The following is a 72,089-nucleotide window of genomic DNA, read 5'->3' on the forward strand; positions in this document are numbered from 1 at the left end:
ACTTTGCATACATCAGATCTTTAGTGGATTATGCTGCACCTCTGCTTGTTTTGATGCCTGAAAGAAAGCTTGGAGGGCTTGAAAAATTGCAGAACGAAGCCTTGAGGATAATCCTTGGGTGCCCTCGTACCACAAAGATACTTAATATGAGAAAGGAACTTAATATTCTGAGCGTTGTTGATCGTGTTACTGAAATTAACTGTCAAATTGGTATAAAAATGCTTAGGCTAACTCATCCTAACCCTTGCACAGAAGCCCTCCAGAATTTCTTTATTGAAGTTCAGCATTGTTCCAAATGGATAACAAAAACTGGAACTCAACTCAGAATGTATGGAGTTCATGATTTGTACCAAGAGAAACAACAACGGCACTTTCCTGCACCGTGGGAGGTTACACCCTTTCCAGTTTTAATCCCTCCCTTTCCACCCAAGAAGCATATTAGAGATCAGCCCAAGCTTCGTCTTGAGGCAAAGCTCAACGCTTTAAGCCATATTGATGCTCTGTCCACAGAGCATTCTCTCTCTCAAATTATATACACTGATGGTTCCCTACACCGCACCACGGGTGCAGCTGGAAGTGCAGTTGTCCTGACAATGGGCGATGGCCTATACTTTGAGTGGGGAGTCCGTATTAACAACTGGGCCTCTACCCTTCAGACTGAACTATTTGCCTTGATCCTTGCACTGAAATGTGTACAAGTCTCAAAATTTGATACATTAATTGTAAGTGACTCCTTATCCAACCCGTCCTCTTAAAAATAACGTCACTTTTCGCCCGTATGCGCGCTATGGCCAAATTTGGACGTAATTTGAAATGAAATCGACTCACAAAAGTGACGTACTGTTCCGTTTTCTGTTTGGGTCGTCCGGCTTACTCAGCAAGCTTAGTAAAGGCAACTTTCCATTAATGTTTTTCATACCGTTTTGAAACTTTATGAGAATTTCCTGCCCACCTAACCTATCAGAGGACCCTTAACTTACTGTTGTTGAAAATAAAATCCCAAATTTATTTTCATTTTTTTTTCATTTTCAAATTACGTCCATATTCGGCCATACGGGCAAACGGCCAAAAGCGACGTTCTTTTTAAGAGGACAGGTTCCTTATCATCCTTAAATGCTCTCAACTCTTTAAGACATAACTGTAACATGCTCGTGTCCGAAGCTAGACACAAATACAACAAAATTATTAAGGATGGTAACAGAGTCCATTTCATGTGGTCTCCATCTCATGTTGGCCTCCGAATGCATGATAGAGCTGATAAGTTAGCCAAAGAATCTGCCTTTAAAGGAGCCGTTGAGTGTAACCTTGGATTGTCAATGAGCAATCTGAGAGTAGCAGTACACCGAGAACTTCAACAAGATCTTGTAGATCTGAGGCAAAGTGAAATTGACACCAGTAATTCCATCTATCATCAGACTATCATGCAAGAGGAGCCATACATCTATGGATCATCCAATAAAATCAGCAGACTTCTAGATGTTACTGCTGCTCGGCTTAGACTCGGTTACAAGTATATCTGGGAATTCTTATTATCTGCTGATGTAGACCTGACCAAATGTAAACTGTGTCAACAAAATTATTCGCACACCCTCCGTCACTATGTGATGGAGTGCGAAAAGATACGTGAATTTATAGACAATTCTATAACCAATGTTCCAGCGATGTGTCAATATTTCATTCAAAATGATCTGCTACCAGAAATTTTAGCCAAATTTGCCAAAATTTAGCCAAATCCCCAGTTTGCTAACTGTAGGTAGTAACTAAGTGATTGTAACCTATCCACCGCTGCCCACTGGATGGGGGGCGGAATGCAGGACAAACATATAAATTTTGACACTAGCTCTCCACATATGTCAGTTGCTTAATTTAGAACCTGTACTTGAGGTCGATCTCGAACCCATTGTTGATGTGACGACTTATATTGAACTTTGTAACTAGCTCATCAAGATTGTAACTTGCTTAGCTAAATGAATTGTGGGGTTCAGTCCCTGAGCCCATTATGTGCCTCTGTAACCCTTTCCACTACCGCCCACAAGATGGGTATGGGGTGCATAATAAATGAACTAAACTAAACTACCCGCTGTAACGAGAGAGTCATTAGATTCTTGGAAAAATCTAAGAAAAGATTTTATACTTACAGCAGGTAGCAGTGGTGATGTCACTTGCAAAGGTATTACCAGAGAAGAACTAATAACGGCGATTAAAGTTGGGAAATCTACCGCCCCCTGGGGAGGATGGAGTAACTTATGAAATACTTAATGAACTTGCCATTACGACGAAAAGCCCAGTTAGACCTCTTTATTATTAGTTATAAAGAGGGCAGTATTCCCAGTAAATGGAAAACAGCTATGCTCATCCCTATCCCTAAAGCCAATGGAGAGTACAGACCTGTGTCTTTAACCTCGTGTTTTTGTAAAATGATGGAGAGGATCATTTTAAATAGACTTATATATAATAGGTGATCAGCTGTCTAGTAATTTGTTCGGGTTCCTCACAGGAAAAAGTACCTCTGATTGTATTATTAAATGTCTAGCTAACGAAAAATAGTTACTGCTTTCACAACAATAGCGGTGAAGTTCTGCGAGGAAGAAAATATGTATTACCATGATTTGGAGACTAACCGACTAAGTAACGCGCGCGCGCATCGAGCGGGGTACTTAAAAGAGCGCCCGCGGACTCAGCAAAAAAACCAATCAGCATCGTTGCAAGAGTAGCATCGTCTCGCTCGCAGTGTGACTTAGGCGGCCCTCTGCTTGAGCGCTACGCACGCCCACTCTACCAACGTCTGATACCTCTTAGAGTGCGTGAGTGGATGGATCGATCAGCTCGCCAGCCATAAAGCAAGCCAGCATCGTCTCGCTGTCCTACAGCAGCTGTTATCTCCAGCCTCGACGAGCACTTCGGTGCAGCCAAAAACCAGTTCCAGCCAGCAGTTATTGGAGCAGAACCAGGCGCTTCCCAGCCAGCATCTAGTCCTAAGCAGTGACATCTTCCTCGTGGCATCTTCTGTGTGTTGTCTAATGTGCTTGTGTCCAGGTCGGACTGCATTTAGGTGAACAGCCCCACTTCGAGCCAGAACAGGCCCAGGTGAGAAGACGGAAGTTCACCTTTTGCAGCTGCGTCATGGCATAGGTGCATTCTTTTTCTCCTCTCCTAAAATTCTTCCGTTTCTGACACTGCCGAACCAGTTGTGGAATCTCGTGATCGTGCGAGCCCACCATAACTGGGGGTTGCAACCTTCGGGAACATGGTGTTTGTTCGTGGTGAGACCCTTAGGCCAGGTCTTAGACCTGGCCTACACACTGACCCCCACTGAGCTTATGGAATCACAGTGATTGGCACAAGACACGGGACTGTCAGTAGATAGTGAGTCACAATGGCTCACTGTCTACGGATGACCTACACTGGGAATACACCCATAGACACAATTGACTGCATCACTACCTTTTACAATGCCACTGGCACACCAGCCACTAACCATATCAAACACGCCAACACAAACACCATCAAATTTCTCATTGCCTCAGAAGACGACCTTTTTGCCTGTTTCAAGGAACCTACTTTCAGTAAACTCACACAAGCTTCACTGACTCCTGTTCTCACTATTGAACAAAAAACTAAATGCTTTGTCCTTGTAAGAAATGTCGACAGCTCTGTCCTATCAGCACCTAATACTATCAATCTCTCTCAAGACATCTCACACAGGAATGCTATTACTGTAATAGAGATATACCCAGTGCTCAATACAAAACACCTCAAGATCCAATGTTCCTCCCCTACAGAAGCTCAAAAACTCTTGCACCATGGAATTAAAATCCTCAACACCAGCACTCCTCCCTATCTCATTAGTCCAGTTGACTATCTTCCTTTACTACAATGTTTCAAATGTTATAAGTATAATCACGAAACACGAAAATGTAAAAGCCCACAAATTTGCTCCAAATGCTCTGCTGAAGGTCATTTCTATACTCAGTGCTCTGCCCCTATCCTAAAATGCACCAATTGCCAAGGTGCTCACTCAGCAGTTGACAAATCTTGCCCTTTGAGAAAGCAAACTTTAAAATCTCTTCGCAATAACCAACCTCGCACTCAAGCACACCCTCATTCTTCTTCTTCAACCTCCCATAACCTATCCCATCACCAAACAGCATCAGCCACCTCAATGTCCTATGCCAGTGTCCTTAATGCTTCACCTCACCAGCAATATCATCTCCATAATACTACACAACAAACTCAGTCCTCTCCACCTCTCTTCCCTCACCCACCACCTCCACCTTATTCTCCTCTTCAGAACCTTTCATATGAACGAGTCACTGCCTGTGTACAAGCTGCTTACTTGAAGGCCAAGGACGATGGCCGTGACTTTGCTGACTATCTTCCTATTTTTCTCACTCATAACGGCCTTCCTAGTATCTCTGTTCCTCCTACTCAGCTATTGCGCTCTGCTCCATTCTCGCCTACAGTCCTCACTCCACAAAACACCACGACTTCAGCTGAGGAAAATACTACAGTTTCCCCACAATGTTCTCCCAACCCACTCCTGACTGCTACAGAAAACGGTGCCACTGACCAAACAGCACATCCTGGACTATCCCAAACTGAATCATCCATGTCAAAAGCACCTTCACCCTCTTCTCCCAACATTGTCCCCTCCACTTCTAATCTGACTTCAAACACTACAACCTCTGATACCTCTCACCCGGTTCCTACCAACAAGCCTTCTGCCTTCCTCCATCCCCCAACAACTCCAGTCATTTCTTCTGTAACTCATCTCATCTCGTCCCGAGCCCGCTCAGCAACCCGTTGTCTTACTCCCACCTCCCGCTGTCAATTTCCCACTATTCCTACCACCGTCCTCCAAGATGCACCCTCCTCAGTAACTGCCCAAGTCATTGAATCACGCAAACCTCATGCTTCTATACATGCACAAAACCCCACCAGCACCCCATCAAAACCTAAAAATTCATAAAGATCATCCAATTTAATGTGCGGGCATATTTCTCCATCAGACACATGGTGTCAGATTTTATTGAGATCGAGAGACCTGATGTGCTATTATTAAATAGCACATACATTACGAACTCATATAAAATCAAACATTATGGCTACTCCTCTCACCAGTCACCAGATGAAGCACATGAAGGAGTTGCAATACTCATCCGTTCTTCATACAAACACGAACTCCTACACACTCATTGGCTTCACAAACATTTCCTAGCCATTAAAGTTCATACACAAATGGGGTCTCTCATCATCTGCACAACCTACACCCGTCCTAACACCGACATTCCCATGCAAGATTTCATAACTCTAGTGGAAAGGGTTACAGAGGCACATAATGGGCTCAGGGACTGAACCCCACAATTCATTTAGCTAAGCAAGTTACAATCTTGATGAGCTAGTTACAAAATTCAATATAAGTCATCACATCAACAATGGGTTCGAGATCGACCTCAAGTACAGGTTCTAAATTAAGCAACTGACATATGTGGAGAGCTAGTGTCAAAAATTTTGACACTAGCTCTCCACATATGTCAGTTGCTTAATTTAGAACCTGTACTTGAGGTCGATCTCGAACCCATTGTTGATGTGATGACTTATATTGAATTTTGTAACTAGCTCATCAAGATTGTAACTTGCTTAGCTAAATGAATTGTGGGGTTCAGTCCCTGAGCCCATTATGTGCCTCTGTAACCCTTTCCACTACCGCCCACAAGATGGGTATGGGGTGCATAATAAATGAACTAAACTCAACTCTTCAACAACTCTCACTTGCCTGTTTTTCTGCTTGCAGACCTCAATGCACAACACCCTACATTCCACCAAAATACCACAAATCAGCATGGCAGACAGCTTCACCAAATATACACCCAAAAACATCTATTCTTTCTTGGCCCTGATTTCCCCACTTGTTTCACACATACAGGTTCTGGCAGGCCTGATCTCATATTCACCAACAGACATGGCAGCAACTTGCAACACCTCATTTCACCAGGGCCCATTACGGGCTCTGATCATATTCCCTTAATTCTCACAGTCTCCACAAATCCTATTCTCATCCCCAGCACTCCTCAATTCTCATACCTTAGGGCAAACTGGGACATGTTCAAACAACACATTGATGACACTGATCTCACTTATGAATACAATGACAAACATCACACTGACATCGACACACAAGCACGCAACATACAAGACACCATCATTCATGCAGCAAACATCTCCATTCCTAAAACAGCACACAAACCACATTTCACTTTCACCCCCTCCATTCGCTCAAAACGCCTCTTAGCTTGCTATCACACTAGATTCTTACAAAACATACATCGTCATGGACAAATACTATGGGACCTAACAACATTAAAAAACCACATCCTTAACAGCCTAGATGAAGATCACACAAAACATTGGAAACACCTCATAGAACAAGCAGAACAATACAGAAAACTGACACCTCAAGAATTCTGGAAACAAATCAAACGATTACAAGGATCAACTCACACACCGTTTAAATACCTTCTTCATAATAACAACAAAATCACTGATCCTGAAGCAGTACTCAACATTTTTAAACACCACTGGGAACAAATCTTTCACCCACATCCTCCTGAACCATTTGCACGCCCCAACATTGAAATAGTCGAAGACTGGATACACCAAAATAGACAAGCAACTACACCAGACGACCTCATCCACCTTGAAACTCTCAATTCAAACACTGAACTACAGACTCCCCTAACTCTAGCTGATGTCAAGACAGCTCTCATGGGCACTTGTCGTAGAGCCCCTGGTGCGTCTGGCATTGGACATATCCTTCTTAGACAACTCCCTGCTTCTATCATTACTGCTATCACTAACCTATTCAACGCCTCCCTTGCCTCTGGATACTTTCCACTCAACTTTAAGTCTGCCACAGCCGTTCTTATCCCAAAACCTGGAAAATCCCACACTGACCCAAAGAACTATAGACCCATCAGCCTTCTAGAGACACTTGGCAAAGTCTTTGAAAGGCTGATCAACCAGAGACTTAGAACCCACCTTGAACACAATGACTTACTCACTAACAAACAGTTTGGATTTCGGCCTCACCGGTCCACTCACGACGCCTTAAACATCATGACTAACTACCTCAGTATCAATCAGCACCAAAGACTTAAGACTGCACTCATCACTAAGGACGTTGAGAAGGTTTTTGACACTGTTTGGCATGACGGCTTAAAATTCAAACTATGCAACAACTTTAATCTTCCTCTTATCACCACCAAACTTCTTTCTAACTACTTAGACAATAGGACAATGAGAATTAAGTTCCTCCGACAACACTCTGACTACTTCAACTTACATGCCGGTGTTCCCCAAGGTTCTGTTCTTGCCCCAACACTCTACATCCTATACATAAACGACATTCCTGACCCTGTTCATCACACTTCATTAACCATATGTTATGCCGATGATGTCTCTCACCTTGTCACCAGCAACACCATTGATACACTAACAAACAGAGCACAAACAGAACTTGATGTTGTCACTGAGTGGGAGTACAAATGGCGTATAAAAACCAATTTCAGCAAATCAAAAATCACCTACTTTTTCTGTAAAAGAACTATTCGCCCAATTCCTCTCAAACTCTATTCATACACTCAAAATCCTACTTATATCTCTGTATCTCCCTCATCCACAGTCCTTGGACTCACATTTGATCGACAACTACTCTTTAACACACACATTGCACAGAAACATGCAATAGCTCTTCAAGCCATGAAAAAACTATACAGACTTAGATTTGCAAAACCTGACACAAAAATGCACCTTTACAAAGCACTTATTAGACCTCTCCTAACATACGCTCCACTAGGTCTTTCTCTATCTGCACGTACTAACAAAATAAAGCTTCAAAGAATACAGAATAGAGCACTAAGATGGGTACTCAACACCCGATGGCAAGAGTTGAATACCAGTCAAAGTCTCCATGAAAGTACGAACATTCCTGCCCTAAATACCTACTGGAAAACTTTATCAGACAAACAAATTGATAGACTACTCACTTATCACGAACAACACATTGATTTTCTCCTACACACTCTCAGACTACCACGAAACAATCATGACCTCTTCTCTACCATCCATGATCCTCCTCCTAACTCTGTATTTCGTTAAACTTTAGCTCTCAACACCCAGCATCCACTATCATTACATATTCAGCTCTCAACAACCAGCACAAACCATCCGTAAAAAGTTCAGCCCTGACGCTCTTGAGCCAATTACTGTGATGTTGTGAGTTTGTGATGTCCCGATGTTGTCACTGAAAACACCCGACTGAGTCCCTGCCTCGAATGCCGCAACCTAACGACACGCAGCTGGGTTTAGCCCTGGCACTTTTTCTCTTACAAATCTTCTTCCTCTCACCCCCTCTTATCTTCTTCTGTCCCCACTTCCAAGCTCGCCCCAATGGGCATCTTCTCCTGTATTATTCTGATTCTGACTCAGCGACCTCTTGCTCGCCTCCTCCTCGCCAGATACACTACAAAACACTCCGCCGCCATCCGTTACACGTGGACTACGACGCCGGTATCTCAGACGACTACTCGCCTTCGACATAGCCTTCCACACCACCCCCTGTCGCCTGCAAGGGTGCCCCACACGGGGCTCCTGATTGAGTGAAGTTTTCAGTGTTAGCCATAGGCGTTCCAGAGCAGCTGGCCCATCTCCATTACCCTAAGGTACAGTCCTGCCCGTGTTTCCCCTCCACGCCCGCGCATGCGGCGCCCTGTTTTAGTTAGTGATGTCCCCAGTGCCAGGTGTGTGCCCAGCGCCTGTCCCCGGTCGCGCGTGTTAGGACGCAGTAGCTAGCTGCCCCAGGTTTATTTGCCCTTTCTAAGGACCCCGCCGTGCGGTCTGCACGGCGGGGTCTCACCCCACCGTGCCGTAAATTTTTATTGATTTACAAGGAGCTTTTGATAAAGCCAACAAAGAGGTTATTTTATATGAATTAGCTGGTCTTGGTGTTAAAGGGAGATTATTGCGCTGGATAGGGGATTATCTTTACGAAAGGAAGGCTCAGGTGTGGTATCAAGGTTGTATGTCAGGTGTGAGATCTTTTGAACTCGGCACACCTCAGGGAGGAGTGTTGAGTCCCACTCTGTTTAATGTACTAATGAATAAGATAGCGTCTGAGAGATACTCAAATTGGGGTAACTCCGATCATATATGCCGATGATATTTTGTTTCAGGGCAAAGATATTTCAAAGGTTCAAACAGTGTTGGACAATTTCGGAAACCTGTGTCACCATATAGGACTGGTAGTTAATGCAAACAAAACTAAGTTTGAATGTAGAAGTCGGAGGCCCATTATATTGAAAATAAACGGTAAAAATATAGAGAGAGTTAATATATATAAATATTTAGGCATATACGTTGGATATACCCATGCGAGTTTGGAAGCTGAGATGAACAGACTGTTGGGTCAATGTCGGAAGAGATTACAACCTCTGAAGGCCTTGGCATGCTGTGGAAAGGGAGTGGGAGTCCCTGTGCTACGAATGATATACTTGAGTACTGTAAGATCCCTTATTGATTATGCTGCACCTGTCATTTCTTGTTTTGGTAAAGGTAGTTTAGTTTAGTTCATTTATTATGCACCCCATACCCATCTTGTGGGCGGTAGTGGAAAGGGTTACAGAGGCACATAATGGGCTCAGGGACTGAATCCCACAATTCATTTAGCTAAGCAAGTTACAATCTTGATGAGCTAGTTACAAAATTCAATATAAGTCATCACATCAACAATGGGTTCGAGATCGACCTCAAGTACAGGTTCTAAATTAAGCAACTGACATATGTGGAGAGCTAGTGTCAAAATTTATATGTTTGTCCTGCACACCGCCCCCCATCCAGTGGGCAGCGGTGGATAGGTTACAATCACTTAGTTACTACCTACAGTTAGCAAACTGGGGATATTTGGCTAAAATTTCTGGTAGCAGATCATTTTGAATGAAATATTGACACATCGCTGGAACATTGGTTATAGAATTGTCTCTAAATTCACGTATCTTTTCGCACTCCATCACATAGTGACGGAGGGTGTGCGAATAATTTTGTTGACACAGTTTACATTTGGTCAGGTCTACATCAGCAGATAATGAGAATTCCCAGAGATACTTGTAACCGAGTCTAAGCCGAGCAGTAGTAACATCTAGAAGTCTGCTGATTTTATTGGATGATCCATAGATGTGTGGCTCCTCTTGCATGATAGTATGATGATAGATGGAATTACTGGTGTCAATTTCACTTTGCCTCAGATCTACAAGATCTTGTTGAAGTTCTCGGTGTACAGCTGCTCTCAGATTGCTCATTGACAATCCAAGGTTACACTCAACGGCTCCTTTAAAGGCAGATTCTTTGGCTAACTTATCAGCTCTATCATGCATTCGGAGGCCAACATGAGATGGAGACCACATGAAATGGACTCTGTTACCATCCTTAATAATTTTGTTGTATTTGTGTCTAGCTTCGGACACGAGCATGTTACAGTTATGTCTTAAAGAGTTGAGAGCATTTAAGGATGATAAGGAGTCACTTACAATTAATGTATCAAGTTTTGAGACTTGTACACATTTCAGTGCAAGGATCAAGGCAAATAGTTCAGTCTGAAGGGTAGAGGCCCAGTTGTTTATACGGACTCCCCACTCAAAGTATAGGCCATCGCCCATTGTCAGGACAACTGCACTTCCAGCTGCACCCGTGATGCGGTGTAGGGAACCATCAGTGTATATAATTTGAGAGAGAGAATGCTCTGTGGACAGAGCATCAATATGGCTTAAGGCGTTGAGCTTTGCCTCAAGACGAAGCTTGGGCTGATCTCTAATTTGCTTCTTGGGTGGAAAGGGAGGGATTAAAACTGGAAAGGGTGTAACCTCCCACGGTGCAGGAAAGTGCCGCTGTTGTTTCTCTTGGTACAAATCATGAACCTGATACATTCTGAGTTGAGTTCCAGTTTTTGTTATCCATTTGGAACAATGCTGATCTTCAATAAAGAAATTCTGGAGGGCTTCTGTGCAAGGATTAGGATGAGTTAGCCTAAGCATTTTTATACCAATTTGACAGTTAATTTCAGTAACACGATCAACAACGCTCAGAATATTAAGTTCCTTTCTCATATTAAGTATCTTTGTGGTACGAGGGCACCCAAGGATTATCCTCAAGGCTTCGTTTTGCAATTTTTCAAGCCCTCCAAGCTTTCTTTCAGGCATCAAAACAAGCAGAGGTGCAGCATAATCCACTAAAGATCTGATGTATGCAAAGTACATCATTTTGACAATTCTGACATTGGCACCATAGCTTGAGTGATAACCTGCAACAGCCTTGAGAGCTCGGAGCCTCTCTTTAAACTGACGACAGAGTCTGAATACAACAGGACCGTACAGTGGCACCTCAAGGCCAAGGTATTTGAATCTGTTTACATAGTCAAGCTGGGAGCCATCAGACAGTTGCATCTTGCGAACAGCTCCTCCCTGCCTGGGTGGGCGCCGATTTAATATCTTTGTTTTCTCTGCTGAGATAATTAAACCTAGGTTCTGACATGAGTCTAATACAGAGTTAAGAGTGTTCTGCGTGTTACCATACCCAGCGGTGTGTATCATTATATCATCAGCATAGCTAATGATGTGGACGTTGGGTTTGCTCGGTACAGAGTTTACCAGCGTGTTTATTAAGATATTGAATAAGGTAGGACTGAGGACACCACCCTGCGGGGTGCCTAGTTCAAAGTCTCTTGTTACACTTCTATGCCCCTGGAAAAATACAGATGACTTCCTGTTGGATAAGTAACCCCTGATCCAACAAAGAAGCCGACCACCAATATTCATTCTTGCAAGCTCACTCAAGATAACATGTCTATTTGCAATATCAAAGGCAGACTTAAGATCTAGGAAGGTGGTATATGACTTTTCAGTGTGCAGGGTAAGAAAGGTGGTGATGCAATGATGCACACTCCTTCCATGCATGAAGCCATATATCTGGGGGGATAGCATGGTTCTTATTCTATGGAGGAGACGGTTTAGGACCATTCTCTCGAATGTTTTGCAAATGCAGCTAGTAAGGGAAATTGGGCGGAAAGCATTCTCTTGATTTGGCTTGGGAATTGGAATGATTATACTGTTGGTCCAAGAGTTAGGAAGCTTCCCAGTAACATAGCTTATATTATACAGCTCAAGTAGGGGATTCCCTGGTACTAAAGGGAGCAGACGCAATATGTCATCAGTGATACCATCTTCACCGGGGGATGTGGCTTTGCCTTTGTTTAGGGCCGCGAGTAATTCAAACTCAGTAAATGGCACGTTGCATTCATCTTCCTTGTGGAGCATGAAGTCAACGAGCCTTTCTCGATCTCCGTAACCAGCATTTAATCTGAACTGTATGTCTGGGGGAAGATTATTGAAGCTAGAGGTGGTTGCCCAAGCATCGACTAACTCGTTTGCTCTGTGTAGAGGGTGAGGGTGTGCTACTTGGCCGAGCTTATCGCCTTTAATTCTTTTAATATCCTTCCATGCCTGGCTGAGGGGGGTGTGAGAGTTGAGACTGTTAACAAAAGTTTCCCAGTTATCTTGCCTGAGCTCTGTCATGCGCTCCCTCGCCTTGGCTAGGGCTTTCTGAAAGAGCTTGAGCATTGCTGGCGTACGTGTTTCCCTATATGCAAGCCCAACTCGTCTGGCAGTGCGTTTCAAAGTACGCAGTTTGGGGTCATTGTAATAGGCATGGCGTTTATTACCTTTCATATCGTTGCGACTATTGGATGGTGCAGGGGGCCGACCTAAAGGGTCAGCAAACATCTGAATGCTCTGTACTAGACCGTCGTTAATTGTCTGGACTGTGGAGGGATCATAAGTGCTGTACCACTCTGACACATGAGCAACAAAGTCTTCACGTCGAGCAGGAGGAACACTGAGCCGTTTGCGTTTGAAAGTCCCACCGGGCAGGATGGTATTTCCTATACATAGAGTAGTCAATCTAGGGTGATGATCTGACAACAAATCTGTTACAATAGATGATGTGCACCAGACGTGAGAGACGTTGAAACCAACACAGAGGTCTAGAATGCCTCCACAAATATGCGTGGGTTCAAGGTCACCCACAATCTGCACATCTTGGTGACTATTTAGTAGCGACAGCAGTTGATTCCCGTTACCGTTACTGAAGCGAGAGCCACCAATGTCCTTGTGTCTAGCATTGTAGTCACCAAGAATGATGGTTGGCTCTGCTTGAGCGCAGGCCGGAAGATCAATATAATTTAACTTTCCTGCTGGAGCATATAGATTAAATACATTGAGAACAGAGTTGCCCACATAGATCCTCACTCCATGATACTGTTGACCGGCAGTTTGTTTTTCTGGCAGAAGTTGATGGGGTAGGGATTGTTTGATGTATAGAATGGAAGAGTTACTGGATCTGAGGTTGTAAGAAACAAATGAGGGCAATTTCGGGGGTGAGGATCTTGCGGGAACTCTGCACTCCTGGAGACATACAATATCGATGTGTTCAGTTGTTACTTTGTGATGTAAATCTGAGAACCTTTTTTTGAGGGATGCAATGTTCCAGCTTAGGACGGATAACTTAGTTAATTGTGCATTTAAAGTCAGCATTATATATTGATATTATTAGTTCACTTAATATTTATTATCTATATACATATCATCTATTGCACTACTGTATAAGTCCAGGAACATTTCTTAGTTTATTACCAATGTCACACATTTGTCTCCAATGGTCTAGTACAATTTGTCTGTCATTTCCAGCTATAGAGTCGTTTTGAACATAGTTTAGCACAACTTTGGCAGTTAACTTGCGTGGAAGGGTTCCACTACACAAGGTTTCAAGATCACTAGAAGTTTCCCCTGATAGGCAAGCGAACACATGTTTGGAGGGTTCAGGGGTGGAAGGGGAAGTTTGGCAGTCATTGCTTACAAGTCCCCTCATACGCGTGAGCATCATCGAAATATCGCTGGTGGATTTTTTCTCATGTTGGAGTTGCTCTTGCAGCCGCTCCGTTTGCTGCTGTGACTGCTGCTGGTGTTCCTGCAACCGGTCACGAAGGGCAACCACTGCTTGAACAGTACGTGGAGCAACCCAAGGGCGAGGTGGTAGGGAGGCTGAGGTTGCGATGTGTCTCATTTTGATCCAGTTCCTTATCCCCCACTTCCAGCTGACTGTGGGGTCCAGCTGTGGATGGTGGTCTCACAGTAGGTGACATTATCCCAGAACCAGGAAGTGGCCACTCTACATCAGGGGAAGGCCCACCACTGGCAGAAGATGCAACACCTGGTTCTTGTGGGGGAGCTGGGATGATGGCACGAGTCTTCGGTCTGGCACCGGTCCCCTTGTGCACTTTGTAATTTAAAGGTGGTGAGTTTGGCAGCCAGCTGGAGCGAACATCACCTCCAGATGGCTCTGAACAGCGAATGGGACTGATTGCAGCACTTGGCAACTGCTCTTCATGGTGGTGTGAAGGGTATGGCGAGTGTTGTGTCAACACCTCCGGGAGGCAGGTTCCTGGGACCTGACGGGCAGGCGCAGGTTGAACAGACACCTGCCGTCTGGTCCCGTGATGCACTTGGTGCTTGGCAGATGGTGAAGTATTTGGTATCCAGCTGCTACGAACACTACGTCCAGGTGGCTCTGCACAGGAATTAGAGCCGGCAGCTGTACCTGGCAACCGTCCTCCCGGGTGGGCGGGGCCGGGCACCTGGCCGTAAGCAGCTGGTCGTTTGACACAGTCAAGGTGCCAGGCTTGAACACCACTCCTGCCACAGTTTATGCATTTTTCACTTACTGACTGCAGTTCCTTTATGAGTTTAAAACACACCTCAGATTTATGAGGTTCACCACACACGGCACAAAAAAAGTTTTTGCTTGTGCAGTACCTGGCTACGTGACGTCCCCATCGTTGACACTTATAACACCTACGAGGGGGAGGGTTGTAGAGTGCAATGTTATAGTGCCGACCTAAAGCTGCTCTAGAGTAAATTCTGTCCGGTATAGGCGTGGCACCTTTCCATGTGGCAGCTATGAGTCCATTTCTCAGACGTTTAGAGTTTACAATATTTTCATCACAAAGATAGGATGGGCAAGTTGGAGAAGGTACAAAATGAAGCCATGAGAATTATCTTAGGATGCCCAAAAAATGCTATGATTGAGATAATGAGGATGGAGTTGAATCTGCAGAGTATTGGGGATAGAATTGAAGAGATAAATGTAGCCTCTGCCATTAGATTAATGAGAGGTGGGGGAGCTAATGAATTAATCCTCTCGGTTCAAAAAGTGGGAAGTAGTGAACAGTGTATGATGAAGAAGAGAGTATATATGAATAAATTATGTTATAATGTTATAAAGTATGATGTTATTACAGCGTGTATTGCTATGCCCAAGAGAAAATTTACACCACCCTGGGAGGATTGTAATGTAGATGTAGTAATTACTCCCTTGCATAAGAAAAAAAGTATGTATGAAATAGGAGAGCTGAGGGCAACATATGATTGTATAATTAGAAAACTGCCTACAGAAAACACTCTACATGTATATTGTGATGGGTCAGTATAGCTAGGGATGGGAAGGCAGGATGTGGAGTCTTGATTAGGGAGTACACTGACATCGGCACTGTAGATACTGTTATTGGACGCCGCTTAACTGACAATGTCTCTTCAACGCAGGCTGAACTCCAAGGAGCATTAGCAGGATTACAGGAAGTAGTCAAATGTGGTAAAAATGCTTGCTTCTTTATTGACAGCAGAGGAGCGTTAGTCTTTAAATAGCAGACGCCCAGTATATCAGAATATTGTGATAGAGTGTAGAGAGAATGTTAAGAGATTAGAAAAAAACTGGGTATAAAGTAAGATTCATGTGGATCCCTTCACGTGTGGGAATACTGTTGAATGAGGTAGTTGATGACATAGCGAAGAGAGCCACTGAAAAAACTCTTGTTGATGTTGTATGTCAGTTAACCTTGAAGCAAATAAAAACAAGAATCAAGATGATCCAAGAGGGTGAAGAAATGATAAAGAGAATGGCAATGGTGGACAGTAGTAACACACTTAAGAATTATTCAATAATAAATACAAAATCGTCCTTCACTTATGGTAAAGGAAAGTCTACTTGGAAGGATTCAATTTACATGAGATTAAGATTAGGATACAAATATATCTGGCAATACGGTGTTGATGTCAGTGAAAAAGATAAGGAGTGTAAACTATGTAGTATGCCGCATGCCCACACCTTAGAACATTATGTATTAGAGTGTCAACTTATTGAAAACTATAGAAATAAGGAAATAAATAGTGTACCACATCAAATTGTTTGGATGTGTGATATTAATGGTATGATAGACAGTATACTTAGGAGCTACAAGAATTTTGCCCCAAGAGTGTAACAATTATATGCTGTACTTACTATATAAACCTGCAATGTTAAATGGGATTCTTGTAATGTTATTTGTCTATTTGTACTCACTGAATTTGTGCGCCCCTTGAGGGACTTGAAGTAGAGGGGGGTAGAAATAGCCTAAGCTACTCTATCCCTTTGAGATGTATTTCTTGCTTATCTCAATAAACATACTTGAACTTGAAATTGAACCTTCTTGTATAAATAAATAAATAAATAAATAAATAAATAAATAAATAAATAAATAAATAAATCTGGTAGATTAAGGAAAACGCTATGCGTGCTAGTAACTTTACAAGAATGTAAAAACGTTAATGCTATGTACTCTCATAAACCCAATGTACCTTCTTGTATATAAATAAAGTTAGTTTAGTTCATTTATTATGCACCCCATACCCATCTTGTGGGCAGTAGAGGAAAGGGTTACAGAGGCACATAATGGGCTCATGGACTGAACCCCACAATTCATTTAGATAAGCAAGTTAAAATTTTGATAAATAAATAAAAAATAAAAATTTATTCCTGGCGCAACCAGCAGCCAAATATAGAAAACAAGTGCCTGGCGACAGGAGAACCAAGCATCAGCTGACGCCATAAACACAACATCCCGCCCTACAGTGCGGCGAGTGCTCTAACACACACATCTGTGGAGTCGCCGCTCCTTTATCTCCACCACAAGACAACAAACTCTTGAGACCTTGTCATTCTCAACATAAACGCGTCTCTCAACATTTGTACTGGTGCAGTCACCGAGAGATAAACCTTTCATGCAAACTGCACCTACCATCAAGAAGACACCATTCGTAGCAGTCATCAAAAGGAGATAACTTTTATATATCAAGCAAAAGATAGTATTCAGGCTTAATTATCCTAACCAGCTGCTGTGTTGTGACTGTAGGTCTCCCCACGTTACAGGTACAGGGGATAACAGTCATCATGAGGAGATACATTTCACACAGCAAGCATGACAACACGCAGGCTGAATGATCTAGCCCAGCAGCAGTAGTATTGTCTCCTCCAGACGCCCAACTTCACAAGACAACTCCTGTAGTTATCGGAAGGCGATAACCTTCATACACCAGTGAAGTAGTGCAGGTGCTGTGACACAGTGGCAAGTACTGCTTGCTCACAGCAAAAAAGTCAGTAGCTGGCCTAAGGAAACCTTGATAAGCCTGACAGACTCTTGTCAGGCTAACAAATCCATAAGGTGAGCCATAAAACCACCTAGACTTAATTATCCCATCAACTCCAAGAAACACCCCATGTCAAGCGAATTTCAAAGTGATCAGGAGGAGATAACCTCCACACAAACTCTAAGAATGATAAAGAAGATATTGAAACCTCACGCATGTCCAGAGTGCGCAAAAAGATTCCAGCGTCTTGGAGATATGAAGAGGCACTTGGGGGTGCATATGGATGAGAAACCATTCGAATGTACTGAATGTGGAAAAAGATTCAGTCATCGTGACCATGTTAAAAGGCATATGGCTGTGCATACGGGGGATAGACCTCATGAGTGTCCAGAGTGTGGGAAAAGATTCAGTCAGCTTGGAACTATGAAGACTCACATGCTGGTGCATACGGGCCAGAAACCTTTCGAATGTGCAGAATGTGGGAAACGATTCAGTCAACTTGGACATGTGAAGAAGCACTCATTTGTGCATACTGGGGATAAACCTCATGAGTGTCCAGAGTGTGGGAAAAAATTCAGTCATCTTGGACATGTGAAGAGACACATGGTTGTGCATACAGGGGATAAACCTCATGAGTGTCAGGAGTGTGGGAAAAGATTCAGTCACCGTGGAGATGTGAAGAGGCATATGATGGTGCATACGAACCTGAAGCCTTTTGAGTGTGCCGAGTGTGGAAGAAGATTCAGAGAACGTAGTAGTATAATTACACATATGTTGTTGCATACAGGTGACAAACCTCACGAGTGTCAAGAGTGCGGACAAAGATTTAGGCATCGTAAAAGTATGAGTAATCACATGACAATATTTCATACATGTGATAAACTTGACTTGGCCTAGTGCCTTGTCTTGTGAGGGGAAAAAAAGTCTTGGTCACCAAATTAATTTTAAAATGCACCAAATAGTATGTATGTTGAATAAATCTTGTGAGTGCTATTCAATCAACAAGTTCAGTATTGTATATACTGTATCAGATACATATCAAGACATTAACTTCCCATTAATCCAGTACACAATTTGAAAATTGTGAGTTTCATCTTTAGAGTAAGAAAATATAAGTTGGACATCCTTCAAAGATATTTTTGTCAGTTCTGTGAAAAATGTGCTTGGCCATGGAAAGCAAAGCTCTGCCACATTGTATTTGTTATATTTTAATTATTTTATGTTTTACAGTAAAGGTTAAATGCATCTCATAACCCAGCAAGGCTCCCAAAACTGCAGTGGGGTACAGTTCTCAATATGTTGTAAATTTTAGAATATTAAAAATTATGTACCTAGCATATGGAAGGTCTGATAGGCTATCATGCATGAGCCTTAGTCCTACATCATGGCAAAAGTATTGATAAATGGTTAAAATGCAGAATGATGAAGCCCTCAGAATAATATTTGGCTGTCTAATAACTACCAAAGTTCTTAATATGCTGCAAGAACTAAAAATACCTAGCATTAAAGAAATAATATTTTAAATCAATCTTATGATGGAACTAAATCTTCTGTTTGGCATCAAAAATAATAATGGATCAGTTTATCTTCTAAAGTATATTTGTGGTGGAATTAGTGTTTATAAATGGATTCAAAGAACAACTGCTAATATTGAAATGTTTGGATTGCATCCATTTGGATGGATGTTAAGATGGAAAAGTGCAGCACTTCTTGTCACCTTTTGACATCTTGGTGGGGGTATGTAGGCATCAATAACACACACACAATAACGTCACACACAGCTTTCATGTTTAGTTTGCTCTAAATTAAGTACCCTAGAGCACACACACACAATCTGCAAACTGAACGCAAAATCACACAAACCGTATACATTGACAGATCTCTTGACTTACCTACATGGAGGGCAGGAAGTGATTGTTCATCAGCCTGATGGCAGCACAGTTGACAAGAATGTAAGACTCGGTAATTAGGCATCCACTTTGCAAGTTGAACTATTGACTATCTTTGAAGCACTTAAAATTATTGAAAACACTGTAAAGACAGTTTAATTATTTCAGACACACTTTCAGTATTACTAGCATTAAATAGTTTGTCTCCCTAGCCAGACATAGACATATGCTCATATTTATTTATTTATTTATTTATTTATTTATTTATTTATTTATTTATATACAAAAAGATACATTGGGGTTAACAGAGAACATAGAAATTAAGTTGAAATTAACTTTCTTTTAAAGGCACTAGCACGCATAGCGCTTCGGACAAGTCCTTAAACTAACAGATAATTTTTAGATAATTTAATAGTAAAATTAACAAAAAATGTTTACAGGTACTTTACAGCTTTACTTTATAGGTACAGATAATTTTAAGTAGAATAATTACAGTAAAATTGACAAAAAATGTTTACAGGTACAGTACATTGAAGAAATTTTGACTCAAAAGCATATTAGAATAATATACAATAATAATACACAATAATGAAACAAGGATTACTAGGTACATGAGGATAACATTTCAGGGTTATTCATTGGTTCACTGAAGCACAATATGAGGATCATTTCAAGCAATAATTTCAAGGAATAATGCAGTAGATATGCACTCAATACAACAACCAAGATATCAGATGATATCTAAGATTACAATGGTAAAGTAATATGGCTTAGGTACAAATATTAGGGGAAGTAAAGAGGCTTAGTCAAACTTAGTCATACTTAGTCAACTTCCCTCTCACAGTGGGCTGCAAGAACATGATAATGTTGATGCTGTCCTGGCTAAGCTTGCACTATGTTAAATGTAATCTTGGGCTATCAAGTAGATTTCTAAAAAGTGTCATTATGTGAGAATTCTAAGAAGAATTTTAAACAGGTAGAAGATTGCAAACAAGAACTAACAGATCCTGTGTTTATCACATTGAAATGTGTCAAATTAAACACTTGTACAGGGCAAGTAACAAAACCAGTAGACAGATATTTTCAATGCTTGAATACAAATTTTCTACAGGAATCTCTGGCACTTCAGTTTCTAAGGGAATCTAGATGATATACCGTAAGGTGGGTGAACTAAGTTGGATACACACTAGAGCATTTCATTTTAGATTGTACCAAAAAAATGCCATTTACAGATCCCATCACATTGCATGAAATGGCAAATAATAATAATAATATTTTATTTAGGAAAAGTACACACATAGATGTTACAAACATTCTGATCTGAAATCATCATATTACAATTGATAAAATATCCAAAATTGCAATTCAGATATCTATATTTTGCATTTTAGTAGATATGTGTCATGTATGATTAATGTATAAGTTGTATAGTGTGTAGACAAAAAATTATAAACTAACTGTAAACTGAAAGTTATTTTATGTATTAACAAAAGATGCACTGTACTTTGAATGTATAATAATACAGTGGAACCTCGATTATCAAATGCCCGTTTTCAAGTTTTCCGGTTCTCAAGCTCAATTTCTTCTAAAAATTCAACTCTGTACTCGAAGTTTGCCTCGGTTCTTGAGTTTGTTAATACACATGCGGGCCGACCGAGCACATGGCACGCTTCAGTTTACCAGTGTCTCCTGCCTAGTGATGATCTTGCTTGAGTTCTTTGTGAAAAATTTCATTGTTTTTGTGCTTTTTTTTGTTTTTGAACATAAAAGTTATTATATATCACTCACACCATGGGTTCCAAGAAAGTCAGTGGTTAAGTTCAACCAAAGAAAATAGTTGTGAGGATGACAAAATATAAGAGATCATTCATAGTGAGACAATGTGATTTCTCACTACAGACAAGTGTTAAAATGTATGGAAAAACAAGTGTCTATTGACAGATTCTTAGTAAGACAAGCAAGCAGTGAACCACAACCTGATCCTGCAAAATGTAAGGGAGAGTACCCCAGAAATGTCATCAGTGCTGTTGTAATGGAAGGGGACTCCCCTTCCAAACACTAATACCTCTCCTCCTCCCCCCATCCTCACTGTCTTCCATACGCCAACAATAGTCCTCAATAAAAGTAAGGTATTATTCTGTATAAAATGTATTTTTTAGTTAATATATTTAGGGGGGTGTGGAACTGATTAATTCAATTTACATTATTTTTTATGGGAAAAATTTATTTTGGTTTTTGAATAGTCTCTGGGAATGGGTTAAGTTTAAAAAACTGAGGTACCACTGTATAGAGTACAGAGGCGCCTCGGTTAACAAATTTAATCCATTCTGGCACTGAGCTTGTCACGTGAAACGCTCGTCTTGCGAAACGAATTTCCCCTTTTTAAAATAATGGAAGTAAAATTAATCCATTCCACCTCCAAAAAACATCAATATAAAATTTTATAATGTAATTATAATACTGTACATGTAATTATTATAAATGTTTTGTTTTACCGTTTTCAATTGTACTGTACTTTACCTTATGAAGAGTCATTGCTGGCTTGAGGGAGACGACGGGGAAGTGGGGAGGAGAGGGGGTTATGGTGTGGGAAGGAGAATCCAGCTCCGAGTCAGGCGGCCTCTCTCTCTTCTTGCGAATTTCACCCCACTGGGACTGGGTTGTGGTTCACTATCACTTGCTGGTCTTTTCTTTACTTTTCCAAAGAACATATCTATTGACAGTTGCTTTTGTCTTCATTTTAGGATGTCCCTAAAACGAAACAGCAAATTGTCATTAAACAAGCTCACACACTGTGCAGTCACTGCTTTATCAGGGTGATGATTTTCCAAGAATGCGGTCACCTTTTCAAACATTCCCAACACTTCCCTGATCTCACTGGAAGAGGCGGCATCCTCCCTTACCTCCTTCTCCGATGAGAGTTCTTGTACCTCCTCTTGATTCAGCTCCTGAAGTTCCAGGCGTTCCTCGGTAGTCAGTTCATCACTGTGCTTTGGCACTAATTCCAGCACATCAGCAGCATCCAACTCCAGACCCAAAGTTTGTCCCAGAGCGACAATATTATCCACTAGATGTACGTCCGGGTCATCCACAGGTGCAGATGCAAGTGCAGGACCAAAACCTTCGAAGTCTCATCCGGGAACACTCTCAGGCTACAGGTTTTGCCATGCAGAGTTTAGGGCCCCTCCGTGTCACTCCTTCCCAGGCCTTGTCGATCAAACGTAAGGCACCCAAGATATTGAAGTGTTTCATCCAGAATTCTTTAAGGGGGTCAGCTTTGTAGTGTCAATCACATCAGCACACCTCTCCAACAAGGCCTTCATGTAGAGCTTCTTAAAATTGGCAATGACTTTCTGGTCCATGGGTTGGAGGACTGGATTGGTGTTGGGAGGAAGAAACTTGGTGATGAACTGATTTTCTGGAAACAAATCATCTTGCATCTGTGGAGTATGGTAACTCCTTTAGCCACATCAAGCTTCACAAACTCTTCCTTCCTGTTCTAGATGGTGCAGATTGTTTTTTTTTTTTTTTTTTTCTTTTTTTTTCTTTTTTTTCCACCCCCTCCCCGCTCAGCTTGTTGTCGCCGTGTGGGGGCTTCGTGGGCGGCTGCCGGAGTGTGATGCTCCTTAGGACAGTCCTCTGTCCTTTTCTAGCCTTGTGCTCCTGCTGCCGTCCTCTCCAATTCTGCTGGGCACCTTTTCCTTTTCCTTCTGTTTCGTTTTTCTCCCCCCTCTTCTCCTATCTGCTTGCCGTTTCCTGCCGACCTTTTGCTCATTCTGGTTCTTCCATGGACTTCTTCTATTTTGACGCCCGGGTGCTTGAGGAGGCATACTCATGCACCCGTAGAACTGCAGTACCCGACGTCGAGAGCGAGGGGAACCTTTTATTGTCAATCCCCACTTCGTCACTGAACCCGATCTCGACGGACTGTCGGTTTCTTAAGGTGGCGTTTGTGGGGCGTATACTCACGACGCACCCCTAGGAGGCCCCGACAAGATCGGCGATAGCTTCTTGTTGGGTGTCCTGCCTCTAATTGTGGCTCCATGGTGGGTGTGGGGGCACATTCGTGAGTGAATTCTTCTTTTCGTCAAGATGATAACCCCTGTTTCGGCTGCTTCTGGCTTACCTTCTCAGGCTCGTGGGGTGGGCGACCAAGCCCCCGAGTCAGTCCGTATTGGAAGACCGGGCTCTGTAGCCTCCGCTGCATTGGGCCCCGACCTTGCTCCTCCTTTGGCCTCTCTGACTCCTTCCCCTGGCTCCCCCTCCCTCCTCTGTGGTTGGGTCGAGCCCCAAGCCCCCAGTGGTGACTACCTCGTCCCCTGGCGCGGCTCCTTCTCTAGTTGTAACTACTGCGCCTTTTAACCCCTCTCTCTCTGGGGGTTCTCACCGCCGTCCTCGTCACGGCCGCCCTCGCTCGATTCCTTCCAGTTCTGCTACCTATCAAGCCTTGTTTGGTCCCGCTTTGTGGGCCAAATATTTTGATCTCCTCCCTCTTGATTCTGCGCCTCCTGACGATTTCTCCCTTCATCGACATCTCATTGATTCCGTGGATGCCTCCATTACTTTCAACCCCACTCGTCTCGGTACACGTGTCGTTGCTGCTCCTTCTCAGGATGCTGCTTCCCGCTTGGCTGCCTTATCCTGCCTTGGCGAGACCCCCGTTCGGGTCTCGAAGAATGCTCAGTTGAATGCCAGTGTTGGCACTATTTTGCTCCCGCCCCATGTTGCAACCGGTGTTCGGGACCTGCGCGACTGCCACGACGATATTCGACATATCCTCGCTGCCCAGGGCCATTCTATTCTCCAGGTGGACACGTTTACTGGTCCCCCTCGTGGTAGTCGCCGTCAACCCCTCCGGGTTGTGAAGATTACCTTTGATGGTAGAACCCTTCCACCCTCTGTCATTCTTGCTGGTGCCAGGTGCTCTGTCCAGGAGTACATTCCTTCTCCTCGGCTCTGCAACAAGTGCTGGAGGTTTGGGCATGGTGCCCTCCGCTGCTCCGGGACTGTCTCTCTCTGTCCTTTGTGTGGTGGCGAAGGTCACTCTAAGTCGGAGTGCACTTCTCCCCAGGCTCGTTGCCTCAACTGCGGTGAGGCCCATCCTACCTTCTCCCGTGCGTGTGTCCATTACAAGCTTGAGGCAGCTGTCCTCAACCTGAAGCACCGGGTGCGTTTATCTTTTCCTGAGGCGAGGCGCCAGGTTCGCCGGCTCCCGCCTTATGCTAATATCTCTTATGCTCGCGTGTTGCGCTCTTCCTCTCCTCGTCCTTCCCGCCTTTATCAGATTCACAACCGTTTCCGGGCCTTGGACCCTGATGCGCCCACTGCCCCCTCCTCTGTTCCTTTGGGTTCTCTCCCGAAGGATCCTCCTCCTGGTCCTCTGTCTGGGGTTCCCCTTCCTTCTACCCAGTCTGTCGTGTCTTCTGTGTCTTCTTCCTCGTCCCCCTCCGATCCTCTTCCTCCATCTATCGGCTCTCCCCACCGCCTGTCGGTGAGGGCGGATGTCCATCGCTCTCCTAACGGCCGTCGTGTGTGCTCTCGTTCGGCTTCTCCTGTTGAGACACTGGAATCCGTTGCCCGGTACGTAGTTGCTGGGACACCGGTCTCTTTAAGTCAGAAGCGTAAGCCTGGCTCCTCTCCTTCCTCTTCCCCGGCGGGTAAGAAGGCTTCGCTTTCTTCCTCAGCTCCTCCTTCTGGCTCTGTTGCTCCTTCCCCTCCCGTTTCAGTGCTTGCGCCCCCTATTCCTGCTATGGAGGTTTCTTTGGCCCCTGCTTCCCTTTCGGTTGCTGCTCTTGCTGGGGTGCGCTCCCCTCTTTCTACTCCCCCTCCTCCTGCTGCTGTCCTTGACGGCTCCTCTCCGTTGTCTCCTCCTCTTCCTCCTCCTCCTCCTCTTCTCCTCCTCCTCCTCTGGACCCTGCCCGCCCATCTCTGATCTGTTCTCCTGTTTCCTTCCCTCCGTCTTTGCTCAGTTTACCCATGCCCCCTAACCTGACTTTGCTGACTCTGATCCCGACCCTGATATTCTTTAACGTGCTCTGTTGCTCTTTCGCCTTTGTTTCTTCCTTGTTCTCTGTTTTTGTCCTTTCTCTTCTCGTCGTTGTCCATTCTTCAATGGAACGTTCAAGGTTATTACGCCAATTTCCTTGAACTCCAACTTCTGATTTCGCGGTTTTCGCCCCTTTGTGTCTGTCTCCAGGAGCCAATGCTTGGTGCTCGTCCTGGTCGTTTTCATGGCTATTCCTTTCTCTCCCCCCCCCCCCCAGCCATTGCTGGGGCTTCTAATTCTTCTGCTCTCTTGATTCGGGCTGATGTTCCCTTTGTTCCTTTACTTTTTCCTTCGCCTCTCCATTGTTCTGCTGCTCGTATCTTTGTGGGGAAATGGTACACAGTTTGTTCCATTTATCTCCCCCCGAGTGTCCCGCTCTCTCTTCCTGATTTGAAACACCTCCTGGACTCCTTGCCGGAGCCTGTGCTCCTGCTGGGTGACTTCAATTGTCGTCATTCTCTTTGGGGTGACGTTCTGACGAATACCCGGGGTCGCCTCCTTGAGCCGTTTCTCCTCTCTTCTTCCCTGTCTCTCTTCTTCCCTGTCTCTTCTGAATTCTGGTGAGCCCACTCATTTGGACTCTCGGACTCGCACCCTTTCTTGTCTTGATCTTTCTCTCTGCTCTTCTTCTCTTTACTTAGATTTCACGTGGCAGGTTCTTGAAGACCTCCATGGAAGTGATCATTTCCCCATCCTTGTTTCCTTTTTCTCTTTTCGCCCTTCCCTCTCTTTCCCTAGGTGGCAGTTTGCTAAGGCAGACTGGACCCTATTTACCCTCAGTGCTGCTCTCCCTGACCTCTCTCTCGTGCTCTCCTCCTTTTTCATGACACTGTCTTCAACGTTGCCCTCCGCTCTATTCCTCGCTCTTCCTCTCGGGGTCCACGGAAGTGCGTTCCCTGGTGGAATGCGGACTGTGCTCGGGCTGTCCGCTGTAAGCGTGCAGCCTGGAAGAGGCACCGCCGTAGGCAGACGACCGATTCTTTTCTTTTCTTTCGGAAAGCGAGTGCGGTGGCCCGTAGGGCCATCCGTACGGCTAAACGTGAATGTTGGGCATCTTATGTCTCAACAATTACGTCCGAGACCCCTTTGGCCCAGATCTGGAAGCGTATCCGCAAGATAGCAGGTAAGTTCGTTCCCGGTGTTTCACCGGTCCTTCACCTCCATGATACTCTTGTGGCGGACCCATTGCAGGTCGCTTCCGAACTGGGTTCCCACTTTTCTTCTGTTAGCTCTGGTCTTCATCTTCCCCAATCTTTCCTTCTTCGTAAACCTGTCCTTGAGTCTCGTCCTTTAGATTTCTGCACTCATCTTCAGCTTCCCTATAATGATCCCTTCTCTCTCTCTGAACTTCGTTCTGCCCTGGCCCTCTGCGGTTCTACGGCGGCGGGCTCCGATGGTATTCATTATGAGATGCTTCGCCATCTCCCTCCGAGCACGTCTCAGTATTTACTGAGTCTGTATAATCGGATCTGGGAGTCGTCGTCAGTCCCTGAGGACTGGCTCGATGCCGTTGTCCTCCCTGTTCGCAAACCGGGGTCTCTGGGTACTTCCCCTAAGGACTTTCGCCCTATTGCTCTCACAAGTTGTGTCTGCAAACTCTTTGAACGTATGGTTAACGTTCGTCTGATGTGGTTCCTGGAACACCATCACCTCCTCTCCCCTTCTCAATTTGGTTTCCGCAAGTGCCGCAGCACGACAGATGTCCTGGTGAACTTGGAGGTCTATATTCGTACTGCTTTTGCTGCGAAGACCTCCGTTGTTGCCGTCCTTTTTGACCTAGAAAAGGCTTACGACACCACTTGGCGTTATCGGGTCCTTTAATCCGGTTCATCCGGTAGTTGTCGAGATCCAGCATTGGCTGTTTCTCGTTCACAGTAAATTTAAGTCGGTTGAGTTTTGTTGGGTTCCCAGCCATATTGGTGTGTCTTTAAATGAGCGTGCGGATGCTGCCGCTAAGGAAGCTGTCCGCTCTTGTCCCATCTCTCGTAAAGGCATTCCGTATTCCGACTTTTACCCAGTTATCCATTCCTCAGTTCTTACCCGTTGGCAGGCTTCTTGGTTGTCTGTTACTGGTAACAAGCTACGTACTCTTAAATGTTGTGTTTCCTCGTGGCCGTCCTCCTTCCACCGTAACCGGCGGTGGGAAACAGCTCTGGCGAGGTTGCGTATTGGCCATACTCGCTTAACCCATGGTCACTTGATGGAGCGCCGCCCTGCTCCTTATTGTCCTAGTTGCATTGTCCCTCTTACGGTCGTGCATGTCCTTCTTGAATGTCCTGACTTCCAGGACGAGCGTGTGTCTTGCTTTCCGACCGCCCCTCGCGGTCACCTGTCCCTCGATAGAATTCTTGGTGACTCGGATACTTTTGATATCGTTCGCCTTATGCGTTTTTGTTCTCGTATTGGCATCCTTGGTGATATTTAGCGCCCTCTGATTATTTTGCGTCTTTGATGGTGCTACATAGCCTTCCCGGTTTGGTGCCTTCTTTTGATAATTACTTACTTACTTGGCGTTATCATATCCTATCTCAACTTCATTCTTTTGGCCTTCGTGGTCATCTCCCTCTCTTTCTCCGCAGCTTCCTCTCTCGTCGTTCCTTTCGGGTGCGCCTTGGTACCGCTCTCTCTCCCTCTTTTCAGCAATACGAAGGTGTGCCCCAGGGTAGTGTTCTGAGCACTACTCTTTTTTCTTGTTGCCCTCAATGGTCTTCTTTCCTCTCTTCCTTCTGGTGTCTTCTCCGCTCTCTATGTCGATGATCTTACCCTTTGTTGTCAGGGTGATGATTCGCCTCTCCTTCAACGCCGGCTTCAACTTGCAATTGATGCCGTGTCGTCTTGGGCCACAGGTCATGGCTTCAAGTTCTCTACTTCTAAGACTTGTGCCATGACTTTTACGCGGAAACGGGTTGTTCTTCGTCCCTCTTTGTCACTTTATGGTCATCCCCTTGAATACAAAGATTCCGCGAAGCTTTTGGGGTTATTCCTTGACACTCATTTGTCTTGGTCTCCCCATATCTCTTACCTCCGTGTTGAGTGCTCTAAGGCCCTTACCCTCCTTCGGGTCTTGTCCCATACTTCTTGGGGGGCAGATAAGCGCACTCTCCTTGCTTTACATTCCTCTCTCGTCCTGTCTAAGCTCGATTATGGTTGCCCTGCTTACTCGTCTGCTTCTCCTTCTACTCTTCGCCGTCTTGCTGCTTTGCACCATACTGGGTTGCGCCTCAGTTCTGGTGCCTTTCGTTCGACTCCCATCCTTAGCTTATATGTTGACACTGGCTTCCTGTCTCTCCAGGACCGCCGTGATCGCTACTGTCTTCGCTATCTTGCGCGGTCCTTGCAACATCCTTCCTCTCGCCTCAGTCGTGCTTTAACTTTTACCCCTCCTGCGGTTCCTGTTCCTCTTCACCACCTCCCTCTTTCTGTCCGGTTATCTCGCCTACAGGATTCTCTCTCCGTTCGTATTTCTGATGTTTCTCCTCGTGTTGTTCCTTCTTTGCCCCCGTGGAGGGTCCCTCTTCCGCGGTTTTGTACTTCCTTGACCCGTATCACTAAAGCTTTTACCCCTCCTACGGTTCTAAAACGCCTTTTCCTCGAGCACTTTTCTTCTCACTCCCGCTCCGTTTCTGTCTTCACCGATGGGTCTAAGTCAGCGGACGGTGTTGGCTACTCTGTTGTTTTTCCTGATCGCACTTATATGTGTCGCTTGCCTCCGGAGACTAGCATCTTTACAGCGGAACTTTATGCTATTCTCTATGCTCTTCGTCTCCTGCTTTCTCGTTGTCAGTCTTCCTTTGTGGTTGTTGTTGACTCTCGTAGTGCCCTCATGGCTCTCGGGTCCTTTAATCCGGTTCATCCAGTAGTTGTCGAGATCCAGCATTGGCTGTTTCTCGTTCACAGTAAATTTAAGTCGGTTGAGTTTTGTTGGGTTCCCAGCCATATTGGTGTGTCTTTAAATGAGCGTGCGGATGCTGCCGCTAAGGAAGCTGTCCGCTCTTGTCCCATCTCTCGTAAAGGCATTCCGTATTCCGACTTTTACCCGGTTATCCATTCCTCAGTCCTTACCCGTTGGCAGGCTTCTTGGTTGTCTGTTACTGGTAACAAGCTGCGTACTCTTAAATGTTGTGTTTCCTCGTGGCCGTCCTCCTTCCACCGTAACCGGCGGTGGGAAACAGCTCTGGCGAGGTTGCGTATTGGCCATACTCGCTTAACCCATGGTCACTTGATGGAGCGCCGCCCTGCTCCTTATTGTCCTAGTTGCATTGTCCCTCTTACGGTCGTGCATGTCCTTCTTGAATGTCCTGACTTCCAGGACGAGCGTGTGTCTTGCTTTCCGACCGCCCCTCGCGGTCACCTGTCCCTCGATAGAATTCTTGGTGACTCGGATAGTTTTGATATCGTTCGCCTTATGCGTTTTTGTTCTCGTATTGGCATCCTTGGTGATATTTAGCGCCCTCTGATTATTTTGCGTATTTGATGGTGCTACATAGCCTTCCCGGTTTGGTACCTTCTTTTGATAATTACTTACTTACTTTTTTTTTCAGGGATATTCCTGCGCGGGCCCTAAGCCTCTGGCTGGCCCACTAAGTGTTGCTTGTTTCTGTTTTATTTGGGCGGAGTATGAGTATTTATGACTCGTATGGTCGCTTCAGTAAGATTTTGCCATATGTGTTTAACAACTTCTTCTGCTCTGTTGAATCTAAGTTGAAATCTTAATGGGTTTGTAACTGTGCACTGTGTTAGATAATGTTCCAGTGGTCTGTCGGGCATTTCTCCACAGTGTTGACATTTCCTCTCATCTTCCGGAACCTGTAAGCCTATGCAGATTGTTGATGAGGACCTGCCATATTTCCTGGCGAGATCAGTTGCACAGACACCAGGCTCGTGCTTTGCTATGATTTCCTTCTTCAAATCAACAGTAATTATGTCTTTCTTCCTCTTGGCAACACTATCTTTAGCAAGCAGCTTCTTTGGTGACATCGTGGGTTACAAATTGACACAAAAGTCACAAAATCACAAAAAAACAAAGAAAAGCACAAATAAGTGCAGAGGGATGCTTATCCTGCACGATACAACAACACTGTCGTCGGCGGCGTCCGAGAATTTGAGAGAACCAGCGGGATTACTATGAAGCATCACATGGTTTTCTCGTTAACCAAGCGGACGCTCGTCAATCGAGACAAATTTTCTGTGAGTAGCTCACTCGTTACCTGAAATGCTCATAGATGGAGCCACTCGTCACCCGAGGTTCCTCTGTATTGTAAATTCACAGATGTTGCAGTGCTAAAAGTTTGTTACAAGCTATCATTATAATTATAAGGTACTGTGCCAATTAGGTGAAATTGTAAATACCCACTGAGGTCTTTTATGCCCTTTGTAATCTTTTGTGTGCTCACCTAATTGTGCTTGCAGGGGTTGAGCTTTGGCTCTTTGGTCCTGCCTCTCAACTGTCAATCAACTGGTAATGATCAATCAACTAGTGTGTGCTGCTCAGAGAATGAGTTTGGGGTGAACAGTAAAATAGTAGTCTCCAGCGCCAATAATCGAGCACCAGGGAAGCAGTTTATATTTTTATAATTATTCCCATTTAGGTCCTGTTAAGAAATTTATTTAAAATATAATGGATCCTTTGGTTGCTAAGGTAAGGACTCTTATTTTGAATCAACATTTTATTAAACATTTGGGCAGGGATTAGAAAAAGTTTCAGAGGTACTCAAGATGAGCTCATTTTATTAATAGGAATATAAATTTTCATCCAGGAATTTAGAAACTTGTCAATATTTTTATTCTAACCGATTTAAACTTTTTCATATTTATATGCTGTATTTGTTATATATTTTCTGAGGGGTAGCCCTGTCAGCTCATTGAAGTTATCATACTGATTAAGTGTGATATCTTCTTAGTGTCATTTGTCACAGAGTTCTTTTTGCCTACCAGAGACCACGAGCCAGAACATGATCCCCCTCTGAGAGGTGCAGTATCATAAACACTTTACATTCAAACGTTATCATCTTTTCAATCATCCAGGATAAGCACCAAGAAAGGTGGGCATATCAAAACAGACCACGGCATGGTTTAAAAACAAGACTGCAGCCCTCAAAGTGTCACAAGAACTCCCCCAACATTAAAACAACCAAAACTTCATCTAACCAATCCCCCTCTTCCACTAGTTAGCTCCACCTACCCCCTCCCCCTACTAGTGGAAGGAGGGGAAGTAGCCTGGGTCAGCCTAGCCGACACCAGTTCTTGACTGATGTAGTATGCCAAGTGGTCACTGCTGCTCTGGCTCCAATTTCCTTTTTTTTTTTTTTTTTTTTTTTTTTTTTTTTTTTTTTTTTTTTTTTTTTTGGGGGGGGTGTGTGTGCTTGTTTTTTCACCTGGGTACTGTGTGTGAGCCAGGAGTTTGGTGTACTGGTGCTGAATGTGCTCAAGGTTTCCTTCTCTGTGTGCTCTTTAAGTAATTACCTAAGTGTAGTTACAGGATGAGAGCTACGCTCGTGGTGTCCCGACTTCCCTGCACTCTTTGTCATATAATGCTTTGAAATTACTGACGGTTTAGCCTCCACCACCTTCTCACTTAACTTGTTCCAACCGTCTACCACTCTGTTTACAAAAGTGAATTTTCGTATATTTCTCCGGCAGCTTTGTTTCGTTAGTTTAAATCTATGACCTCTTGTTCTTGAAGTTCCAGGTCTTGGGAATTCTTCCCTATCAATTTTATCGATTCCTGTTACTATTTTGAACGTAGTGATTATATCGCCTCTTTTTCTTCTATCTTCTAGTTTTTGCATATTTAATGCCTCTAACCTCTCCTCGTAGCTCTTGCCCTTCAGTTCTGGGAGCCACTTAGTAGCATGTCTTTGCACCTTTTCCAGTTTGTTGATGTGCTTTTTATGATATGGGCACCACACAACTGCTGCATATTCCAGCTTTGGTCTAATAAAAGTCGTGAACAATTTCTTTAGTATTTTGCCATCCATGTATTTAAAAGCAATTCTGAGGTTAGAAAGTGTAGCATAGGCTCCTCGCACAATGTTCTTAATGTGGTCCCCAGGTGACAGTTTTCTATCTAGAACCACCCCTAGATCCCTTTGTCAGAATTCTTTAAAGATTTCTCACATAATTTATAGGTTGTGTGGGGTCTATGTTCTCCAATTCCACATTCCATAACATGGCATTTATTCACATTAAATTCCATTTGCCAAGTATTGCTCCATATACTTATTTTGTTCAGGTCTTCTTGAAGGGCATGACAATCATCTAAGTTTCTTATCTTCCCTATTATCTTAGCATCATCAGCAAACATGTTCATGTAATTCTGTAATCCCACTAGTAGATCGTTTATGTAGACAATGAACATTACCGGTGCAAGAACTGAACCCTGTGGTACTCCACTCGTGACATTCCTCCAATCCGATACCTTGCCTTTGATTACGGCCCTCATTTTTCTGTCAGTTAGGAAATTTTTCATCCATGTTAGTATCTTACCTGTCACCCCTCCAATATGTTCCAGTTTCCAGAACAACCTCTTATGGAGAACTCTGTCGAAAGCCTTTTTTAGGTCCAGATAGAGGCAGTCAACCCAACCATCTCTTTCCTGTAAAATCTCTGGCTCGATCATAAAAACTGAGTAAGTTCGTTACACAGGATCTTCCAGATCGAAAACCATACTGACTGTCTCATATTATATCGTTTTCCTCCAGGTGTTTTACCCATCTAGTTTTAATTATTTTTTCCAATATTTTGACTTTTACACTTGTCAATGATACAGGTCTATAATTAAGGGGGGTCTTCCCTGCTTCCACTTTTGTAGATTGGAACTATGTTAGCCTTTTTCCACACATCAGCTACAACTCTTGTACACAGGGATGCCTGAAAAATCAGTTGAAGTTTAATACTGAGCTCAGGTGCACATTCTCTCAGAACCCATGGTGAAACTCCATCTGGACCAACTGCCTTGTTCTTACTTAGCTCCTTGAGCATTTTTTCCACTTCGTCTCTAGTCACCTCTCTGTGCTCTATATTGTTCTCTGGAATTCTTATTGTGTCTGGTTCCCTGAAGATTTCATTTTGTACAAACACACTTTGGAACTTTTCGTTTAGTGTTTCACACATTTCCTTTTCATTTTCCGTGAATCTATTTCCCATTTTCAGCCTCTGAATATTATTCTTTACCTGCAATTTGTTGTTTATGAATTTATAGAATAGACCTGGTTCTGTTTACATTTGTCTGCAATCCCTTTTTCAGAATTTCTTTCTGCCTCTCTCCTCACTGCTGTGTAGTTGTTTCTCGCATCTTTGTATCGTTGGTATGTTTGGGGGTTTGGCCTCTTCCTGTATTGATTCCATTTTTGTGTCTTTTGGTCTCTGGCCCTCTCGCAATTTCTATTGAAGCAATCCTGTTTCATAGGTCTGCATCTCTGTTTTGGTATAAATTTTTTTGTGCCTTTATCATATATTTCACAAAACTTGACATATATCTCATTCACTTCCTTGCCTAGGAACAAGTCTGTCCAATTATACTCACTAAAAAAAATTCTAAGGTTGCCATAATGTCCTCTCCTGAAGTCAGGTTTTTCAACTGCTTCAACATCCTTATTTTCTTCCAGATTATAGTGCATTGCATACTTTATTCCCAAAAAGACATAGTCACTTTTACCCGAGGGAGGAAGGTACTGAATGTCAAATATTTCTTCCTCCTTCCTGGTAAATATCAATTCTAGCATGGAGGAAACGTCCCCTTCCCTCATCCTCGTAGCTTGTTTAACATGTTGATACAAGAATGTTTCCAGGATGAGGTCTACAAATCTACAGGTCCAAAAATCTTCTGTTTTAGCTTCATATGCTTCCCAGTCTATGGATTTCAAGTTGAAGTCACCGACTATCAACAGTCGTGACCTATCGTTGTCCGCTCTCGCTATAATCCCTCTCATTGTTATAAGACCTTCTCGTTTACTATCTAGCTCCTCCTTTGACCATGTGCTGCTTGGTGGTGGACTATATGCATTTATGATCATTAGTTTATCATCTTCATGGCAGATCTCTAGTGCTATTATATCAACTTCTTGTGGATTGCAGTCATTATTTCCTTCACCTTTAGGTGTTCTTTCACCAGCACAGCAATGCCACCGCCTTTCCTAATTTTTCTGTCCCGTCTCCAAATTGAGTAGCCCCTTGGGAATATGACCTCATTTAAAATAACATCTTCAAGTTTTATCTCCATGAGTGCAACACTGTGTGGTGTTTGCAGCTGTGTTACATCACTTAACTCCAGTATCTTCGATCTCACTCCATCTATGTTGGTATATGCAATCTTCAGGAACTTGTTTCCCCCTCTCCTTATTCTTCACTCCCCCTCTCTCTATTGATTTTGTTGGTTTGCCTTTATGTACCACTTTACTGGTCTGCCTACCCCTAACACTTTGTAGAAAAAAGAATTGATTTCTTCTTCATTCCTGCTCTCATTTAAACGTTTTGCCTCGGCGAGGTTCAGTTTCAGCTTCTCTTTGTCTTCTTTTGAAAGATCTTGTCTTAACAACCACACTTTCCCATCCTCATCACTTTGTAATTTTCTAGCGTTCCTTAGTACTTCTTCCTTCTGTTTGGCACCGTTTAGGGTGATCCTCAAAGGTCGATCTTTCCCTTTTACGTATCTGCCTATTCTCCTGTAGTCGCACACATTCTCTATGGTAGTAAGACCTTCTACGAGGCCAACAATTTTATCTACTACTTTCGCTTCTTCTACAGCTCTTTCTGACCTAGATGTTATCTCCTTTTCTTTGCAACCAAAAATTATCAGGGACTTACTCCGATCAACTGAGTTTTGCACCAACTTCGGATTAGATGCCAATTCCTTTCTCACTTCCAGCCTAATGTTTGTTTTATCTTGGTTGCTGCAGTGTTTAGCTTCCTTTACTGCTTCTTCAATTTTTTCCTTCTCCTTGGCCACTTGTGCATAGGTGAGTTGCATATCTTTCTTGCATTGTTCTATTCCCTGTGTAACTTCCTCCATCTGTGCTGACAAAAGGTGTTTCTCCTGTTGAATTTCCTTATCTAACCTATTGTAGTCATTTATGTTTAAATTTATTTTAACTTCTTCCAAAGCTATTTTTAAGTTTATTTTCTTCTTCCATGGCTTTGCAATTTGTTTCCAATTGATTCTTATTCTTGCACAAGTCTTTCACTAAACCCTCAAGACATAAAACTGCTATTCAAATGGTCATTACTTTCTTTCAGTTTACTAATTATTTCTATATGAGAGTTTACTATAGTATCTGATTTTACCAATTTGTTATGTAGACTGCTAATATCAATGCTTTCTTCATTGAATCCAGCAAAATCAAGCTCTGTTTTGTTTTTCCTCTTGCCAGCGGCCATCTTGAATGTTCTTCTCTGCACTGGAAACACTAGGGCAATTTTTTCTCATCCGATTTTTCACTTCCCTTAGCACATTCCTGTTATCTCACCTATTTTTCAAAAGCACTATACCTTTATGTTCTCTGGGACACCACTCACTATCATCAACTTGTACTACAATACTTAGGATTGTTGAAATATGCTGGAGCTCCTCTGATGCAAGTGTTGGTCCTAGGGGTGTCACCTTTTGTACATAAATCACCTTTGTAATAAAAGTACATTACTACCATTGTACGATCAGGGCTGCCTTCCCTGGGGGTGTTCAGGAAACACTCCTGTCAGGGGGGGCTTCCTCGCTTGGGGTAGTCCTTGCCCTTGGCGTAAGCCAAACCTTAGGTTTCCACCGTGTGTTGAGTTTGGGAATGTTATGGCTGGTGGGGTGTACTGCAGTTGGTGCAGCCTGCTCTTTAGCTAGCACTCAGATGCGCCAAAGTTTCTCCCAGGCTATTCGTTTGCTACTGTTTATTTTTTTTTTTTTTTAAATTTAGATTTTGCTTGTGCTGGTTTCCTTTGCCATTTTGCTTGGGGTTCTGCCTTTTACCTTATTAGGTGTGCCTGGGATGTGTGTGGGGTAACCCCCTTGCTGCCCCTTTTCCTTTTCCTTTGGCTTTGGGTGGTCTGGTTGCAAAATGGGCCCTTTTGATATATCAAAAGGGTTTACAATACCAGCATAGTAGGCCCCAGTGCCTGGGCTTCATGCAGGATTCATTCACCAAGCAGGCCCCAGTGCCTGGGCTTCATGCAGGATTCATTCACCAAGCAGGCCCTGAAAAAACCCGCAGGCTCAGTTGTACTATGGATACCTCGACCGAGCCCGATCTCACTTTTTGTGAATTTGAGGGTTGTTCGTGGCTTGTGCCACCAAGCGACGTTGGTTCCTGTTGGTTTCGTCCCAGGCTCGGACTTGGTTAGGACTGATTTGGGATTCGTGGTCGGCATTGCTTTCACCTGCCTCCTATGGCCTTGCTCCAGCTGCATTCCTACTGTCTGTTGGTACTGAGGGGGACCCAGGTGACTCAGCGGTTACTCAAGCAGCTGTGCGGGAGTCTGACCTGCACCCTTCTGGTTGGGTCCGGTCTCCAGTGTCCCTTCGCTGGTTGCCGAGTCACAGGCTTCCTCTTCAGGGTTTTCATGGTTCAATGCCATGGTGCCTTCCTGCTTCCTCCATTGATGTCTTCGCAAATGCCTCAGCTGTAGGTTGGGACTTTGACCAGTGCTCACCAGTCTGGCCAAGATCACTAGCGTCCAATTTTTTGTCAGGTTCACAGCACGGTGCCGGAGTTTGCGGCTGTGTGGCAGGCACTGCAGAGAGTTCAGATTCCTCCGAGCTCAGTGATCTGGCTCCATTCAGACTGTTCCCCCAGTGGTTCAGCATCTCAACTGGCGGGGTTCTCTTCAATCTGTGACTCTTTGGGGCTGGTCGCTTTGGGTAGCTCTTCTGCCAAGTTCTCAGGGATTGTATCTCCACACTGTTCACGTGCAGGGTGTGCCCAACATCCTGGCCGCCGGTCTCTCACTTCATTCCTCTTTCCACAGAGTAGACCATCGATGCTGATTCTTCTGGCTTTGCCAGATGTTCGGGCACCTAGACGTTGACCTCTTGGCATTGGCATAGTCTAGGTGTTTGCCTCTTTATGTGGTGCCATTTCCCGACTGCAAGGCTCTGGCAGTGGACGCCTTTTGGCTGGACTGATCGAGATGAGGGTGTATTTACCTCATTCCACTGGTCCAGATGTTGCACCAGGTGCTGGCATGGCAAAAATCTTAGTGGGGAGAGTGATTCATCTGGCTCCTTGATGGTCAGCCCAGCCTTAGTTTCAGGCGCTGCTTGCTCGGTGTCCAAACCCAGGCGTCTTTCTACAGCTCCGCCTTTATCAGAGGGTCGGGCGAGTGATGTATCTCTCTGGTTTGACCTTTTCCGCATTACTCATCTGGACTTTTTGACGCGTATTTATCACCATTTGTATGGTGAACAGGTGGCTGGTTTGGTGTCCCACCTGCAGTCTTTTTCTCAGTCGCAGTATGAGATTCTTGGCAGGTTTTTTGCCATATTCTCTCCATTGTTTTCCTTCTATTTCTGACTGGGTTGTTTTGTCCTTTTTTAGCTTTTCCTCGTTTGACACCTCATACCTAATACAGTACTGTCGCTTCTTATTGTGCAGCATTGGCTGCTAAATCTGCTTCTTGCGTTTGGGATTGACGTTTCTTTGGCCCAGTTCTGCTATCTTTCTTGTGCTGTGTTTCATCTCTGGCCTGCTCATCTGGCCTACCCAAGGACCTGAGCCTGCCTGGTCCTTGGACCAGGTTCTTTCTCTTCAGTTTACTGTGACTTCTTTGGTCCAGGATTGCTTTTTTAAAGCTTTGTTTTTGCTTTCCTTGGCCTCTGGTTCTTGGGTGGGTGAGTTTCAAGCTCTGATTTGGCTCTGGGGGTTTTGTTTGTTTGATCCTGGTGGTTTTGTTATGTTACAGCCTGCTCCTTGTTTTCTGGCTAAGAATGAGAAGGCGAGCTTCCAGAGGGGTCCTTTGATTATGGATGCCTGGTTGGTTCTGCCAGGGATGCATCATGCACTTTGTTCGGTGGCGGATTTACAACGTTTCTTTCATGCCACTGGTTCTAATTCACTGGACTCATGGGTTTATCCAGTTTCCTTGGTTCCCTGTTCCAGGGTTCATGTTTCTCTGGTTGTTAGCAGTGTCCTCTATGCCAACCAGTCTGAGGTATACCCTCCTGCTCCTGATGTTCAGAAGTACACAGATTTGTTGGCCATCTTTAGTACTATGGCTTGGGCTGATATTCAGGCATGGGGGTTTTGGAGGTCTAACGGGGTCTTAGCTGCCAAGTGTTTTATTAATGTTCCTGGTCCTCAGCGAACTTGTGTTGCCTTGGGGCATCTGTCGCGGCCATCAATCTCACCTTCGACTTGATACCCGCGGTTCTTCTGCCGCCCTGGTACATTCCCCCTTTTGTCCATATCTGTGGGTAGTTAACTTCAGGGAGTCACTAGGGCTCCCCTCAGAAAACCAGCATTGAATGCAATGAAGCGCCAGTTTTTGGGTGTCTTCACTGTCACTCCTCCAGGTCAGTGTTTTTTCATCACTAGAATTGACCGGTGTCGGGCCGGCTCCCCCCTCCCCCCCAGCGAGGGGAGGTGGTCAAGCTAACTAGCAGGGGTGGGGGTGGGGCTGGTTTGACAAAGTTTTGTTTGTTTGTTGTATAGTTAGGGAGTTCTTTTGACATTTTGAGGGCTGCAATCTTGTTTTTTAAACCATATAGTGGCCTATTTTGATATGCCTACCTTTCTTGGTGCTTATCCTGGATGACAACTTTTAAATGTAAAGTGAATAAGAGCCATTGCTACTGTGCCTCTCAGAGGGGACCAGATTCTGGCTCGTGGTCCCCGGTAGGCAAAAAGAACTTCGCGGCTGAAGACACTACGTATTATGGCCCTTATTCAGTATGATAGCTTTAGGAAGCCTCCGGGGCTCACCCAGAAAATGGCGTTTCATTACATTCAATGCAGGTTTTTTAATGAATTTGTACTATTATTAATAATAAATATTTAAGTGACGTGTGTGTAATCTTTCTTCATGACTGATGTAAATGACTTTATAATATTAGTCTTACTAACTTTTGTCTATAATTTAACATAAAGTCTTTAGGCCTATTTACCTGACTTAGATATTTTGTATTAACCTAATGTTTGTAGTTATTTTAGCCTGACTGGTGGTTTTATTCGTGAAGCCGAGAATTATATTTACGGGTGTCTGGCATGTCTTTCTTTAAGCCAACTCCAGAGTTAATGTTATCTTGAAGACATTTATTAGCCAGTGTCCAGAATTTAAGTGTTATCCAGAGAACATTTCATATATGGTAGTTAGTCTGTGCTAGACCTGCTATTCCCTTAATTATTTATAGACTTATTTACAAAGATATCTACTTTTTAATAAAAATCATATTGTTTAAATGGTGCTTGTAGTGTTGACATATAATCATAGGCTATAGGCCTATGTGTAGCCAGATATAGAAGTAGCCAGTATTGATTGGTAGTTTAATTTCATGTTTAGATGGATGTGAATAATGTAGAGCTGCTGTTTATTAATAATTCAATATTTATATTCAGAATAAACTGTAATAGGCTTTTCTTTAGAGCCATTAATTAGTATATAGAACTTACTTGACTGTTCTCTCTACCAAATAACTGTAACTAGGAGTGTTCTTTTAATACATACACAAATGTGCTTCATGTAACACTTTTATTTACCCTCAGAGAATTCATCAATAGGTCACCCAAACACTTTGGAGTCATAATTTCAGGTTACTAGGGAAATTAATGAGGAAATAAAGTGAATTAAAACATTGATGAGAAAGCAGCTCTTGTAATGTTTAGGAAATCATTTTATTGCAAAATTATTAGTTAATGAGCACCAAATGGTCACTAAATGATCAGTGGTTATAAAGCTAAATGTAGTCGTATGGAGTTTGAGGTAAATACAGTATTACTAGAATGAATCCCTGCTACGTTAAAACAACCATAATTTTCACATTCCTGCCACTTCCTAGCACCTTAAGCCATTTGTTGCTAAGGGCTAATTGGCCTTTGTCACCCACAGGCCCATAAAAAAAAAATCTTCTTAACCTGTTAATTTGTGTTCCCTGATCACAGGAAAAATAATGAAAAAAATAGTAAGCGGCATATTTTGGCCGCTATAGGGTGTGGAAGTTTGACAAAAAAAAGCATTGACTTGGCATGCATCCGAGGCAGTCTTCTCTGCCCCAGCTGTCAGGCAGGAGTGGCCACAAAGATATAATTACTTAATTATTTCAGTGTCTCTTGGTTGATTTTTCTTCATATTTTTTTGCTGTAATATTATTCAATAGTGTGTAGTAAGATATATTTATATAATAAAATGTGTGAATCATCGCTGTACTAAAAATTTTGGTGTGCATATTATTGATTCAATTATTGTGTTCACAAAACAATAAACAAATACTTTGTCGGTTATTACACTATATACACAGGATATATATAAGTATCTGCATGTTTTGCAGATAAGTTGATATTGTACCACTAAGTTGATATTGCGAGTCAAAAAGCGACGAGGTGTGGCCACCACATCTGCCAGTCAACCTCTCGCTGCCACTCCCTCCCTCAATGACTCCTCACTCACCCACATCCTCCTCCTCCCACCATACGGTTTTTGCTTTTATTCACTATATACAGACATTATATATACACCAAATGGTGTATATATAATGTCTGTATCTACATGTTCTGTTCACCATAACTGTTCATCTAAGCTGGTATAGTGCTCAACGAGCATAGTGGCCACCCCTACCCGGCATGACAAATCATGCAGATGTTGCCACCTCCCTCACAAAAATGGCTTCTCCCAACACTCCTTTTGCTGTTATTACACTATATACACATGTTATATAAAAGTATCTACATTCGTGTTCACCATAATGAACCACTAAGTTGGTATGCTGAGTGGCAGCCAGTGGCAGCCCGCCACAAGCTGTCACTCCCTCCCTCCCTCACCTCACCTGACTCGCCAACATTCTCCTCCCACCATACTGTTTTTGGTTTCATTCACTATATACAGACATAAGTATCTGCATGTTTCATTCACCATAGCGAACAACTAAGCTGGTATAGTGAGTCCAGACAGTAAAAGGTGATCACACAGATTCAGCAGACAACACTACCTCCCTCCTCACCATGATTACTCCTCCTACTACAATGCTAATTCTCACAACAATCCTGCTATTATCAGTATCCTGGTCATTTTTATCACAGTCGGGGGTCTTCTGTAATACTATCATCGCTAAATAATAGCATTTACATTTATATTTTGACATTTTTAGGCAATGCTGTGGTCACAAGCTGAATAGCAGTGCTGTGAGCTCAGGCTGCGTGCGCCAGCCTTGGTGACTCACTCAGTACTGAGGCCCTCACACCTGGGGATGTGTCCCACGATTTAAAAAAAAATGGTGTCTGTTTACAAGAGCTCTGATGAAGGTGAGGTGAACCCCGTGTATCCGCGGGCCGTTTAAATCTTGCGTAGTACTTCAACACGTCACATGATGTGTTGTGCAATTTTGTGTCAGTTACTAAACACATCATATGACGTGTTGTGCGGTTTAAGGGTTAAGATGATTAGCATTTCACTCAGTACTCTTTATTTCCTAGTTAAAAATGCAATGTAAAGAGTATTATAAGAAAAATAGCAGCATGAATTATGATTACGGGCTATTCATACCCGTGCCACCTCTTGGGTGGCTTAATCTTGATTAATCAATGAATTATGAGATCATTGCCACCTAACTAGAACCAGACTTGCATGTCTTCCTCAATTGATGGGGCATCCACACCCACCCACCACTAAAACTTCTTAAGCAAGAGAGTCAGGTACCTCCTGTTTCAACTTTTCTGTATTTTGTAGTCAGCAAGTTTACATTAATTGAATTCCCCCTTCAGGAGCTAGTTGTGGCTATAAAGATTACTTTGCTGTATGTCTTAAAAATGTAAAACTAACAGATAATATTACTTAATTAATAGCCCTTGAAATAGCATACTTTGCTTCGTGATTCCCGGTAACCTAGCCTAGGACACCACCTGTTTGAGAGCTGTTTTGCTGTTTATTCATTTGTGCCAGCATGATTTAGACAAAATTTAGATAGTATTTGTATAAATGTGATTGTGAGTTTGGAGGCAATTATATGCTGAGGACTCAGATGGGGGCAAATATATTTTCCCACCTAGTTGATGATTGTGCAGAATCTTAGAGAAACTCAGAACACCAGGTTACCATGACACCCAGGAAGAATGCTGCCTGTGGGAACCAATCAGTGTTGTACAGGGATGTGACATCTTTGTGAGATGGCCCAGATATTGGCCAAGATGCTCACTCATGTCCAAGATTTCAAAGGGACAACATCTTTCAACTGGCACTGCCCCTGTTGGCCTTGCTTCGTTTATTTGGTGTTGTGTCAGTAGGGCCAACCTGAGAATAATAATATTGATGATGATAATACACAGAAAATCACACTAACGTGATATATATATCAATGAGAAAATCCACTTAGGCTGTGAGGCGTTGTGAACCTGCGACCAAGGCATTGCCAGCCGCATACTCTACCACTGTACCACAGTGGCTTATAAATAAGTAATACAACCGGATTTCTACTGAAATCACAGGAAATCTGGAGGCTCCTCCTGAAGCCAGTCCAAGTTTTACGTGAAACCACCCAGGCACTTGGGTGAAGGTTAAGGATTGAACTACTGTCTCCACTCGATCATCCGGACTACTGTATATGGGAAGGACCCCCAGCCGGATTAGCACGTTTTTCGGATAATGGTACTTTTTCACCTACGAGTCCAAAACTAACCATTTCAACTATTTTTATACTACAAATAACATAATTTGAATTGACATGCCACATATAATTATAAAATATTCAACTAGAAACCTCAACTTACCTTTTTGTTGTTCGTCTTGATTGATGACACATCTTGAAGTTAAAAATTCTTGACAATTTACATAACTTATAGTAACACAACACTAAAATTAACACTTAAAATTACTGTACAGTTCATTAGGCAAAGTTAGTTCTCACTGTCTGCTGAGGATGCCTCACTGGTTGAAGGCACTTGGGTTGCGTGTGCCGCCTCACTTGTTGAAGGCGCTTGGGTTGCGCGTGCCGCCTCACTTGTTGAAGGCGCTTGGGTTGCGCGTGCCGCCTCACTTGTTGGAGGCGCTTGGGTTGCGCGTGCCGCCTCACTTGTTGAAGGCGCTTGGTTTGATTTTCGTACCATATATGAATCAAGTGTTGCTTGCCTCCTGTGTTCACTGGCCAGTTGTATGATCAGCTCTTTTGTTCGCCTAAGGTACGGATACATGTTTCCAACCTCTGGATGAGCACAATTTGATGAAAAATTTATTAATCCGTCAACATACGTCATGAGTACACTGTATTTCGTGGTCATTGGTGTTGGTTCTTCATCCTCTTCGTCCACCTCACCAGTAACAGACTGTAGAATGTCGTCTTCACTCATCACACCATATCCTGGATCATTGGCATCTTGTTCAAACCAATCAACCACATCCTGTCTTTCTAAGTTTTTGCCGGCATTTCTAAACATTCCATGGATTTCATCTGTAAATCCTTCAAAATCCATTTCTTCATCCTCCTCATTTCTGACCGTAGACGTGAGGAGTTTTTTCCAGGAATTTTTCAAAATCGATTCTTTTAATTCACTCCACACCTTGGCCCAGTTATAGATGGCTTCCTTGATTGTATAGTTCTTCAAATTCTGAAGGTTTTTTTTAGCCCTGTTATCCACACCGAGTTCAATATCTTCCGGAAGAGGCAAAACCACCAAAACTTTGTTTAGCATTTTTTTGGTGTACAACCTCTTCGTAGCACAGATAACTCCCTGATCCATAGGCTGAATGAGAGAGGTTGTGTTAGGAGGAAGTGCCATACACGTTATCTTGCCATCATGTGAGGTTAACGTGTCAATTCTGGGGTGGGCAGGCGCATTATCAAGCAACAGTAAAGCCCGAACTTCGCTTGGCCTTATTTTGAGTTTCTTAATTTGATAGGCACGAACTTCCCTGCAGAACACGTCATGAAACCAGGAAAGAAAGATCTCCTGTGTAAACCATGCATTTTTTGAGTTATAATATTTCACTGGCAGTCTGTCCATGCAATGTAGCAAGGCTCTTGGTTTCTTAGATTTGCCAACAATTGCACACGTGATTCTGTCTGTGCCGTCGGCATTCGCACACATCATGGCTGAGAGCCTGTCCTTGCAAACCTTACGTCCTGGCACACAACCCTCACTCCTCATTGCTAGAGTTTTTTTCTGGTAAACTCCTCCAATACAACCCAGTTTCATTTGCATTATAAATTTGATACGAATAAATATTATTTGCCACAATATATTCTCATAGTTTATGTTTAAATGGTTCTACACTGCTTTCATCTGCACTCAGTTTTTCACCGACAATTTTCCTCTTCACAATATTGTGCCTACCCTTGAACCTTGCAACCCACCCTTCACTCGCTTCGAAATTCTTTATTCCAAGGCTTTCAGCAAATCTGCTTGCAGCATTTTGTATTTCTGGGCCGCGAATTGTCACGCCAGCTGTGCGGTGCTGAGCAAACCACTTGTACACAGCCTCATCCAACTGCACATGCGTCGAAGTTTTCATAGTTTTTCTACCACAACCTCTGCTAGTGCTTGCACCTTCACTTTCACAGGTTGAAATGAATTGCATAAGTTTCTCTTTTTGTTTCCTTATATCAGAAACAGTACTAGTGCCTATATTAAATTCCTTGGCAACACTTGAGGTCGACCGGCCATGTTCACAAAGTTGTATAACACGTAGCTTGTCCTTAAGTGTTAGGACAACCTTCTTCCTCTTACCACCTCCAGAACGATTCATGCTGCTACCAGACATAGTCTTGGCCAAAAATGTTCAAAGTTACTATGAAAATAAAAAAGTTATTTAAAAAAATATTTCACTAATGGCGTGGCACTGTGGTGTAACACGAGGTTAGAGAGCACATGGCTTGACCAGGCCTGGATGGGTCCAGTCGGGGCAGGGAGGAGGCACGTTACGTAGGCCGCCAGGAGGAAAAAAAAATATATATTTTTGAAGGAAACTTCAGCCTGTGCAAATTGTTTTTAGGAAACTTGTATGGAATTTTTTATTACATAATTTTTTTTTTTTTTTTTTTTGAGATATATACAAGAGTTGTTACATTCTTGTACATTATTACTAGTATTACTTTTGATTTTGGCTATGATGAATTGTTCTAAAATTGATAGTAATTACTGTACTGTAGTGTATAGGCCACTCCCCATCCCCCCAGGTGGTCCCTCCCAACGCTCCCCTCTCTCCCGACACCACCCACCCACCCCACCCCCACCTACACCATGCGCCTCGAGTCTCGGGCAGACGGGATTAATACCGTATGGCCCGCCTCATGTTTTCATATACGGACAAAGGCACGATTATCCAGGCGACTGACCGGATAGTGTAATTTCTGCAGAAAATTAACCGGGCCCCAACATTTTATCCGACTAAACCTGCTTTAATCCGGTCCCTGTGGCTATTTTGGCCGGATATTGTGATAACTTTATCCGATCGCGATTTTGGCCGTATAAGGGCGTTTTCCGGATGTTTGAATCCCGGATAATCGCGGGGTTACAGTACTTTACCCCTCACCCGAGTGAAGTGTAAAGTAGTTCAACAAGCAAGAATCATTGTGAAACATTTTCACAATGATTCTTTTATTTACACCAAATGAATAAAAGCATTTACCCTGAAATACACATTTAATCTTATGAATGGAAAACTTGACTATACTGTATATAATAAATCAAGGCCACGGTATTGTATGTACTTAATATGACAAAGTGATCACTAATTATTCCTTGTAATACCGATCTTTGGACAGCTTTGGCTAGGTGGCCTTGATTTATTATACATATTCAAGTTTTCCATTCATAAGATTAAATGTGTATTTCAGGATAAATGCTTTTATTCATTTGGTGTAAATAAAATAATCACTGAAAATGTTTAGTTACAATATATTGTATTACAATTATCAACCACATTAACTTTATAAATAACATTTCATTCACCTGGGCACTAGAAGTCTCAAACCATCAACCTTCCTCGAGTGTAGATGTTGCAAGTTCCGTTTAGTATGTAAGTGAACAATAAAGAACTAAAGGTAAAAATTAAATCTGTCGTATAAAATATGTATGTGGCGTATACTGTATGAGCTCGAATATTCGGATCCTGGATAACCAGGTCATCCGGACAAAATCGTATCTGGATTGTTTTATGTCCATATTCAGATGAATATCTATAGAATCTGGATGATCGGAGGTTTGTTCAGATACAAATAGACAGGCAGAGAGTTTACCACATATGCTGGCGTATACGTCTCTCCAAACCCAAGGGTCGACTTGCTGCCGAATATAAAAAGTGAACCTTAACCACTGAAAGATAAACTGTTTAAGTGAAACGCCCGGCCTAACACTCTTTGTAAACCACCACAAGGGATGGAGGGAGTCAGGCAGGTTCAGGCAAGCAAGCAGGGAGGCTGGAGTGGTGGTGGGTGTCAGGAGGGGGGTGTAGGTGTGGTGGGTGTCAGGAATGGATGTAGGTGTCAGGAGTGGGAATGAGTGTACTCACCTAATTGTGCTTGCGGGGGTTGAGCTTTGGCTCTTTGGTCCCGCCTCTCAACTGTCAATCAACTGATGTACAGATTCCTGAGCCTACTGGGCTCTATCATATCTACATTTGAAACTGTGTATGGAGTCAGCCTCCACCACATCACTTCCTAGTGCATTCCATTTATTAACTACTCTGACACTGAAAAAATTCTTTCTAACGTCTCTGTGGCTCATCTGGGTACTAAGTTTCCACCTGTGTCCCCTTGTTCGTGTCCCACCCGTGCTGAAGAGTTTGCCTTTGTCCACCCTGTCAATTCCCCTGAGAATTTTGTAGTGTGTGGTGAGTGTCAGGAGTGGGTGTGGTTGTCAGGAGTGATTGTGGGTGTAATGAGTGTCAGGAATGAGTGTGATGGGTCTCTGAATGTTGTGTGGGTATCTGTATGTAGGTGTCTACATTTATTGGTGTAGTGTGTGCTGCCGCTGGGAATGGCATGTATCGAGGAGTGTGTAACAGAGGTGACTCTCACGTTAACCCTAGCAAGGGGTGGGTGGCAGTTGGGGAGGGTGGGGTCTCAGTAGGGTAGGAGGGTCAGAGGTGGTGCAGTTGTTGTTTAATCATACATTATTTTTATTTTTGCCGTGGAGAGCTAGTTACGAACGTTAAATACCCAACATAATATTTGAACAGTACAGTATTTGGTTGGCTATTTATTCATTTAAATATATACAAGAAAATAAATGGGTTTTAACAGGACTTCAGGCACATATTATGTTATGTCATCATACATCAAGGGTTGACACTTGTGGGGCGAGTTGGGTGTAAAAGAAGGTGTGTGATCATCTGTCAGTCTGTCCAGTGTTGTCTTGTCTGGCAGTCTGTGGCATAGACTTTGTGCAGCTTGACAGCCTGTCTTGCCAGTCAGCATCCTGGCAGTCTGTCTAGTCTGTCACCATCCTAACAGCCTGTCTTCCCAAAAGAGCTGGGAGGGGTAGCATGACATGGGTAGGGAAGGGTGATGACATGGGTTGAGTGAGTGATGGGTGGAGGGGAGGGCAAAGGTAGGGTGTGGGAGTATGGAGGTATGGGTAGGGAGTGTCACCCACCCGCCTGACTGCCTGCCTATCCACCCACTCACCTGCCAACCATCAAGCACATCTGCCTGCAATCCACCCATCCAGCCTGCCCACTCACCCACCTGTCTGCCTACCTACCAGCCAGGCAGCTAACCACCTACTCAGCCACACACACTAATTATAGTGTGTGTAGAAATTCAAGTTATGTTGGTTGTGGTGCAAAAATATTGTGAATGTTAATTTTGTACTTCCCTGGTAAAAAGTCTGCTAATCCAGACGTCGGTCTTATTCAGATGGGGGGGGGGGGGAAGTCCTTCCCATATAGTCTGGATAATCGAGCTCATACAGTATTTATATAAGCACAGACACTCTGAACAGGGACTGGTGTTCAGAGTGGGAACAATGTTTCTGCAGACTCCTGCCCACAGTTCTTAGCAACCGGGGGCCAGATTCACGAAGTAGTTACACACGCACTTACGAACCTGTACATCTTTTTCTCAGTGTTTGGCGGCTTTGTTTACAATTATTAAACAGTTAATGATCTCCGAAGCAAAGCACCAGGAGGCTGTTTATAACAATAACAACAGTTAATTGGGAAGTCTCCATGCTTGTAAACTGTTTAATAAATGTAACCAAAGACGTCAAACATTGAGGAAAGATATACACATCGTAAGTACTTGCGTAACTGCTTCGTGAATCTGGATCCAGGACAATCAAGCAATTACCTGGAACTGCGACATTTCTTGGCGAGTCCCTGGGAGCTTAGTCATAAAAACATCTAATGAAGGACACATGAGTCATTGCCAAATATATAAATGCAAGCTCCTAGAGTCTTGTTTCTACCTCTTATGGGTTATTCATGCCCGTGCCACCTCTTGGGTGACTAAATCTTCATCGAGTCATGTTTAGAACATTGTCAGCAGCACCTTCAGAAAGGATGTAGGTTTCATCTAAGAAATTGGTTTTAATACACTTACATTGGGTATGTAAGACCCAATGTAAGTTATTTTTAACACTTAATATTGGGTCTTAACCTACATCTTCGCTCAAGCACTTTTCTTACCCATGTATATTCCTCTGTTCATGTATCCTATGTATATATACACATCTAGTTAATGTAGTTATTTTATTATGCACCCCATACCCATCCTGTGGGCAGTAGTGGAAAGGGTTAGAGGCATATAATGGGCTCAGGGACTAAATCCCAAAATTCACTTAGCTAAACAAGTTATAGTCTTGATGAGCTTGTTACAAAATTCAATGTACATTGTCACATCAACAAAGGAATAATCCAAGTGACTTATCCAAGATATATTGTTGCCTGGAGTGTGTTTGCTGGAATATCGGCCTCCTGTACCGTGCCTAACCTAATATAACCTCCAGGCAACAATATATGTGGATAAGTCGCACCACAACATTGTCGCTTGAATCGTCGCCTTTCTATGGAGTCAACTGCCACTTAGTTTCATCAAATTTCATTATAAAATGATATTTCTGAGTACAAATTGTTTTTCATGTTCTACATTTAGCACCATCATTATAGTGAGTAAATATATCATAATTCTTCATTACTTGCATAATACTGTACTAGGAAGCTATGGGTAATTAGTTGGACCGGGTGTATGGTAAACCAGGCGTATGATTTATGGTTGCTATATATGAACCAGGACATCTACACTAACATTTTTATTTATATATTCAAGAGTTTTTACATTTTTGTAAAGCCACTAGCACGCATAGCATTTCGGGCAGGTCCTTAATCCTAATTTTCCCTGGAATACGATCCGCCAAATTGTTTAACAACAGGTATCCATTTACTGATGGGTGAACAGAGGCATACAGTTAAGGATTGGCGCATAATCAATCCTCCCCGGCCAGGATAAGAACCCAAGCCAAATCGCTCGCGAGGCGTGGGGTGAGTGTTTTAGTAACCACTGCACCATGGGGGAAGTACAAATGGTCACCATGACCATCCCTTGCAAACACACAATGTAATGGTCCCTATGATTTCCTTTGTTACAACTTGTAATAAAGTTGTTACATCTTGTTATAACGTATTAGAACATTGTTACAACTTGCTATATTGGTTGTTACAATTGTTAGGTGTTAAATCTTGTTCGAATATTGAAGCAATGTAGTAGTGATGAGTGAAACACACACTCTCCTCCTGTTTGGACATGAGGAGAGAGATTGTCCCTCCTAGAAGAAATAAACGAAGAGAAATGTCTAATGTGATCTTTCTAACCAGGCCCATCTTTTAGCACAACCTTTGTAATGTTGTGGGGTGTCCCAGAGATGGCTAATGAGCTCAGATCAGATGTAGCACTAGGGCTCAATATCATTACACCACAAAGATAATTAAGATAATATTGAGAGATCAAAGGTTAATGATAACCTTCAAGAAAAAGTTTTATGAAAAATAAAAAGTTCATGCAAAAGGGTGACAAACATTATGAACAATTCTTTTGGGCCCCATAATATGTGTAACATATTCAATGATAAATATTCACTGTTGCACAACCAGACCACTGTTGCTATATACCAGACCTCTTCACTCAGACAAGCAGGGCAACTATCATTCAAGGTAAATAAACAAAAATAAAAATACAAAGTTTTATTATTTTCAATACTTAATTGTATATTATGCATGTTGATTTGTGGGGGTTCAGAACCGAGTTTCCCATTTTAAGGATGTTGCATTTTAAAGATACTCAAATTATATTACAATACAAAATAAATTTATATTTGGTACAGTACTAACACTATTACAGCCTCAATTTTTTTCTTAAAATGTAGTGTGTCAATGAATTACCAGTGTAGAGAAAATGAACTGTAGTAGGAAGCAGATTCTATAAAACCAGCATTGAATGTAATGAAATGCCATTTTCTGGGTGAGCCCAGGAGGCTCCCTGGAGCTAACCGGGCTGATATGTATGTATTAGACCGTGGCATCAGTCGATAGAGTACTTGCCTACCGGGGATCACATGGCAGAACCTGGCCCCCTCTAGAGAGGCTAGGGAAGCAATGGCCTATGGAAACCCTCCCCCCCCCATATAATTGGAAGCATTCCATTTCTGCCATCGACTGGGGGTTGGCACCCAGAAAGTTAGGCATCACAAAACAAACTGCACATGGTAAACAAAAAATTATTTCCACCCTAAGACCAAACAGAGAAAACAGCTCCCAATTCTAAAACAAGCAACCATCACACCCCGTCAACGCATTGCCTGACTGTGCAGCTCCCCTGCCACGGGAGGGGAAATGGGGGTGGAGGTCCCGGATCTCTTGCGCTGGCATCCCCATTATTTAGTTCTGAAGGCTGAGCATCAAAAAGTATGCAAAAAACTGCCAACTGGAGGGAGGAAGGGTGCCGGAAGCCTCCGGGGCTCAACCAGAAAATGGCGTTCATTATATTCAATGCTGGTTTTCTGTGGGGAGTCCCTTCGGTTTCCCAGAGCTACCTAATCAAAGAAAAATTAAAAGAGGGATTTATCCGGGAGGCAGCCACTACTCGCTCCTCAACTCAAAGTCGAGACAACTGGCTGTTGCCTGCAACCTGAAGCGCAAACTAGGGGCCAGGAACGTTGACTAGATAATGGGCGGCCAAAACCCTGCTCGACCTCCAAAATCCTCGTGCCCAAATGTCAGCCCAAGACATGTTGCCAAAGAAGGCAGCCAAAGCAGGACAGTTATGAACATCATGGGCTCGAGGATAAACTGCAGGCTGGCTACACCGAATAACCCTGAGGATGACCTGGAAGATCTGAGCCCTGGAACAAGAGATCAAACCTAATCGGTCAACCCAAAGCCCATCCCCAGCTACAGAGGCCGTGGCGCGCAAGTAATAGCAAAGAGCCGCAAATGGACACAGCACATTATACACCCCCGGCCTGACCAATCCAAGGGCCCCTCCGGAAAGCCGCCGACTCGTTCTTCGCCAGAAAGAGAGAACCCGAACAAACCTGCCACCAGGACCAAAAGAGCAGAAATCCCTGCACTGGAAGTAAGCATGAAGCTCCCTGACCTGACCCCCAGAGGCCAATGCCAACAGGAAGAGCTTTAGAGAAACAATCCTGATCCAAAGGGGTCACCACCAACCTATGAGAAGAGAGAAGAGAGCACCCAGTCCAAAGACCAGGATGGCTCAGCCTGCGCATGAGCAGGCCAGAGGTGAAACAACACACAAGAGAACAAGAGGTCCAAGTCCGGGAGTCTGTAAGTTTCGCAGAGTCAACTGAAGGAGCTGGTGTCAACCGTCCATTCTGTGGACACGGGAATGAACCGAGATAGGCCATCTGCCAGAATGATGGACACCCCCCGAACATGAACTGCACTGAGAGCCAAACTCGGAGAATCCAGCAGATGAATCACTCGATGTGACCAGCCCCAAAGAGCCAAGGACTGAAGAGAACCCCAACCCGGTCTAGGCAATGAACCACCAGAGTGCAGTCCGAAGGGATCTGGATGGTCGAACCCCTGAGTGACCCGACCCCTCTGAAGCACCAGCCAAACAGCCACGAACTCCCGCACTGTGCTGTAAGACCGATGGAAGGACGGAGCCCACCGACCCTGGCCGACCTGGTGAACACTGGTCACAGAGCCCCAGTCGCGAGATAAAGCATCCGTGAACACATCAAGTGAGGGCTCCGGTAAGCACCATGGTACTGAACCCTGAAAAACCCAAAGAGACCGAACTCAGCGAACGTGAGAGCGGCAGAAGACGGCTTCGAAGGAATTAGACAGGCTCCAAAACCAAACCCGACCCGGCGGGTAAACTTGCACGGCGAACTTCAGACTCCCGCACAGCTACTCGAGCATCCGCTGAGTGACCTGGGAGCCTTCAGAACAGCTTAAGGCAGGACTGCAGCAACAGCAATGCTTCTGGAGGGAGAGACAAGGAAGCAGTTCGAGAGTTCCACACAACACCCAGCCAAGTCTGAACCTGAGACGGGACCAGATGAGACTTCCTCCAATTCACCAGGAACCCGAACCCTTAAAATTAAGGATTAAGGATTAAAGAACTTTTTTTTAACCCTTAACATGCTCTGGGTATAATATCCTTTCATCCCCACAGGTGCATGTCATTTTAAAAAAAAAAAAAATTTTTTTTTTTTTGCTAATCTGTTAACACTTATGCGCTCTCGGCGCTCAAAAAAAAACAATACCCCAGATGCTTTCGGCACTTCGCGCGCCTACGCGGTAAGACCGAAAAGTGTACACTCTTTTGACTGTCCTGACAATAATTGAAGGTGCACGTATTTAAATTTGGTATCACTGTGTTCGCAATGAAATTGTCTATAAGAGCATATAAAATGCCGCCCAAGCATAAGGAGTATCAACACCAAATAAAAAACTATGCAGATCACTCGCCGAGAGCGCCAAACAGCAACAAAATGTTTCCACTCTCTTAATGGTTGCGAAGCCTACAGTTGTCCTACATCGCTGATTTTGGTATCATTGGAATCGCAATAACATTCTCTACACGGACATATGCATATGGATGTTTAATATAGGTAATTGCCCACCTGCAAGAGTGTGTGAAGTGGAGAGTAGTTAGCCGCGAGCGCACTGGCGAAAACACGGGGGAAATCATGCTTGGAAAATTTATACGTTTCCTGACCCTACTTTTCTATGTACGTATTTCTTTTTTATACCAATGTGTTCGCAATAAAATTTTCTATAAGATGAACTGTATAACATTTGTACAAAGCATGTGTAAGAGAAGCGCCAAATATAGAACCACGTCGCTCAGTATGCGTTCGCGGCAGAAACGAACGCATTGTTTTCGTTCGTTTGATGTTTGTCATGTTTATACTTGTTGAAACATTTTATAATTTGTATGACAGTGATCGCAGTAAAATTCCCTACACAGACATATACATAACACATACAAATATTTCCCACGTGTTGGATATATCAACGGCTAAAGGGAACCCACTGCCACACGCTCGCCACACCCCCAAACATACTTTGTGTATTTTTTTTTTTACTCATAGAAGTTTATGTGATGTAATATTCATTCTGGTACCAAAACATTCGCAAATAAATTCCCTACAAAACAAAAGTATCCCCATCCATTTCGGTTAAAAAATGGAATTTATAGAAATATTTTTTCGATGGACGAGAAAACTCGGCTCTTATGCGGAATCGTAAGAGAAAACGGCGACGAGTTATCTCTAATCTAAAGCGCGAAAGTGTTAAGTTGTGTTCACTGATCACAGGAAAAATAAAAAAAAAAATTATATTTTACTTTTGTTGCAATAGAGCCGAGAAGATCAGCGATGACGTCACAATCTGCATATTCGCTCATGCAGTACACGCCCCAGAGGCATTGGGCACGGTCCTCAAACAGCCAGAGTTGCCACAAATATATTTTCGCGCTATTTATTTACAATGTCTAGGCGCATTTTATCCAATTTTTTTTACTAATTGTGTTTCATATAATGTTTGAACATATTTTATATCAATAATTGTTGCATATTTGAGTATACACAGGCGCACACATATGTTTTCAATTACGGCAATATAATATGTCATTACAGTCTGTTATATTGTATGTTCTGCTTATATTTATAGATATTTACACACACGGACACGCTATCTGCTTATATGTTTAGATATTTACACACACGCACACGCTATACACACTTTGAAGCACACTTAGAAGTTTTCTAGACTGTGGTAGTCATTGAAGCAGTCGATAGCACATAATGGGATACCACACGTTTCACACCATGTTTGCACAAGCTTCCGTTTCTGGTCTCTACGTGTCGTTGTTTTACACACCAAGCAATCACGTTGGGCTATTGCACGCTTCCCAGCTGGTGGCAAATACTTGAGTCTGTGTGCTAGGAATAGGAAGCCTTCAGTGTGAGCGAGGCGTGGAGTACCAGCATGCTGCAACAGTGGGTTTATGATGGGCCGCTGAATCCCTGGGACATCTTTTGCAAACTTTCCTAATAACTGTATTGCAGCATCAAATACAAAGTCACGGAAAGTGGGCTTACGTCCAGTTCTCACAAGGTACATGTTGAAACAGTTCAGCATGCTCATGTCCACAAGATGGAAGAACACCTTTTTCGTCCACCTACATGTTTTCCGCACACACTCTGCAGTGCCAATCATCATGTCTGATTAACCAATCAACCGCATGTTGATATTATAGCGGAACACTTGGGGACGGGCGCTGCACCCCCCCACCCATCCCCAGTGAAACGTGAGGAAAGACGTTTGGAACAACGACTGGCGTAGTCAGAACCGGGAAAACTGGCAGCCAGCAGAAAGGGGGAGGAGAGTGGGCACTTTGTGGATCGTGGACCGGGTCGGGAGAGGGAGTGAGAGCGAGACCTGACTTCCCGCGCTTTTTATGCCACCCAGGCTGGCCGCACCGCGCCTTGCGGAACGCGATGCGCAATTGTCTCTTCCTTCCCCATCAGAAACTCCACCGCCTTTTGTTCAAAAGGCAGTGGCCATTTTCTTGAAGGTATGGAATGGAAACAACAGTTGATCAGCGAAGTTGCAGAATCTGTGGGGAGAGTGACGGACACCGCCTTGACCACTATCTATGTGAATGTGAACACCTGAGAGACATTAGAAATATGTGTAGAATAATAAACCCCACATTGTTTGAGTTAGGAAAACACTATTTGTCAAATATTGATACTGTTCTTAAAAGATTTCCCCATTTTGCATCCGCAAGATAACGTAAGCTTTTAAGGGTTGATTGATGTTAATCTTCTTGTTTGAGGAGCTGTTCACTTGAGACAGTTAACACTTTCGCACTCTTGGCGCTTAAAAAAAAATAATACCCTAGATGCTTTCGGCGCTCCGCGCGCCTACGCGGTAAGACCGAAAAAGTGTACACTCTTTTTACTGTCCTGACAATAATTGAAGGCGCACGTATTTAAATTTGGTATCACTGTGTTCGCAATGAAATTGTCTATAAGAGCATACCTATAAAATGCCGCCCAAGCATAAGGACTATCAACACCAAATAAAAAACTATTCAGATCACTCGCCAAGAGCGCCAAACAGCAACAAAATGTTTCCACTCTCTTAATAGTTGCGAAGCCTACAGTTGTCCTACATCGCTAATTGTGGTATCATTGGAATCGCAATAAAATTCTCTACACGGACATATGCATATAAATATAGATTCAATGTCGTAGCCCACCCAAAACAGTGTGGGAAGTGGCCGAAGTGTTACCCGCGGCAGCATATCGGCGAAACTCGCTTTGAAAAGTGTATATTCAATTCACTGTCCTGACATTATTTGTCGATGTATGTATTTCATTTTTGTACCAATGTGCTCGCAATAGAATGTTCTATAAGAACATAAGTATTAAAGGTCACATAAGGATGCGTTCGACCGGCAACATATATAAAAACTACGTCGATTACACTCGTCGTGTCAATAATACAATTGTTTTACCACGATGATTCACTGCCACGCCGTTTTCTTTTATAAGCTGTTCGGCTATTAGAGAAAACGTAAATTTCATGGCAAACATTTGTATACTATTCCCAAGTTGATCGGATAATAAATGGATTTTATACAAATATTTTTGCTCGTGACGCCCCCGAGGGGCACGAGTGCTGTGTGCTTAAAATATTGGTGCCGACTCACTTCTACTGGAAAGCGCGAAAGTGTTAAGCAAGTCCCAGCTGTGTCTGGGTACAAGTGACAGGATGAACAACCCAGCGGGTTTTCTTCCTATTGGGGAGTGTTGTACATGCTGCTATGGCAGTGTGTCCACTCACAAGATGAGTGGTGCTGCCCAATAAACTCGCCCCTCGGGGCAAAATTTAAAAAAATTAAAAAATTATAGTCTAAAACACAGTCTGGCTTATACAGTGGTGCGTTTGTTTTATGGTTCACTTTCCCACTGTTCACCATTGTTCCATCATGAATTGTTGTCAATAAGTTCACCTCTTTTGTCTTTCTACCGAACTGACAGAATGTTATCACTTTTCCTTCTCTGACATTCACCAACTGCAATGTCGTTGTCAAACACAGGCATTTCCCTTCATTGTGGCTTTACTGTACCAACCAATCCGGTTCTATTTTCTAGCAAGAACCGAGCTAGCAAGGGACTTGTATAGTAATTATCCGTGCATAAAATGTGTCTCTTGTTCATCCATGGAACCATGATGGACTTCACTACACTCCCCGAGAATCCATGTTCGTCGTTACTGGGAATGTCTACATCACTAGCCGAGTACAGAATCATGTGTAACACGTATCCTGTCTCACAATCACAAAGAACAAAAAATTTCAGGCCAAATCGGTTTCGTTTTGAGGGAATGTACTGCTTGAATGGAACACGTCCCTTGAAAAGTACGAGAGATTCATCAACCACCAGCTTCTGTGCTGGTACGTAAAAATCTCTGAATTTTCCAATAACATCGTTCATGTAGTGCCTCACTCGCCACAGTCTATCATCATCTGTTTGGTCCTGAACACTTCCAAAATGTAGACACCTGAGGAGTATCTGAAACCTGTCTCGTGACATATATTTCTCGAATAAAGGTGTTGGTATTGTATGGTCCTTGCTCCAATAGTCACTTATTGCATGTTTGTGACAGTGCTTCATCAACAGAGTGCCAAAAACACATACATTTCCGCAACTGTGGTATTTTTCCAACGCTGCAGTCGTAAAAATTCTGTGATTTGCCTCTCAATCAGGTAAGCAGCATGCAGGTTCGTTTGGTGTACAATATATTCCATGAGTGGTTCATCATAGAATGCTGTAAAATATTCCATCTCAGCCATGTCCTCACTTTGATTAGGGAAAAGGTTTGTAATCCCTACATCTTTATCATCAAAGTGAGGAATATTAGGAATAAAATCGTCACCATCACTCCACACAAGTACACCAGGCGTCCTGCGAGATGCAGAGGAAAGACGGCGAGGAAGCGATGCATACCGGCGACCAGGAGTTGAATACCGTCTGCGAGAAGCACGGCGGCTACGTGCACGTGAGGTGGATGCAGGTGAGGTGGATGCAGGTGAGGTGGATGCACGTGAGGTGGGTGCACGTGAGGTAGGTGCACGTGAGGTGGATGCACGTGAACACGAGGGTCTTGGTCCCTCATGTGGTGCTAGGCGGTGGCGCTTGGCTGGGCGAGATGCTGCTGACGCGACAATTTCTCGCCCAGTTACACCACTGGTACCAGCCACAGGCTCAATAAAACTATGATCTAAGTCACTAAACCCAGAAAAGGAGTCACCTCCCTCTGACTTGTCACCCTTAAACAGTAAATATCCACAGGAACTGTGAGGTCGTGGTAGAATTGGGGTAGAAACTGGCCGAGGAGGCATGGGTGAGCGTAGAGGCCTCGCCATGGCATGGCGGTCATTGTCACTCTCACTGCTGCTGCTACTATCACCCGACAACTGTGTATAATCCTCATCGTTGTCTGAATCATCAAACACACTTTCTTCACCTTCAGAGAATAATTCGTGGGCTATTTGCTCTGGGGTGAGGGATTGAGTGGTGCGTGCCCGAGAGGCGTTTGACCGTGCGCTCGCCATGGTGACTCTTGCTAAACTGAGGCCTCCCACGCCTTTAGTTCGTGAGCGGAAATTTATTTCAAAATGGCCGCTGTTTACTATAGCCCCTGGGCAGTGTATGGGAACCCCAGCTACACCGCGGGACATTCAAATTGTGTGCGGTAACCATATACGTCATATGACGTGAAGCGCAGTTGACTGGTACAACGTCTAACACGTCATATGACGTGATGCGCACTTTAAGGGTTAAGCAGGCTAATTTTAAGGATCTTTCCCGGCAAGCTGGGAAAGAACCTCTCTCCTGGCGAGCAGACATGCAGACCGACTGGGAGCCTACATCAGCCAGTCGTTGAGGTAGGCCAGAACCTGAACCCCTAACAGATGCAGACGGGTCACCACAACCCGGGTAAGGTGCGTGAATATGAGAAGTGCCAGATTCACACTAAATGGAAGGCAACGGAAAGCAGGAAGCTTGACACCCTACCTTAAAACCTAACCAGTCCCTGAACCTCGGTGGAATCAGAATGTGGCAATACACGTCCTGGAGGTTCAGAGACACCATCCAGGCACCTGGCTTAAAGAGAAGCCGGACCTGAGGCAGAGTGGTCATACAAAAGGACGGGCAATAAACCCAGGGGTTCAGACGGGACAAGTCCAGAATGAACCTCAGAGCTGCACAGTCCCATTTCGGGACTGGAAACAATGAGCCCCAATGGGTTTTCCAGGGCCCCTTAGGCTGACTGCTAAGGGAAGCCTAGGAAATGTACTGGTAACCAGTTGGGCCCAACCTAACAAGAGAACTGCTAAAAACTGAACCCCTGTGATGTGTAGAAGCATGGGGGGCCTAGTGGAGAACAACCAATATACCAGAAGGTGGACCAGAACCAAAGGAGCAGACTCCCACTAGGCAAAAAAAAAAAAAAAAAAAAAAAAACGTGAAAGCACGTCTCCAGGAGGAACAGAACTGGTTGCTGTATATAATGGGAGACTAGCTGCATAGTACCTTGTGCCCCTACCAGCAACGACACCACTTCCTACCCCAAGGCCAAACAAGAGGAATGAGAACCCAAGCTAACCGCAAGGGCGGGCAATGCAGCAAAAGAACACTACGGACATGTGGTTCCTGAACGCACTGTGGAAGGGAACCCCAGAACGCAAGGGCAGTACTTACAGGGCACTTAGGGAAGGAAGCCCTAAGTGCTTGCAGCCCCAGTACTGATCAATTACTCCTGGCCTGCACACACCACTGCAGAATTACACAACAAGGCACAAAGTTGCACTGATTGAGAGGCCAGAGTTGACGACCGCCGGAAACTGAATGGTGGGGCTGCCAGCACGGGAGGTCCGGAGCTCCCCTTTTCCTCTCCTGTGGGCGAGGGAGCTGCGCGGACAGTCGACACGATGATGGGGTGTGATGTTTGCTTCTTTGCTTGTTTTAGAATTGTGGAGTTTTTGTCTCTGTTCGGTCTTAGGGTGGTAATAATTTTTTTTTTTTTTTTACCATGTTGGGGTTTGTTTTATGATGCCTACCTTTCTGGGTGCCAACCCTAGTCGATGGCAGATATGGAATGCTTCCAATTACATGGGGGTTACCATAGACCATTGCTTCCCTAGCCTCTCTAGAGGGGAGGGCCAGGTTCTGGCTCTGGTCCCCGGTAGGTAAGAACTCCATCAATTGATGCCACGGTTTAATACATACATATCAGCCCGGTTAACTCCGAGGAGCCGATTGGGCTCTCCCCAGAAGTTCTATTTTAAACTAGTGTTGTTGTTTTTTAGGAGAGAAAATGAGACCATTAGAATATTGTGCAATAAATTTGTTACTATATAAGTATGTGATATGATGAATCATCTATAGCAATTGTTAGAAAGCTAAATTTGCAGTAATTAATTTTAGTTTCATGATAATTTCAGTATCAAAAGAAGGCACCAAGCTGGGAAGACTATGTAGCACCATCAAGATGGTAGGAGATTCAAAAGGCACTAAATATCACTAAGATGCCAATATGACAACAAAAGCCCATAAGATGAGCGATATCACAGGTATTAGATTCACCAAGGATTCTATCGAGGGACAAATGGGAAGCAAGACACATGATCATCCTGAAAATCAGGACATTCTAAAAGAATATGCATGGCTGTAAGAGGGACTTTGCACTTGGGATAAGAAGAAGCATGGTGGTGTTCCATTGAGTGCTCGAGTGTTAAGCATGTATGACCGATACATAACCTTGCCAGAGCTGTTTTTAACTGCTGATTATGGCAATGGGAGGAAGACCAAGGGGACAGGCTACCTGTAACACAAGACCAACGACCCTGCCAAGTCTTGGATTGAGGAATGAATGACTGGGCTGAAATCAGAATAAGGAACGCATTTTTGGGAAATAGGACAAATGCAAATAGCCTCCTTAACAGCAGTGCCCACATGCACATTTAAGGGAATACAAATATTGATGGGAATCTAGTAAAACAAAACTGTCTTAAATCTCCTAGAGATTAGAAACAACCAATATACGACTACCACAGGATGCATAAGATTAAATGACTCCAGTCATGAGTGCACTGCAAGTCAACCACAATAAAAAAGGAGCGTTGTTGACAGAAAAGCACTTGACGAAGAACACAAAATCGCATGTAGTTCTGCCATGAAAAACCTGCTGCCTCCGAAAGTAGGTAGCAGGTTTAGTTCGGAAAGACTAGAGTATCCAACACCATTGGCAGACTTAGACCCATCTATTAAGAGGGCAACAAAATTTGAGTGCAAAGAAAAACGTTCAAGGAAAAGGCATTTCATAACAATAGGAAGGTAGCAGTCAAAATAGTTTAGCAGACAAAATAGCAGACCCACACAGTTTGTGTGGGTCAAAATCGTGCAACACTTCACAAGTGGGACTCTCTATGGGAACAAGGATGGAACAACACAAGGAGAGACAGTGCAAACACAAATCAAAAGGGGAGCCTTGTAGACAAGATATCCATATAGAAAAAGGAAGGTGGTGAAAGGGACGAGGCCTACTGGAGGGGCAACAGCCAAATCCCAGCAAAAGTGAGAATGAGGATGTTGTAGAGACCGTGAGAGGTAGCGAAGGCAGTAACAATTCTGTAGTGACAAGACTCCAGTTTCAACATACAAGCTCAGGGTAAGGAGTGAATGGAAGGCACCAAAGCAGGTACAGAGCATCAAGATGACAAAGGATCGAAGGAGTAGGCAGGGCAGCCACAATCAAGTTTAGATAACATGAGAGAGGGGTGCTGTCTAAACTGCAAATAATGGAGTGTGTGTGTTTATCAGCACCCGGGAAGTATGCGACAAGACTTGAAGTAATGAAAGGGCCTTAGAGCATTCAATTCCGAGGTAAGATATATGAGGCGACCAAGACAAATGAATGTCAAAGATAGAGCACTTGAAGCCATGATTGGTGGCCCAGGATGACACAGCATCAATTACAAGTTGCAGCATTGCAGGAAAGGGTAGTAATCACCCAAACAGCAGAGAGAGAGATCAACAACATAAATGGCCGAGAAAATAACAGAGGGAAGGAAGTAACACTATTCAAGAGGAAAAACAAGAAATTAGGGGTGCTCAGAACACTACCCTGGGGAACACCTTCGAATTGGGGAAATGAGGCAGAGATGGTGGCACCAAGTCTCGCCTTAAAAGAACAATGAAAGGAAGAGTGGGAGACTGCCACAATGGTCAAAAGAATGAAGCAGGGGAGAAAATATTTTACTCCAGGTTGTGTCAAGCATTTTCAAAGTCAAAATGAATGGCAACCACAGAGGTCTTTGTGGCAAAGGCTGAATGAATGTAGACTTCTAGGTGCACTAAAACATCAGTCATGCTGCAACACTTGCAAAATTGAGAAGGGGAGTAGAATCAATCGTGTTCTAAGAAAAACATAAGAAGGACATTGACCACATGCTTGAAAAGCTTGCAGATACAATGTGTCAGGGCAAAGGGGCAAAAATTCTTATGAGAGGTCCCTAGAGTACCAGTTTTCAGAATAGGATGAACCAGCACCTCAAGCCAGTCATCAGGGACTGACGACATCTCCCAGATAAGATAATAAATATTCAGTAAAACTGAAAGGCACCTTGAGGGAGATGGAGAAGAATCTCATAATGAATGCCATCTGAACCCGCTGCCGTAGAAACAAAGAGGGGACAGCAGACTGGAATTCCGAGAGAGCGAGAAGAAAATCGGGAGTCTATCAGCACCGGTGTCTTTCCGAGCACAGTCTGAATTCCAACATAGAACGTACTATTGCACTTTATGGAAGGCAAAGCAAGAAACAGAGTACAGTATAGGGCAGTGTCCAATAAAGTTGTGTGAAAAAGAGGGTAGAGGAGGGATGAAGCTTGAGAGAGAGAGAGGCAGATCAGATAGGATGGAAAAAGAAGTGTAAAAGGTGAACGAAATTCCAGTTCACTTTATCAAACTGCCACCAAGAGAGCGAGAGAGGAGGGTGGAATAGGGGTTATGAGGATGGGGAAATGGTCTTTATTATAGAGGTTATGGAGGACCCTCCAAAACAGGTCTAAATAAACAGAGGACAAGCAAAGAGACATCAATACAGGATAGGGCAAGAGTCAACAAAAGTCAGCTCGCCAGAATTCAGGAAAGACGAGGAAGGAGAGAGGATGAAGAGTTCCAGAAGATTTACCTGAATTTACCTGAGGTCTGATAACACATCAGTGGCCTCAATGAGGACAGGAAGCTAGTGGTTTGTCAAAGGTCCCCCCATTTATCTTGATGATTTTTTCAAGCTGGATTTTAAAGTTCAGCAGAGTTTACGGCTTCGGCGGGTAGGCAGTTTCAAGGGTTTATAACTGTATGGGTAATAAAGCATCTCCCGTTTTCAGTCCAACCTTGTGGCTTGTTGAATTTAAAACCGTTACTACTTGTTGGCATTACATCTGACCTTTTGAAGAAGTTGTCTGGCTCAACATCCACCAAACTGTTCAGTATTTTGAACATTTTGATGAGATCAGCCTTATCATGTCTGGTTTGCAGTGTAGTTAGCCATGTGGCCCACAAGCTGTCCTGGTATGAGAGTTGATTTGGTTCTGGAATTATTTTGTTGCCTTGGTGTTAAACCTTCTCCAATGAAGCTATGTCTTGCTGAAAATGAGGTCTCCATGCCTGTATGTAATAATCCAGGTGGGGGCACTCCAGAGACTTATACAATTGAATGACTATCTTCTTTTCCTTAAAGTCAAAGGTATGCTAGATTATTCCTAGGGTTTGGTTAGCTCTTTTTTTTTTTTTTTTAACTGCCACTCCCACTACTTGTGCAACTTTTAGAAAGGTGTGAAGAATCCACACCTTATGGATTCTTACTTCAAGGTCCTTTTCATCATCAATCTGCTACAAGGTAATGCTGTTAATTTCATAGTTGTGACGTGGAGTTTTATGCCCCACGTGCAAGGTCTTGCATTTATCGATATTAGAAGGCATTTGCCAGTACGGTCATCTGACCATTTGTGCAGTTCATGTAGATCTTTTTGTAAGGCTTCAATATCATTTTCACTTCCGACTTTACCATAAATCTTAGTGTCATCTGTAAATTTGATGATGTGGTTTGTAATATTCTCATCTATGTCATTGATGTATATGACAAAAAGGGTTGGCCCCAAGATGGACCCCTGTGGCACCCCACTTACCACAATTCTCCAGTCAGATTCATTGCCATTTAACATGATCCTTTGTTTTATTTTTTTGTTTTAACCATTGTTTTATCAATTCTAGTATTCTACCATTTATTCCATGTGCCTGTAGTTTCCTTGCTAGTCTTCCATGTGGTACCCTGTCAAAAGCTTTAGCAAATTCCATGTAAACTACATCTACCAGAAGTTCTTCGTCTGAATAGCCAGTTACCGATTCCAAAAAGGTGAGCAGAGTTATTTTTAATATACCAGAAGTGTGATATCAAGCTGATTGGTTGGTAGATTTATGCTGAGCTCTTTCTGCTTTTTTTGAAAATAGGGGTAACATTTGTATATTTCCAATCCTAGGGGCACTACCCCTTGGTCCAGAGGATTTTCTGAAAAGGAGTTTCAGTGATAGGCATAGTGCATTTGCCAGGTCCTCTACAATATCGGATTCAATTCATCCACACCTGGGACTTTGAATCTTTTAGTTTGTCAATGCTCCTCCTGATTGTGTCACACTTATGGGTATATCCCCGTACGATGGGTGATACTCTGATGGGTACATGTTAGAGTATCATCCCCAGAGGGCATGTAGACAGTCAAAATCATCCAAAAGGAGCACAGGCTCCGGTAATGAATCCAAGAGGCGGTTTTCAGAATGAGAAAGAGGAACATGCGTGGGGGGGGGGGAGGGATTGTGATGGGTGGGAGGAGAGATTTAAGATGGGGGGATTGGGATAGGGAGAGGGGAGGAAACGGAACAGTGTACCATTTACTTAGAAAGATACGAGCAGCAGAGGAATGAACATTTAACTGAAAAAGGAGGAGGAGCATCATTCCAGATCAAGAGAACAGAAGAGTTAAAGAGTCCCAGCAAAAGCTGGAGGGGGAGGATAGAACGGCATAACCACAAAAGTGACCGGGATGAGTGCCAAACATCGGCTTCTGGAGACAAACACTAAGCTGTGAAAACTGAGAACATCAGTTGAAGTTCAAGAAACTTTGCAAAGAAACCACAAATATTCCATTAAAGAATAAAAATAAGAAAGAAGAGAGGGGGAAGAAAAAGGAGAAAAATGAAGGTGAAGAACACTAGAGAGGATCAGAAGCAGGTAATGTGAAGTCAGGGTGGGTTGGGTAGGCAATTGTAAATCCAGCAGAGATGGTGGAGCAGAGAGGCCGGTAGGAAGGGGTAGAGGCAAATTGACAGGGTTTGGAGAGGGAGGAGGTGCCATTGAGGAAGGGTTGGTGAATGACTGAAATGGCAGCGAGCACTTCATCAAGGACAGTACCAGAAGCAGAATCACGGGCTATGGAAATGTCCATAGCCAGATCAACCAACTCCGATGCCAAGACGGAAGGAGAGGTAGGAACCAAGATGGAAGAGGAAAATAATGAAAGGACAGAAGCCTTCTTACCTGCTGAGGCGGAAGAGGGAGAGGAACCAGGTTTCCGCTTCTGACAGACACAGGTGTACCAGTAGTGATGTACAGTACTACACAAAGACCTTCACAGTCTCGGCTGCAGAGGGAGGACAACATGAAGAAGAGGAGGAGGAGGATGGACATCGGCCAGGACAGACAGGAATGGGGAAGGGCCAAAGGACAGAGGGGAAGACTTAGATAGAAGAAAGATGGTGTTGGAAATTGGAGGAGGTCACAGAGAAAACAATAGGAGGAGGAAGTGGAGAAGTGGCACCAAATGTGGGTAGGAGATGAGCAGGAAGGGCAGAGTGGAAAAAGAGGCTGGAGATTCAAGAGGAACACGTGTGGCCATAGATTGGAGAGTAGTGGAAGGGAAGAGCTGGTGGAGCAAGGGTTGAAAATGGTTTGAGGAGCAATGAAGGGAAGAAGGGTGGGGAAGAGTAGTGCAACAACACTAGAGCATAAGTAATGGCAGAAAGAGTCAAGACGGCAAACCTGGCACCGAGCCTCGAGGAAACAAATACAAGCATGATGTTTAAAGGCGAGGATGGCCTGTTTGAACTTATAATGGATGCACATACGAGAAAAGGCAGGGTGGGCTTCACCACAGTTGATGCAGAAAGTTTAGGAAAAACAGCAATCAGTATGAGAATGTCCAGTCACCACACAAGGGGCAAAGGGACAACTCACTGCTGCACCTGGAATAACTATGACCAAATTTTCAACACCTACTGCAGAGGTGTAAAGAGAGGATGTACTTCTGAATGGAGCATCAGGCACTGACAAGGATGACGGAAGATGGAAGGGTCCCACCATATACTTAATATGCTCATGGTAGTCTTTGAGGTCTCTATCTCCAGTTGCAACATGGTGCAAGAGAACAACATTGCCAATGTTGGCATTCAACTGGGTATTTTGGGGCATCTGAACAGAGGTCTCACCTATATAGAACAAAGCAGTAAGGCAGGCCTAAGGGGCCCCAGGTGCCCAGGCCCCTCCTAAGAAGGGGCCATAACATGTGCACCAGTCTGAGAAAGGTTAAATGTAACCTGAGAATCCAGAGTCAACTAAGTTCTTATGGATGTGCACATCATCAGGGCAGGAATGTTCAGTGTGGCAAAGGTAAAAATACTTGTGCCATGTAGCGCGGCTGAACAAATCTTGAAACAAAACAGTGGAAGCAGGAGGCAATTGTGCTCTAGTATTGCGACGGTGCCGGGAACCACAACGAAGGAGGTGGATAAATGACACAGTGGTCACTAAGGAAAATGGAGCCACACCAGGGGACAAGAGTGTCACCATAGGGGGCTTGGAGCTCACCCAGCCAAAGAAGTAGCAGGGGAACAGAGTGTGTCAGTAGGGGTAGAGAAAAAACCAGGTCTGGGCCCAAAGTAGCCAGGGCTCTGGAGCCCATCCTTCCAGCACAGTCTGACTCAGAGGCCTGGTTGCCCTTCCAACAGGTCTGAAGCGAAACAAGATCAGAAGTTAACATAAAAGTAACATATAAAGGCTTGGCTGTCCCACACCTCCACCCACACTGGAATTCGCATGGGAGGGACAAGGGCAAGCAATCCCAGGGGTAACCAGAACAGCATATATGGGTCACTATTGCAGGCTGAATGGCATCCCAAGGACCATTAGGGACACCAACTTTACAATGCCCACTTGATCAGATGAATAACTGGGCGAGGCTAACTAGACCAACTGATTGGTTCAGGTGGACCGCAATAACCTTTCAGTTTTACCCGTCCCCTTACTAAAGGAGCATGTTGCCTCCCCCCCCCCCCCCTCCATCTTCTCCACAGGGGCTCACAATTTGTGGGTTGGCTCAAATCCTAGATGAAGAGACATAAGAGCATGCCCCATGTCACTATACGTGGCCAACATATGGGAATGTCTTTAGCTTGTGCACCATCACAGCAGGCAGAAGAGGGGAGCGGGAGCTACCCCCCTCCTAGCCACAGGTGGTGTACAAGTGCTCCCTCACTGGGCTAAGGAGCCGCCCACCCAGGGCGTATAATTACACTAATATTAGAAATTCAAATTAGATAACAAATATAATAATTGCATCAATAATACAGTAAGTTTACACAAAACATTAAAAAAATACTCTACCAGTAGTAACAATGATCTACAAGCCAACAAAAATATATAGTATATAGTAGTAATGCAGAATGTGTAAAATGTGTGCATCTGTCTTCTGGATAAATACCTAACCAAAGAAAGCATTTTTTGTTATTGAAAAATACTGTATGCAAATTTGAATCCATTAAATGCGATGGTTGTTAATATTATGATTTGTCAGAACATTTCGGAAAGAAGCCCATGGTATTTCATCCATTTATAACTCTGCAATTTCTTCTTCCAAAAGGACATGAGTTGCACACTGAGCTTGTTTCATCTGCAAGAAAAACTACACGTTTAAAAATATAATCATTAAATGGATTACAAATGTGAAAAGGGTGCATTATTTCAATTGAAATAGGAAGAAGTCTTGTAATCAATTATTATTATTATTATTATTATTATTATTATAAACACACACACACACACGCCAGGCAGCACATGGTCAAAGGAGGAGCTAGATAGTAAACGAGAAGGTCTTATAACAATAATGAGAGAGATCATAGCGAGAGCGGATAACGATAGGTCATGACTGTTGATAGTCGGCGACTTCAACTTGAAATCCATAGACTGGGAAGCATATGAAGCTAAAACAGAAAATTTTTGGACCTGTAAATTTGTAGACCTCATCCTGGAAACATTCTTGTATCAACATGTTAAACAAGCTACGAGGATGAGGGAAGGGGACGTTCCCTCCATGCTAGAATTGATATTTACCAGGAAGGAGGAAGAAATATTTGACATTCAGTACCTTCCTCCCTTGGGTAAACATGACCATGTCTTTTTGGGAATGAAGTATGCAATGCATTATAATCTGGAAGAAAATAAGAAGGTTGATGCAATTGAAAAACCTGACTTTAGGAGAGGACATTATGGCAACCTTGGAAAAATTTTTAGTGAGTATAATTGGACAGACTTGTTGCTAGGCAAGGAAGTGAATGAGATGTATGTCAAGCTTTGTGAAATATATGATAAAGGCACAAAAAAATTTATACCAAAACAGAGATGCAGAACTAGGAAACAGGATTGGTTCAACAGAAATTGCAAGAGGGCCAGAGACCAAAAGACACAAAAATGGAATCAATACAGTAAGAGGCCAAACCCCCAAACATACCAGCGATACAAAGATGCGAGAAACAACTACACGGCAGGAAGGAGAGAGGCAGAAAGAAATTTTGAAAAAGGGATTGCAGACAAATGTAAAACAGAACCAGGTCTATTTTATAAATTCATAAACAACAAATTGCAGGTAAAGGATAATATTCAACCCGTTCTCGCAAATTCGTAAAGTCAATATTGACTTATTAACTACGTGCATAGGTGATATACTAAACATAATAGATACCCTTAAAAAGATTCATAGAAAACACCGACCTTACCTAACCTTGTTAGTATCTTAAGATAAGCATCTTATTGCTTCGTAATTACAATTATTACTTAACCTATACCTATTATAGGTTAGGTAATAATTGTAATTACGAAGCAATAAGATGCTTATCTTAACATACTAAATAGGTTAGGTAAGGTCGGTGTTTTCTATGAAGCTTTTCAAGGGAAACTATTATGTTAAGTATGTCACCTATGCACATATTTAATAAGTCAATATTGACTTATTAAATTTGCGAGAACGGGTTGTAATATTCAGAGGTTGAAAATGGGAAATAGATTCACGGAAAATTAAAAGAAAATATGTGAAACATTAAACGAAAAGTTCCAAAGTGTGTTTGTCCAAAATTAAATCTTCAGGGAACCAGATACAATAAGAATTCCAGAGAACAACGTAGAGCACATAGAGGTGTCTAGAGACGAAGTGGAAAAAATGCTCAAGGAGCTAAATAAGAACAAAGCAGTTGGTCCAGATGGAGTTTCACCATGGGTTCTGAGAGAATGTGCACCTGAGCTCAGCATTCCACTTCAACTGATTTTTCAGGCATCCCTGTTTACAGGAGTTGTAGCTGATGTGTAGAAAAAGGCTAACATAGTTCCAATCTACAAAAGTGGAAGCAGGGAAGACCCCCTTAATTATAGACCTGTATCATTGACAAGTGTAATAGTCAAAATATTGGAAAAAAATAATTAAAACTAAATGGGTAGAACACCTGGAGAGAAATGATATAATATTGTAGCAAGTAATCCTTATACTCGCTCCATTATCTCATTATCTTAATAGCATAACTAATTACTGAAGCTACAATCCTTTCCCCAATTACAGGTAATACTCTTCTCACCTTGTTGAAGGGAGCTGAGGTGTAATCACCATATATGCAAGCGATTTGATGAATATCGAACAGTACAATCTTCAGTCAAGAATGTAGTACTTGGCGTGGGCAGTTCTAATCGACCCAAGACGCTACAGCTTTGACACAGAGCAGACAGCAGACTACGACCACATCCAGCTACAATGCTCTCACTCCCCGAGTTCAGACACTCGCAATTCCCAAACGAGCCGCCACGCTCTCCCGCATAGAGCTCCACGACTCCAGCCTCACTCAGCTCTCTGCTCTGCTCCAGGCTTCGTTTCAACGTCTACGACACTGCTGTATCTAGGACTACTAAATATGAAACTCACTAAACACTGTGTATCTAATCAACCCAACAACGTAACATAAACGTACGTTACATTGGTGACCCCAGAGAGTTTCGACGATACCCAGCCACGACTGACTACAACATGGACTCTCACTGGACCTCTACTACTGCTGTTTGCTGTGGATCGCAGCCACCTGTCATGGAACATTGCCAACACCCTCGCCACAGCTATGATTTTCACCGCGATCGTCTCTGCCTTTTCATCTACTACGGCTTGCTGCTCCACGATCGCTACTCACTCATCTGGCAGCTTCATCAGTAACTTCATAATGTGGGATCTACAGCCTGTCCTGCCGACTCTCCGTCGCTGCCAGGGCACTGCTTGTCCTACAAGGAGCGCCCACGAAAGCTGCTCTTTTGTCAGATTCATCTACACGTTCACCGCATTCTGATACTCTGCCGACTCAAGAGTAGGCCTTGCGCAGTACAGAACTTACAGCTTGTGCTTCTGACTCTTCGTCGCCTCCAGGACAATTCAACTCTAGCAGTGATTCCCTCGTTGTCCTACCTACGTGCCTACATTACCTCCTATTGTCCTGGTGCCCGAGCCCATCCGCCCCGGATCTAAATGCTCCACCAGTGACCAAAGGACGCAACAATCATGCACATTCTTCTCTCCTGCTACACCAAGCTTGTCCACACACAGCCTGCATCTTTTGGTACCAGACTACATGTTCCACAGCGACCCAGGAAACAGTAGCCTCGTATTTTTTGTTATATTGATTTTCTTCCATTCCCTGGCAGGGGGAGTCCTGTAGTGAGTAATCCTTATACTCGCTCCATTTTCTCATTATCTTAATAGCATAACTAATTACAGAAGCTACAATCCTTTCCCCAATTACAGGTAATACTCTTCTCACCTTCTCACCTTCTTGAAGGAAGCTGAGGTGTATCACCATATATGCAAGCGATTTGATGAATATCGAACAGTACAATCTCCAGTCAAAAATGTAGTACTTGGAGTGGGCAGTTCTAATCGACCCAAGACGCTACAGCTTCGACACAGAGCAGACAGCAGACTACGACTGCATCCAGCTACAACGCTCTCGCTCCCTGAGTTCAGACACTCGCAATTCCCAATTGAGCCACCACGCTCTCCCACATAGAGCTCCACGACTCCGGCCTCACTCAGCTCTCCGCTCTGCTCCAGGCTTCGTCTCAACGTCTACGACACTGCTGTATCCAGGACTACTAAATAAATATGAAACTCACTAAACACTGTGTATCTAATCAACCCAACAACGTAACATAAACATACGTTACAATATCAGACAGAAAGAAAGTATGGTTTTCAATCTGGAAGATCCTGTGTATCGAATTTACTCAGTTTCTATGATTAAGCAACAGAGATATTACAGGAAAGAGATGGTTGGGTTGACTGCATTTATCTGGACCTAAGAAAGGCTTTCAACAGAGTTCCACATAAGAGGTTGTTCTGGAAACTGGAAAATATTGGAGGGGTGACACGTAAGCTTCTAACATGGATGAAAAATTTTCTGACTGATAGAAAAATGAGGGCAGAGATCAGAGGCAATGTATCGGACTGGAGAAATGTCACAAGTGGAGTACCACAGGGTTCAGTTCTTGCACCAGTGACGTTTATTG

At 43.5% G+C, this 72,089-nt stretch overlaps 3 protein-coding genes across 4 annotated transcripts in view; 1 reads left to right on the forward strand and 2 right to left on the reverse strand.

Moving 5' to 3' along the window:
- Positions 1–17,747: 17,747 nt before the first annotated feature.
- Positions 17,748–18,458, forward strand: LOC123755237 (gastrula zinc finger protein XlCGF57.1-like). The gene has a single exon (XM_045737687.2). The coding sequence runs from the start codon at positions 17,748–17,750 to the stop codon at positions 18,456–18,458; it is 711 nt and encodes a 236-aa protein (XP_045593643.2).
- A 24,393-nt stretch (positions 18,459–42,851) lies between these two features.
- On the reverse strand, positions 42,852–44,704 carry LOC138366718 (tigger transposable element-derived protein 7-like). Its single transcript, XM_069327991.1, has 2 exons — positions 43,724–44,704; positions 42,852–42,914 (listed from the first exon to the last, which is right to left on the reverse strand). Exons 1-2 carry the CDS (start codon positions 44,702–44,704, stop codon positions 42,852–42,854), a joined length of 1,044 nt encoding a protein of 347 aa, XP_069184092.1.
- Positions 44,705–67,198: 22,494 nt separating this feature from the next.
- Positions 67,199–72,089, reverse strand: part of LOC123755353 (uncharacterized) — a 144,414-nt gene continuing 139,523 nt past the window's right edge. For both annotated transcript variants that reach the window (XM_045737897.2, XM_045737894.2), the window contains one exon: positions 67,199–68,172. In XM_045737897.2, coding sequence (XP_045593853.2) covers positions 68,113–68,172 — 60 coding nt within the window. In that variant the 3' untranslated portion in view covers positions 67,199–68,112. The remainder of the gene's footprint in view (positions 68,173–72,089) is intronic.

This window comes from Procambarus clarkii, chromosome 20, assembly GCF_040958095.1.
Source record: "Procambarus clarkii isolate CNS0578487 chromosome 20, FALCON_Pclarkii_2.0, whole genome shotgun sequence".
In the NCBI taxonomy this organism is placed as follows: Eukaryota; Metazoa; Arthropoda; class Malacostraca; order Decapoda; family Cambaridae; genus Procambarus; species Procambarus clarkii.

Coding starts and splice junctions, on each gene's coding strand:
- LOC123755237 (XM_045737687.2), top strand. CDS start 17,748: ATGATAAAGAAGATATTGAAACCTCACGCATGTCCAGAGTGCGCAAAA.
- LOC138366718 (XM_069327991.1), bottom strand. CDS start 44,704: ATGTGTGCGAATGCCGACGGCACAGACAGAATCACGTGTGCAATTGTT. Junction 42,915..43,723: donor CAACACTTGATTCATATATG/GTACGAAAATCA, acceptor TATTATTCTCAG/GTTGGCCCTACTGACACAAC.